Source organism: Oncorhynchus clarkii, chromosome 13 (assembly GCF_045791955.1).
Source record: "Oncorhynchus clarkii lewisi isolate Uvic-CL-2024 chromosome 13, UVic_Ocla_1.0, whole genome shotgun sequence".
Lineage (NCBI taxonomy): Eukaryota > Metazoa > Chordata > Actinopteri > Salmoniformes > Salmonidae > Oncorhynchus > Oncorhynchus clarkii.
The window spans coordinates 22074680-22137693 of NC_092159.1; the positions used below are offsets into that span (position 1 = coordinate 22074680).

A 63014-nucleotide genomic window follows, 5' to 3' on the forward strand; every position below is an offset into this window, starting at 1 on the left:
ACATTATTTACCCTAAATTTATATTGGGCACAAAATAATCTGAAACACAACCAAAACAAACAGCAAACAAGTTTGTAGAGTTACAGTAAAAGCGCGATTTAATCATCGGGTACTAGGAAGACGGGACCAAATACTAAATGTTTGACTTCTTTAATACACACTTGAATTTGTCCCAATACTTTTGGTCCCCTAAAATGGGACTATGTACAAAAGTGCTTTAACTTCTAAATGGTTCACCCGATAGGGATGAAAATACCCTCAAATTATTATCATTGCTGGAGTACAGAGCCAAAACAACAAAATATGTGTCACTGTCCCAATACTTTGTCACTGTATATGCTTCCATAACTATTGGAAGCATGCTGATATAATACAATGAATCAGAGCTGTATTGATAGAGAATACTGAGGTACTGTGTTAATAATATAATCAGTGCCAAGTCTCCATGCAGTCCAGGAATAGATATGAATGCATACTGTATTTCAGTCATGTAAACTATGACCTACGCCTGTTTCGAGATGGAACCTCAGTCTTATGCATATAAAAATTTGTAAATCATTGAGCAGTGTTTCAAATCTATTTACATCACCAGGTAAAATATTGGGGTTCAAAACCATTCCATAAGTTTGCCACCAGAACTGAAAGTGTTGGATCGCTCACAACATGATTTCACTGTTTATCACCGTTTCATTCCGTTTGCTTATGTTTAAGAAACGTTTTTCAACAGAATACACCCCCGATCACACGCAAATACCTTTCACTTTCATAGCAGCCACATACAAACAGCATAATCCTTTTGATCGTTGTATAATTCCTTCTTGCATCTACACACTTTCCGCCACTCACCTTTTCCCTTTGCATGTGGACTTCAGTGCACAACATATCAGCTGTCTGTGACCAGGTGAAAAAACCTTTCCAAGCCAAACCTTCATATCATAACCTCTAACCGCTACACACAGTCTACATTGTTGTCACCATATTAGCTAAAGCCATAATCAACATAGCTAGTCGAACTAACGCTCAAGTAAACCCGCTACAATCATGCAGTACAGCAAGCAGTTTAGCAGTTACACCTGCGGGCCCCACTGGTAATAAATTAATCAAACCAAAAGCTTACCTTGACTTGGAAGAGTTCCAGTGTTGGATAGCCATAGCCAGCTAGCTAACATTGCATCCCTCTCTGTTTGAGCCAGGTGCTTGAGTAGGCTAAACTAGCTAGCTGCATTTGCTAGCTAAGTAAGTGAAAAATAAAGTACTATGAAATATAGCTAGCCAGCTTTTTCGCTCTTGCTTCTTCATTTTTGAAGAAATTAACATGTTAAACTCTTCAACTATAGTCGTTCTCTCTGTTTGAGTAAACTACTCACATTTTATGCACTGCAGTGCTAGCTAGCTGTAGCTTATGCTTACAGTACTAGATTCATTATCTGATCCTTTGATTGGCTGGACAACACGTCAGTTCGTGCTGTAAGAGCTCTGATAGGTTGGAGGAGGTCCTCTGGAAGTTGTCACAATTACTGTGTAAGTCTATGGAAGGGGGTGAGAACAACGAGGCTAGGTTCTGTATTGAAGTCAATGTACCCAGAGGAGGGAAACTAGCTGTCCTCCAGCTACATCATGGTGCTACCCTGTAGACCATCCTTGCAAAACAGTGAATTTTAATCAGTTATTTGGGTGATGTGAATATATTTAGTATAGTTTTATCTCAAAAATATTTCCAAAATTATGTTTCACCATTTTTTTCCCTGAAATTCACTGAGGAGGATGTTCCTCCCCTTCCTCCTCTGAGGAGCCTACACTGATTGAAACAAAGTGTGTACAGAGAATCCGTCAGTAGTTTCAGCAGAGAACGTTTCAGTTACATACAGTATGTCAGTAGTGGTACTTAGACAGGATTACATACTATGTACAGCACATTGAGACAATATCAAAGCTGTAGCTCACCCCAATTGTACTCCTTGTGAACCACCTCCTCCTACAGCACCTTCTACAACACTTTCTTCTGTGGGCCGCAAAGCAAACAACACAATCAATTAAAACTGTACTTGATCGTATACATCTCCTCACGCAGAGCGTGAGACACAGAGAGAGAGATAAAGAGATGAAGAGATAAAGAGACACTGTTTCCTGCAGTGGAGGTCATCACAGCTGGGGTTGGCCTTCATGGCCATAGCAGGGAAGAAGTCCTGCATAGTGTGGTCGCCCAGATCCAAACTAATGCCATTCAGATCTTACTTGATCCCTGAGCTGATGCCGACTCTAGTAGACTAGGCCATACATGTCTGCCAGGGTCTGTGACACTAACCACACAAGCCACCAAATCTTGTGTCGTGAGTGAGTTTACAGACATTTATTTAGATTAAACAGAAAACAACTGCTTATCGAGTAAGTGTGTGTTGTAACATGTTGCAAAGCAGGCGGTCTCCCTCATGAAAAAGTACTACTGATCACTACCACACAAGATCTAATCCAAACCTACTACCTACTACTTGACTGCTATTGAGATGTGTAGTAAACCAGTAGTGATTTATGTAGTGATTTAAGTAGTAATTTGTGATACATTGGGACGTTTCACTACTGGTGAACACTAGAAACTGTCTTTCCTACTCAAATCATTCTTTCTTAATGACTACTGTGTTAACTACTGAGTGTTTGGGTATCTACTACGTAAAACCTCCACATTCCTGCACAATTCCTCCATGTTCATCAAAAAATAAATAAGCGTATACAAACTTAAATGCATTTTTTTTTTTTACATTAATTACATTCATTAATTAAACCTTTAATCCAGTTGAGGCCTTGTCCTCATTCAGCGTTGACTTAAATATCTTCATATCCTCTTTTGTTGTTTGAGACCCATTTCTCCACCACGTAACCTTGAAGAAAATAAAGACAAGCACAAGAGACAACCAATTATAACTTAAGCCATTACCAATCATCTGAGAGGTACAGAAGACAAGGCAGAAAAATATTTGATAAACAACGTTTATCTTACTAACAATGGTCTCCAGTCTTATGTTGAGGGCGGTATTGAAGCCATGGGACATTTTGTTTTTGCAACGTGACCCAAATGAACTCCCTTCCAGTGCATGCCTTATAATATTGGCTGAAATAGTACTCACACATGACTATTTAATATTTCTAAACAATTTCTTTATCCATACAAAGTGTACTGCTATGGGATCCCCCTATGGCTCCTAACTATGCTCATTTGTATGTGGGTTACATGGAGAAACAGTCCATTCTCAATCCTCTCAAAAAAAAAATTGTTTTACCTAACATTATTATTTTCAAACGGTATATTGATGATATTTTTGTTTTAATGGAGGGGTGATGCAAACCAGCTCCAGGCGTTCCATGCTTTCACTAACTCTTGTTCTGAGCACCTGAGGTTTACTATGTAATCTGACACACATCAAATCAGTTTCCTTGATCTTCTGATTTTGTGTGAGGATAATGTTCTATACACGGATCTTTACAGGAAACCTACTGATCCTAACAGTTTTTTGAAGGCTGATAGCTGTCACCTGCTTCCCTTGAAAAACTGTTTGTCCTATGTCCAATTCTGTCGAATCAAAATAATCTGCAAAAAACGATCAGATTTCGACAGAAATATTGGTGAGGTGCAAAGAAAATTCAAGGAGAGGGGGTACAAAAATGGTCAGACCGATACTGCCATTGAGAAAATCCCAAACAAATTGAGACATGATCTTGCAAAAATAAGCATTCTTGCTCTCTCACGACGCTCTATTCAAAGTGCTCTGAACAAATGAAGGGAATCGTTCACAAACATTGGCACATTCTAAGATCTGATAACAGTATCGGCAATGTGTCTCAACGTATCATTTCGTTGTACTCCCTGACGAAGGCCATGCAGCCAAAATGCGTCTGAATTTTAAAACGTTGTTTCCATTGAACATGCCATACAAATAAACACATTTTAATTAATTATATGAAGAGTGCCTTGGTCCTCCTTTCTTTTTGAGGTCTCAACGTGGACTTTGATCTGAAGCCATTCATATGATTGTTGTGATTTTGCTATCCATTGTAAATGTTTGTTGGCCCATTTAGCTCAATTGTATCTATGATCGGATGATATTCATTCATGCTTTTTATATGTTTCATTTACATTTGTAAATCAACCAATGAAATCAAGCCAAACCTGGACATGATTACAGACACGTGTGTGTCCTTTGACACTATATAAACGAGTGACCCGCAGTGTTTGTCATTATACCCCGAGGAAGTCTGTTGAAACGTTATAAAATGATTGGATCTGAGCTCCTAGAGTGTGAGGCTCTCCTTTTCTTTTTCAGGGTCTCCTTGGCAACAGGTCAAAAGAGGTAAGAAGAATGGGTAAGTATACTAATATGAAAATACTGCACGTTTGCATGATGAAAACAGAGGCTACATAAGTTACATCAACGGCTAAACAATGACTTGAAACGTAAAGCAAAGTTAAACTTCCAGATGGTGCCAGTTTAAGGGCTGTGAAAGACCGGACGATGAAGGATGGAAGATGATTATATTCAGGATGGTCAAACAGTAGTTAACTAACAAAAACCAACTACTTCCTCATTTGTCTTTCTTCTGTGGTCACAAGTACAGGAAGTGCAGCCACAAGCTGCAAAACTCTACTGATCACTACTGAAGAGCCGGGCTGCATTCCGAAACACTTAAAAGACACACCCTTTCCCCTCAGCCCTCAAATTAAGTGGACACTTCTGACACTTGCAGGGCAAGGGGTGGGAGAAGAATGAATGAATTTTAAATGGACTGCTCTTGCCTGGATTTTTGTCACTCGTTCATCCCACGGTTGTGTTTTCAGTCCTCATGGAACTGTTGTGTGTGCCTTATATGCGCTACAGTCAATTATGATTCCATTTCATATCTTGGCTAGAAGACAACACATCCGCAGACATTGAATGTTAGCCATCCTACTATATCAGGTAAATCAAAAATTACAATGTATAAGTGTGATGTCAGGGAAAGTTATGTGCACAAGTTAGCGTTTCCCAAACCCAACCAAACAAAAACATCATTACTTTTATGATACGTGTTTGAGCCGTCATGTGCATTAGTAGAACCATTTTTAACTTATTTACATTCATTTTTACTTACACTTATATGTTGACTTCTCCATATTAATGTTAGTTTTAAGTTTTGTCTGACTTTTCTTAGCGGATGTACAATCATCGCAAATTTAATTATGGGGCGTTTCAGGCCCGGAGTGAACATAATTGTTCACTCGCAAACTCGATCAAAAACAAGGGCTGAGGTGCTTATGTTGCCAACTTCCCTTGCTTGGCTAATCATTTGGACCAACGACAGAGATGGCCGCGGGGATTCCCCCAAGGGCATAAGGCGAGAGGGTAAGTGGAGGAGGGTGTGTCTTTTATGAGTTTGAAACGCAGCCCTGGTGTAGTCTGCAAGTACTTTTTTGACAACTTATTCACTATACAAACAAGTAGTAAAATCTCTACCTGATTTCTACTGATAAGCCTGTATAGTAAAGCTGAAATGTTTTGACTACTTATTTACTACCAACATCAAGTAGTACAAAATCTCTACCTGATTACTCTTAGAAAAAGGGGTTCAGAAAGACTGTCCCCATAGAAGAACCCTTTTTGGTTCCATGTAGAAACCATCTGTGGAAAGGAACCCAAATGGGTTCTACCTGGACCCAAAAAGGGTTCCTAAATAGGGTTCTCCTATGGGGACAGCCGAAGAACCCTTTTAGGTTCTACATGGCACCTTTTTTCCCAAGCGTGTACTGTAAACACTACTGTTTTCCTACTGAAAACTACAAAACTCTACTTGTCTATCTTTAGTAGTGCATAAACTACACATTCACAACATCATTTCTACAGCTCTCTACATAGTCACCACTGCACGAATAGGTTTTGTGCAGTAATTCAGTAGTATTTTTTCATGAGGGTCTCCCTCGGTATGATGAGCTGGATGTGTCCAGACATGGCGTCCTCACTGACACCTGACTCCATCCAGATATGTCCCAGCTCGTTACACATCTAGGAGCAAAAATACGACCCAACATACGTCCTCTGATCTTCACTAACTCAATAATGTATGTTTTAAAGCCAAGAAATAATGAAATGTTAGTAGTAAAGTCAGAGTTTATGTGGAGGAATGTGGAGTACTGACTGTGTTGATGACCAGTACTGACAGTTCTGCTCTTAGAACAGCAGAAGACCCAGGTGACTCCAACTGCTCTAGGATTGGACCCTTTTTTTCAATTTTCGCCTAAAATGACATACCCAAATGTCTGTAGCTCAGGACCTGAAGCAAGGATATGCATATTCTTGATACCATTTGAAAGGAAACACTTTGAAGTTTGTGGAAATGTGAAAGGAATGTAGGAGAATATAACACATTCGATCTGGTAAAAGATAACACAAAGATCAAAACGTGTTTTCTTATTTACATTTTTTTTATATTTGAAATGCAAGAGAAAGGCCATCATAACACTTAGGACTCAAAAATTTTGTATCAAGTCTGCCCAAATGTGCCTAATTGGCCAATTAATACATTTTGAAGTACATAACTGTCCACTCTCCCCAAACAATAGCTGGTATTCGTTCACTGTAAAAGCTACTGTAAAGTGGACAGTGCAGTTAGATTAACAAGAATTGAAGCTTTCTGCCCATATAAGATATGTCTATGTCCTGGGAAATGTTCTTGTTACTTACAACGTCATGCTAATCACATTAGCACACGTTAGCTCAACCGTCCCAGCAGTATCTAGTTGACAAAGTTCTGTTCTAAGAGCAGCAGCGCTGATAGTTTAACTGAGCTGCTTCTAGAACAGCAACATCAGGATAGCACCGTACAGTTCTGCTCTTGGAGCAACAAAATATAGGTATAGTTGAGCAGCAGTGCTGCTAGTTTACCTGAGCTGCTCCTACTAGAACAGCAACATACAGTGCATTTGGAAAGTATTCAGACCCCTTGACTTTTTCCACATTTTGTTACATTACAGCCTTATTCTAAAATTGATTAAATAATTTCCCCCCCCCCCTCATTAATCTACACACAAAACCCAATAATTACAAAGCGAAAACAAGTTTTTAATTTTGTATTGCAAATGTATATTAAAAAAAACAACATATTTACATATTCAGACCTTTTGCTATGAGACATTGAGCTCAGGCGCATCCTGTTTCAATTGATCATCCTTGGGATGTTTCTACAACTTGATTGGAGTCCACCCTGTGATAAGTGGAGAAAGGGTACCAAAAAGCACTTCTTGGGAAGGGTACCAAAAAATGTCTGCAACATTGAAGGTCCCCAAGAACACAGTGGCCTCCATCATTCTTAAATGGAAGGGGTTTGGAACCACCAAGACTTTTCCTAGAGCTTCTCCCTCGATTGCCAAACTGAGCAATCGAGGGAGAAGGGCCTTGGTCAGGGTGGTGACTAAGAACCCGATGGTCACTCTGACAGAGCCTCAGAGTTCCTCTGTGGAGATGGGAGAAGCTTCCAGAAGGACAGATATTCAGAGCCCGGACTTGAACCCGATCGAACATCTCTGGAGAGACCTGAAAATAGCTGTAGCATCATACCTAAGAAGACTCGAGGCTGTAATCGCTGACAAAGGTGCTTCAACAAAGTACTTAGTAAAGGGAATGAATACTTATGTAAATGTGATGTTTTATTTTTAATACATTTCCCAACATTTAAAAAAAACTATTTTTGCTTTGTCATTATGGGATACTGTGTGTAGATTGATAAGGGGGAAAAACTATTTAATCAATTTTAGAATAAGGCTTTAACGTAACAAAATGTAGAAAAAAGTCAAGGGGTTTGAACACTTTCTGAATGCACTGTATTTAGCTGGCTAGTTAGCTGGCTGTAGGCTTAAATTGTTTTCTAGCAAGCTAGTTTAGTAAACTAAGGCTAAAACTGTTGAGCTAGCTAACATCACTTAGAAAATAAGATTTTAACTAACTAACTTTAGCTTTCTTGCTGCTTGCTCCTGCAGAACGTTCTTCTTCCTCTTCTTCCCTCCCCCTTTTCCCTCAAATGTTTTCGAATCCCGTCATGTGACAAGTCTATTCCAGTCTGCTCTCAGTTTGGTATTCCCGCCTCCTCTCCCTTTTCATTGGTTGCCTGACGCAACCAATCATAATCCTTTCTGCTCCTAGACTATGTTTGAGTAAGTTAAACTCCCATGAGTTTACGTAACAGGCTAGGTCTATTGTATCAGCCAATGTTAGTAAAATGCTTTGTGTTAAGAATTCATTGAGGAATTAGATTTACTCTGCTGTGCAAAGAGTTGCCTCTTTTGATTCTGGAGTTCATGGTGAGTCATCGTTATACTGGTAAGCAGCTCCAGAAGTGTTGGGCTGTATCAAGTAGGGACGTGAGGCTCCTTTTTATACAACAATATGTAGGACAGTCAAATAGACCTGCAAAAATGAGATGCTTCACCTCATCAAATATGAACAGGATGCTATTATACCACAACAAAGTGCTTAGACCATAACAAAAACAGACCTTTACTTAATTGTTCCAGTGACGGTCAGTGCCGTTTAAGATTATGGAGCCCGTTTTTTTTAATGAGCATGTCCTTATTTCTATTACAGCATCTTGGATGACTGTCATTCATCTTCCATTCACATAGCTCAATGTAACATCGATAGGTTTAGGCTACTACATGATACTGTCACGCCCTGACCATAGAGAGCCCTTGGATTCTCTATAGTGGTTTAGGTCAGGGAGTGACTAGGGGGGTGTTCTAGAATGTGTATTTCTATGTTGGTGGTTTTGTATGGCTCCCAACTTTAGGCAGCTGGTAATCGTTGCCTCTAATTGGGGATCATATTTAGGGATATTGTTTGTTAGTTTGGGCACTATGGATTCACAATCTTTAAGATTTGTTTCTAGTTTTACTTTGTATTAAAAAGATGTTGAACTCAATGCATGTTGCGCCTTGGTCTGTTCATTTTGAAGAACGTGACAGATACAAACATTTTTCCTAGCTGCTCAAGGGTGTAATCGTTCATCAAACAGTTGCAAACAAGAGTTTCTATTAAACAAATTATGGTAGGTTTATCCCGGTTTCGTTCCATGTGCTTCTGTTTAAGAAACGTTTTTCAACAGAATCGGTGAAGAATTCACCCCTGATCACCCGCACACAGTTTTCTTTAATAGCAGCCACATACAAACATCATCACTTTGCTTGTTGTATAATTCCTTCTCACATCTACAAACTCTCCTACTCTCACCTTTTCTCTTCAATGGTGGACTTTAGTGTTTGTGACCAAGCCAAACCTTTCCAAGCCACACCTACCATAACCACTTACCATGGCCGCAGAAAAATGTTTTGGGGTGGTGGTGCTGAATTTCTCCCTGTTATACTAGTATTTTGCTCTGCTCCACTCATACAGGAATTGTAAAGGCCTAGTGCATTATATATATATATATATATATATATATATATATATATTACAGTTGAAGTCGGAAGTTTACATACACCTTCGCCAAATACATTTAAATTCAGTTTTTCACAATTCCTGAAATGTAATCCTAGTAAAAATGTCCTGTCTTAGGTCAGTTAGGATCACCACTTTATCTTTATTGAAATGTCAGAATAATAGTAGAGTGATTTATTTCAGCTTTTATATCTTTCATCACATTCCCAGTGGTTCAGAAGTTTACATACACTCAATTAGTAATTGGTAGCATTGCCTTTAAATTGTTTAACTTGGGTCAAACATTTCGGGTAGCCTTCCACAAGCTTCCCACAATAAGTTGGGTGAATTTTGGCCCATTCCTCCTGACAGAGCTGGTGTAACTGAGTCAGGTTTGTAGGCCTCCTTGCTCGCAAACACACTTTATCAGTTCTGACCACAAATTTTCTATGGGATTGAGGTCAGGGCTTTGTGATGGCCACTCCAATACCTTGACCTTGTTGTCCTTAAGCCATTTTGCCACAACTTTGGAAGTATGCTTGGGGTCATTGTCCATTTGGAAGACCCATTTGCGACCAAGCTTTAACTTCCTGACTGATGTCTTGAGATGTTGCTTCAATATATCCACATAATATACCTCCCTCATGAGTCCATCTAGTTTGTGAAGTGCACCAGTCCCTCCTGCAGAAAAGCACCCCCACAACATAATGCTAGCACCCACATGCTTCACGGTTGGGATGGTGTTCTTTGGCTTGCAAGCCCCCCTTTTTCCTCCAAACATAACAATGGTCATTATGGCCAAACAGTTCTATTTTTGTTTCATCAGACCAGAGGACATTTCTCCAAAAAGTACGATCGTTGTCCCCATGTGCAGTTGCAAACCATAGTCTGGCTTTTTTTATGGCGTTTTTGGAGCAGTGGCTTCTTCCTTGCTGAGTGGCCTTTCAGGTTATGTCGATTTTATAGATACTAACAGAAATAGTATTCCTCTCCATTTGAGCCGGGTGTTTGAGTAGGCTAAGTAAGTAAAAAAAAAAATACAACTAAATATGTATCTCTCTCTCTCTCTCCTGCTTCCCCTTAAATTTGAAGAAATTAATAAGTTCAAAACAGTTCAACTATTGTCTTTGAGTCAACTACTCACCACATTTTATGAACTGCAGTGCTGGCTATCTGTAGCTTATGCTTTCAGCACTAGATTCATTCTCTGATCTTTTGATTGGGTGGACAGCATGTCAGTTCATTCAGCAAGAGCTCTGGTAGGTTGGAAGAAGTCCTCTAGAATTAGTCATAATTACTGTGTGAGTGTATGGAAGGTGGTGAGAACCATGAGCCTCCTAGGTTCTGTACTGAAGTCGATGTTCCCAGAGGAGGGTGAAAAATGCTGTCCACCATTGTGCTACCCCAGTGAGTGTTGTTGAGGCTACTGCAGACCTTCAATGCAAAACAGTGTGTTGTAATCAGTTATTTGGTGATGTGAATGTATTTAGTATAGTTTTTAAATATGTTTCAGTATTTTTATGAAATTCACTAAGTAGGATGGTCCTTCCCTTCCTCCTCTGACGAGTCTCCACTGGTGTTTTGTCATTGTATTTGCAGGATGACGGCGACTTTTCCTCAATACTAGTTTGAGTTATAGGAGAATATTAAAACATGGCCAGTAGAAAACCAATATAAAATATATTGAGATCCTCCTCTTCAGCTTTTAAGTGAACATTTGTATCTTTATACAGACTTGATTTCATTAATTCATGGTACAAACCCTCCCCACTTCACCTTTCTATTGTATCTCTGCAAGTAGAAACAACTGTAGATCTGGGTGTGGCTTTGCTGTTCACATGATCAACCTGAATGCTCTTGCATTCAAGAGCAGGGTGTGTCCTTGTGACTGACTGACGGACTGATGATCGCAAGACAAGTAAGGTGTTAACTTGCATAAAAATCACTTTTTCTATGTGACATACATGCGCCTAGGGCTGTATTAGCTCGTGAGTCATGACTGCAGTGAAATTCTATGTTACTGCTGAGTCACGGTAATGTCCTCTTATGCAATCTGGACATGTGTTAGTAGCACCCAACTCGCTAATGATCATCGGGTGGCTAATGGCCTTTTACTCAGAGCTGTATTGTCCCTCTAACCACTCTGACATCAATGCAAATGCAATCAAAAATCAAACACTTATCAAAACAGTATGTGCTTTTAAAACTGGCCTCACTGTGATTGAGCAATATGAAGAAAGAATTTCGACAACAGGTTGAAACTGAGTGGAAAACATGGTCGTTGTGCATGTTGTTTCAAAGTCTATTAAAATGAAATGGACAGTGCTTTCTAAGGTGATTCATTCAAAAAAATCCATATGCATATTAGAGCTTTAGCATATGCGTAGGCCTATATGGGTCCTAGCCCCGAAGAAATACCTGAATTAAAATAATGGTTGTGCTATAATACTATACAATAGCCTACCACATATTACACGAGCCAGAAAAACATTTAAAAAATACTAATTTAAGATATCTTTGGTACATAATTGGTCTTGCCAATTCAGAGTTAGCCTACAATTATAGTGCATTTGTATTTGATTTTGAATAGCCTAGTAATGGGGCATTTAAAAAAAAAAAAAAAAAATCATAAATAATTGTCTGACCCATTACTTTTAGCTATCTCCCCACCGTGCATTTCCATCTCCTCCCTGCTCTCCTTCATTCCTTTCACCAGCACGCAGAGAGTTGAATTAAACAAGTTTCGCTGTGAAAACATGTCACTATCGATGTTCCCGAACCGATTTCACTTCGTTTCCCAAATTAAGCAACCGTGTAGGAGAGCCTATGGCATACAGAGTTTGAGAAGAATATCACCTGCTGCATGGCAAAATAACTGGAGTAGCCTACTCAACATGAGTGAAAGGAACCGGTGGGAAAGTAGCCTCCATTCCCTATTTGATTGTATATAGACGACATGCCTTTTTTCTCTTGTTCCTGTTCCTGCCTATTTGATGATGGGCCATTCTAAATCAGATTAAATTATGAATAGTCTGATGCATGAAAATAGTATCACTTGATGAGAGACCAGCGTGTGCAGCCTGAGGCAAGGAACAGAGTGCAGCCCATACATCTTTTGATTTCTAAGACATTCTATGTTTGTATCATTCACAATGAAAGTTGCCAAATAACTCTAAATCTGGCATATAGGACCTGGTTCAAATGATCATGCTCAACATAGACACTTCATATGCGCACTCTGACTCCGGAATGGGAAAAATATATTTTATATTTTATTCAGCTAAATTATATTCTTCTTACTAAAGTCATATAATGTAAAATAATGGCATGGGACTTATTACTGGCAAGCCAGTTAAGAACAAATTCTTATTTACAATGACGGCCTACACGGGTCAAACCTGGACAACGCTGGGCCAATTGTGCGCCGCCCTGTGGGAATCCCAATCACGGCCGGGTTGTGATACAGCCTGGATTCAAACCAGGGTGTCTGTAGTGACGCCTCTAGTACTGGGATGCAGTGCCTTAGACTGCTGCGCCACTCGGGAGCATAAGGATTATAAGGATATCTTGTCTGCTAAATGAACAAGCCTACAGCCTATAGCATGGCACATAGCCAGAGAACATATAGTAGGCCAACTCATATTCTGTTCTTCTGAAATACATTTTCTTCATATATTGTTTCTGCCTAAAATAAATAATGGATTTATAGTGTGGTGTGTGTATATTCAATTGATTTACTAAACATTTTTTAAAATGTAGATGTTACAAAAGCGCACATCAGCAGCTTGTATGTGTGGAGGCCTGGAGATGCTAAAAGGGTTTATGTTAATGAATGGTTAATTACCGTGAGATTGGCTGTCTTTTGCAGGACAATAACCGGCTGACAAAATGTCATGACGGCCACAGCCCTACATACAACTACAGTATGTCTATAACCTGGTAATCTATTTCAATGTTAATGATTAACTTGCATTCACTTTCTCCCCTGGCTTATAGGAGTTCAAGCATGACTGTCTTAGCTTCACTGTCTCTGTCATAAACAACATCCCACCTGTCATTATACAAACAGAAAGACACATGGAAGTCAATGTTCAACCATATAAATAGTCCTGTCGGTGTTCCAGCAGTGGTGCATTCTAATAAAGAATGGGGTTTATTAATGTGCCACGAAAGCAAACAATGATTGTGGGAAGATCTGTGTGTTCTATATTTGTTTGAGTCTATGTTTTGTACTCTGCAGCACGTTGATCTGAAACCCTTCTGCCAAGCTTTATTGTACTTTTATCTGACAGACTAAGGGCTCTATTCAATCTGTATTGCTGAAGCGTTACAGACTGAGCAATAAGAAGGTCATTTCAGATTGAGCCGACATGTGCAGCGTTTACCGTGAATGCCGGAACATTGCCTTTCAATTTCAAGCACGCTGTAACACTGAACTTCCTCAATACAGATTGAATAGAGCTCTAACTCCCTCCTTGTTGATTTTCATTTAGATTTGTATTCACATTCACAGTGCTATCTAGTTCTGTTTGCACACAACAGCATGTGATGCGTAATTCCATTGCATCCAGATTTATTTTGCTTTCATTAACTGCTGGCGTGTGATACCATGTGCAAAATGATGAGGTACTGTAAGCCACACCATAATTAAAACGATTGAAATACTAAATAACTGTCAATAGTACTGTTGTGTGTAATCAAATGCCCATTTATTACTTCAGAATGTGACTCATTGAATGAATGTGACTCATTGCTATAAAAGCTGTAACATAACCCTGAATGCAGTAACTGGTAGTAATCCCTTTGACAGTACTTTAATGAATTTAAAATAAATAACTACAGACAGTACATAGAGGGTGAACCATTACAGCTGAACTATAATTTAGACTCGGAGCAAACATTGTTACTCTTTAAAAATGTGTATTCTGTTTGACCTACCGACAGTTGTAGATCAAAGGTGCCTCTATAGGCTTATAGTCAGAGTCCTTTCTGGGCCAGGTAGGGTGTGGCCAGGCAAGCCAATAGCTGTGGGGCATAAACAGAAACCGCAGAAACCAGTCCTGACCATGTACACATAATACAATGGAATAGAGCCATGGCTGTGGAACCGATGCTGGCAGTGAGTCATAGGATCTTTAAACTCTATAGTGCCCGAGGGGGTAGGGTGTGAGAGTTACAGAATGTGGGAGAGAAACCAGGTTTTAACTATACAATACAGCCCTGATGTCCCTCTTGACAGACTGAATAAAAGGTGTTTTCTACCAGGGTTATTCAACAGGAAGGAACAGGGCAGTTTAGTTTAGTTAGACAATACACAACATCAGTAGGCATTGTTTTGCCAGATATGACTGTGGGAGAAATGAGAACTTCATACAAGACTTGAAAAGTAGAGTGGTTGTAAATCACAGTCATGAATGAACATGCAGAACACAGGGTGCCCTCCGTAATTATTTGGACAGTGAAGCATTTTGTCTTCTTTTGGCTCTATACTCCATAAGTTTGGATTTTAAATCAAACAATGATTATGAGGTTAAAGTACAGACTGTCAGCTTTAATTTGATTGTATTTTCATCCATATTGGATTAACCATTTAGAGCTTGTAACTCTAAAAATGTGTTGGATGAATTTGCTTTTTGTTTTGTGTTTGAGATTATTTTGTGTCCAATAGAAATGAATGGTGAACAATGTATTGTGTCATTTTGGAGTCACAAATATATCATAACCCCCCACCAAAAATAAATGCTAATCTCTCCTGTTTTTGTAATGGTGAGAGGTTAGCATGTCTTGGAATATGATATTTGTTTGTCTGTAACTCTTTCACTCATCAATCAATCAATCAATAAATCAATCAATAAATCAAGCAAATTGATTTATATAGCCCCTTTTACATCAGCAGATGTCACAAAGTGCTTATACAGAAACTCAGCCTAAAACGCCAAACAGCAAGCAATGCAGATGTAGAAGCAAGGTGGCTAGGAAATTTGTAGGCCGTAATTGTAAATAAGAATTTGTTCTTAACTGACTTGCCTAGTCAAATAAATGTCAAATAGAATAAAGGAAACTCCCTAGGAAGAAACCTAGAGTGGATCCAAGCTCTGAGGGGTGACCAGTCCTCTTCCTGCTGTGCCGGGTGCAGATTATTAGAGGACATGGCCATTCATTAAGGCCAGATCGTTGTTCATAGATGATATTCATAGGGTCAAATAACAATCACAGGGGTTTTAGAATGTGGGTGCAACAGGTCAGAACCTCAGGAGTACCCATAGAGGGGGGGGGGGAGCAAGAGAGTAGTACATCCGGTGAACAGGTCAGGGTTCCAACTGTCCAGCAGCACAACTAGCTGGACTGGGCACAGCCAGGAGTCATCAGGCCAGGTAGTCCTGGGGCATGGTCTTACAGTAGGGCTCAGGCCCTCCAGGAGGGGAGGGAGAGAGAATTAGAGGGAACATATTTAAATTCACACAGGACACCAGATAAGACAGGATAATTTCACCAGATAGGTAGCCCCCCCCCCCCCCCCCCCCAGCACTATTGCAGCATAGATACTGGAGGCTGAGAAGGGGGAGTAGGTGCACACTGTGGCCCCAACCGACGATACCCCCGAATAGGGCCAACCAGGCATGATATAACCCCACCCACTTTGCCGAAGCACAGCCTCAACACCACTAGAGGGATATCAACAGACCACCAACTTACTAGCCTGAGACAAGTCTGAGTATTGTTCACAAAGAGCTCCTCCACCGGTACAAGCCCGAGGGAGCGCAAGACTGGACAGGAGGATCAAGTCCAGTGACTCAACCCACTCAAGTTGAGTATACTGTAGCACAGAAAAACCTGGCAGGATGTAACACGCCCCTCGACATGGAAGAGCACTAGTAAGACAGTGACTCAGCCCCCGTAATAGGGTCAGAGGCAGAGAATCCCAGAGACGGGAGCCGCCCAGGCAGAGACAGCAAGGGTGGTTTGTCATTCCATTGCCTTGCAGTTCACCATCGCACCACTTGGCCAGACTACACTCAATCAGAGGACCTACTGAAGAGATGAGTCTTCAGTAAAGACTTAAAGGTCAAGACCGAATCTGCATCTCTCACATGGATAGGCAGACAATTCCATTACATTTGAGCTCTATAGAAGAAAGCCCTGCCTCCAGAAACATGAGGCAATAAGGAGGCCTGCGTATTGTAACCGAAGCGTACGTATAGTTATATACGGCAGGACCAAATCGGAGAGATGGGTAGTAGCAAATCCATGTAATGCTTTGTAGGTCAGCAGTAACACCTTGAAATCAGCCCTAGCCTTAACAGGAAGCCAGTGTAAAGACGCTAACACTGGAGTAATATGATCACATTTTTTTGGTTCTAGTCAAGATTCTAGCAACTGTATTTAACACTAACTGAAGTTTATTTTGTGCTTTATCCAGGTAGCCGGAGAGTAGAGCATTGCAGTAACAGTGACAAAAGCATGGATTAGCTTTTCTGCAGAATTTCTGGACCAAACCTTTCTGATTTTTGCAATGTTACAAAGATGGAACAATGCTGCCCCTTAAATGTTTTTGTTTGTCAAAACCTCAGGAGTACCCATAGAGGGGGGGGGGGGGGGGGCAAGAGAGTAGTACATCCGGTGAACAGGTCAGGGTTCCAACTGTCCAGCAGCAGGGTCCAGAATAATACCGAGGTCGTTTAGTTTTATTTGAGGCGACTGTACAACAATCAAGATTCATTGTCAGATCAAAGAGCAGATCTCTTTGTTTCTTGGGACCTAGAACTAGCATCTCTATTTTGTCCGAGTTTAAAAGTACCACTTATGTCTGAAACACAGGCTTCCAGGGTAGGGAATTTTGGGGCTTCACCATGTTTCATCGAAATGTACAGCTGTGTGTTGTCCGCATAGCATTGAATGTGTTTCCGAATTACATCACCAAGAGGTAGAATATATAGTGAAAACAATAGTGGTCCTAAAACGGAACAAATGAGGGACACCAAAACGTACAATTGATTTGTCAGAGAACAAACCATCCACCGAGACAAAGTGATATCTTTCCAACAGATAGGATCTAAACCAGGCCAGAACTTGTCTGTGTAGACCAATTTAAAAGAACGTGGTGATTGATGGTGTCAAAAGTGGCACTGAAGTCAAGGAGCACGAGGACAGATGCAGAGCCTTTGTCTGACACCATTAAAAGATAATTTAGCACCTTCACGAGTGCAGCCTCGGTACTACGATGGGATCTAAAACCAGACTGGAGCGTTTTGTATACATTATCTGGCTTCAGTAAGGCAGTGAGTTGCTGCGTAACAGCTTTAGTTAGATTAACAAGAATTGAAGCTTTCTGCCCATATCAGATATGTCTATGTCCTTGGATTTTGTCTTGTTACTTACAACCTCATGCTAATCACATTAGCCTACGTTAGCTCAACCGTCCCGAGGGGGGGGACACCGATCACTTAGAGGTTAAAGTAATGATGGATTGTTATTTTGCTTATTTGATCTGTTCTTGCCAAAATATGGACTATGCCCTATTTGGTAAAAGACTATCTTCTGTATACCGCCCCTACCTTGTCACAACACAACTGAGTGGCACAAATGAACTTTTAACAAGGCACACCTGTTAATTGAAATGCATTCCAGGTGACTACCTCATGAAGCTGGTTGAGAGAATGCCAAGAAAGTGCAAAGCTGTCATCAAGGCAAAGGGTGGCTACTTTGAAGAATCTCAAATATAAAATATATTTTGATTTGTTTAACACTTTTTTTGGTTACTATATGATTCCATATGTGTTATTTCATAGTTTTGATGTCTTCACTATTATTCTACAACATAGAAAGTAGTAAAAATAAAGAAAAACCCTTGAATGAGTAGGTGTGTCCACACTTTTGACTGGTACTGTGTGTTAATTCAAAGGGGATGTTTGTTTACACAAATGAGGACTTTGTGTGTTTTAAAATAATCAGTTACAAAATGGGCATGGGTTGAGTTTCGGGTGAATCTAGTGATTGACAGCGGCTCTCTGTTGTGCTGTTGTGTTTGGCTCAGCTCCGTGTGACTAGGTTGTATGCAGCTACAAACAACCAGGAAGTATTAGGACTGGTAAAAGGGCGAGGCTAAAGGTGAGGAGTTATATTTCAGTTAACACACAAACAAACTATCGCATGCTACATTTATATGAAGAATCCAACAAAAATGTTACTAAAACCGTAGACTGCATGCCACTAGCTGAATATCAGTGTAAAGTGCATTATAGCAGGAAGAATGATAAAGCTATTGTTTTACTTTTAAAAAGGCGTGTGAAATGATGTTTGCCTTCTCTGTCAGTTTGAGTTCATATTGTTTTATGGGTGATTGCACAGTAGGCACATCCTGCAATCCAAACTGGGAGGTGGGTGTACACTATTGTTCTATTTAACCCTTATTCTACCAGGTAAATTGACTGAGAAGAGAACACATTGTTATTTATAGCAACAACCTGGGAATAGTTGCAGTGGAGAGGTGAGGAAAGAGTCGATTGGACAGCTGGGTTAATTAGATGGCCATCCAAGATTGGGAATTTAGCTAGGACACAATCTTAGTATATTAGATTGTGTGGTCAGTCATCTTTTTGGAGGGGAGAAGACAGGCAGAGGTCACTTTACATAGTTCATGCTTCATAAGTTTTCTCCTTGGGGTTACTGCATGTTCATTCCTGTCAAACGTGCACATTCTTTGCTAATTGCAAAGGAGGGACAGACATAAATCAATCTAAATTGATAGATGCTGAAGTGCATACATTGCAGTCATTGTCAGGGCATGAGAAAGACACTCCTGTCGTTTTATCTGGGTGTGGATCTCTCCTTTGAAGAGAAAAGCTGCAGGGCACACAGGAACAAAGTCTCACTCACTCACACTCACTCACTCACTTTCACTCTCTTGCAATTCAATTTAAGTGCTTTATTGGCAAGGGAAGCACATGTTTACATTGCCAAATCAAGTGAAATAAACAATACAAATCCCTCGCTCGCTCCCTCTCTCTTTCGCTGTTGCTCTCTCTTGCTCCCTCTCTCTCACACTCTTTTTGTCTCTCACATTCTCTCTCTCAATCTCACACTGAATCTCTCACATTCTCTCTCTCAATCTCACACTCTCTCTCACACGGTCTCACACACACCGTCTCTCTCACACTCCAACTCTCTCTTTCTCCTTCACAACGATAACATAGTAATGAGAGTATTTTGCACAATGCTATGTCATAGCATCTGTTATTCTAAGTGGTTGCACAACAATAGAACAATTGAGATGTATATACACATGATATCCAAATGTTTGGCTACTGCAAACCAGAGGCAAAATGTTTGACTACTGTGACCAGAGGCAAAAACCACTCCTTGCATTACTTTACTCATCTGAGTTCGACAGTAAGTAACGTGTGTGCACAAAAGAAAGTGGGGAACTAGTGGGATAAGAGTGGGACATGGCTATGCCATTTACCCGCCCCCCCTTCTCATTGGTCAGTAGCAGAACTAGGTTCAATAGGTTTCTATGGCTAAACCCGGAGTTGCGTTACAGACACACTGGTAATCTGTAAAGTACGTTGTGGAAAAGGCTGGAAGTTTTATCACGATGAGCAGAAATCACTCACGTGAGTGAGAGTGTGTGAGCGGGAGAATCAGGCAGATGACCTCAGCTAATTATTTTCTCACTCATTCATCTCACCCCAACTGCCATGTAACTAATACCAGCCGATATGACATACAGAGCACGTAGAAAGTCTACACGCCGCTTGCGCAATCGTCACATTATGCTGTCATAAAATGACATCTTAAAATGGATTCAATTGGATTTGATTCTACATAACCTACTCCACAAGTGAAAGAAAATGTATAGAACATTTGGTGTCTTCACACCCCAGGGCTAATACTTGGTGGAAGCACCTTTTGGCAGCTGTGAATAATATGATTCTACAAACTTCAGACAGCTCTTAGGGCAACGTTCATCCATTCTTTGGGGACTGAGACTGTAGCACTCAGGAATACCTTGTGGGAAGCCATTCTGGTGGATCTATGGCATAGAGAGATGTAGATTTGTCTTGCTGAAAAAAACACCTTTTTACCTGGGCTTTGCACCTTTTGATCTTGACCAAATCCCCAGACCCTGCCGGTGACAGGCATACCCCGTAAGAGGACTTTTCCATCACAATGTTTGAAAATACAGAGGGTTTCAACCTGTGTTTTGTTGTCAGGATGAAAATAGATAAAGGAGTGAAACCCAGGTAAAACCTGCCTCAGTCTTCTGAAAACCTAACCCTAGGATAGTTTTCTTTTTCAGCGGGACAATTGCAATTTTTCCTTCACTTTTAAAATTATGATCAGGCTGTGTATATCCATAGAGAAAAATATGAGTTAATACGTATTTCAGATGACATTATAAAGCAGCAAAATGTGAAGACTGTGCGAAGGGGTGTGTCGACTTTTACTAGGCACTGTAACTACAATGGTTACATTTTCATGTCAAAATCAAAGTCCATGTTGACTGAGAGCTAGCTAGCTATAGTGCTTTCAAACACCAATGTCACAGTATTGCATTCTACTGCAAATCATTAACATAACTTGCATTGGCATGAACAAATGTAAATCAACTTTTCCATGTACAAAATGTGAAATTATAACCTCTGGAGCATGACAAGAAAAATCTGCAGGAAATGTTCTGGTTCCAAGCAATAGCATGTTCTTGCATCTTGCCAAGGTGTACAAAACCTTCTTAAGAAGATTGTTTTTTTGTTGTTGAATTTTACCCCTTTTTCTCCCCAATTTCGTGGTATCCAATTGTTGTAGTAGCTACTATCTTGTCTCATTGCTACAATTCCCGTTCGGGCTCAGGAGAGACGAAGGTTGAATGTCATGCGTCCTCCGATACACAACCAACCAGCCATACTGCTTCTTAACACAGCGCTCATCCAACCCGGAAGCCAGCCGCACCAATGTGTCAGAGGCTACACCGTGCACCTGGCAACCTTGGCTAGCGCGCACTGCGCCCGGCCCGCCACAGGAGTCGCTGGTGCGCGATGAGACAAGGACACCCCTACCGACCAATCCCTCCCTAACCCGGACGACGCTAGGCCAATTGTGCGTCGCCCCACAGACCTCCCGGTCGCGTCCAGTTACGACAGAGCCTGGGCGCGAACCCAGGGACTCAGTACAGCTGGCGCTGCAGTACAGCGCCCTTAACCACCGGGAGGCCTAGAAATTTCTTCTTAACTGTCATAATTTCCTTTAACTATAGACTTAAGAAGAATGTTAAGCAAAGTTGTTATTCCTCAAAGGTTCTTGGACATTTTCTTGGCTATGTATTGTGTTTCTCCTTAAGCAAAAAGTTAAGAAGAAATTAATATTCTTGAAAATACAGTTATTGGAAATGTTCTTAGTTCCAAGATATCTGAACCCTTGTCTTAAACTCAGGGCAGTGAGAGAAAAAGCTCATGAAAGCAAATTGAACATCTTCATTCCCTCAAACTTCATCTGAATGTTTCAGTATGGTTTATTTAGACCCAAGAACATGTTTTAGAAAAGTTCTCAGTTCGAAATATGCTAACATGTTTGCCATTGCCAGCTAGATAGCTAGCTAAAATTGTCTTCAAAGGATTTGTAAGAAGATATTTGAGAGATTCATAAGAAAATCATTTAAATCTTAAGATATTGTTGAGGAATTGCACTTCCGAACTATCTAATTAACTTTTTTTTTTCTTAAAAAAGCTTCTTAAGTTTTTGCGTAATAAGTGTTTTGTGAATCTGGGCCCTCGTATCTGAGGTGAGATTTCCTGGGGTACGATGCCCGGAGTAATGTCTCATCCCATGGGGGCTATAAAGTGGTAAAATGAAGGAAAAATGACTTTTGTCGGTCCTGCAGACTCCTACAGTAGATGGAACACGCATACAGTCGAGTGAAACTTAGTATAATGGTATCTGAGTCTGTGCATAAAACCACAAAAACTAATCAGGCAACAATGGACCGTTGCGTTTTAAGGAATTAGGAAAGGAGATTTTCTTGCGAGATATCAGTGTGTGAGTAAAAGACAGGTCTGTTCGGGGAAAACGTTGTCTGGGTGTCACGTGAAAGATCATATTGTACCGTAAAGTTTCAATGAATTGCATGCACCTCTGCAACTTGTGTCTTGGTAGGATAACATGTACAGGTAAATAGGCATTCAGTGTGCCAATCTATATGCTCAGGAAACATGGCAAAGCTCACCTGTTACAGCATGTCAAAGTTATACTGTGTGTGTGTTGACTGATTGATTGATTGGCCTACCTGGGGGTAATAGAAGCAGGTGTGTCCATGCTTTAAACCAGACGCTTTAACGGGAGAGGAATTCCAACTGTTTATGGGCGTGTGCACATTTATGTTTGTGTGAGTGCCTGCAAGCACTCTGCAGGCAGAAGCCACATATAGAGTGAGATGGGGGAGAGTGGAGTTACGCAACAATAGAATATTTTAAAAATTTGCATATCCACACATACAGTACATATCTATTTTTCCTCTTCAATCTTCTGCATCCAAACATGTCTACGTGGGGGGAGGAGCCCTGCCCTTTCCCACATGAGTTAATAACTACCTGTATTCCTCCCTTCTGCCTCCCCCACCCATGTCCTCCACCCACCCACCCTCCCTCCCACCTTAAGCCCTGTGCAGCATAAAAAGGGAACAGTGGCTGGGCCGTGCACCACATTCTCTCTCCTCTTCATCCCAGGCAGGCAGACTCCTTCTCAGCAGCCATGTCCTTCTCCAGATCTAGCATGTCCTACAGCAGCAGCGGTGGTGGAGGTGGAGGTGGCACCATGTCCATGAGGTCTGGAGGTGGAGGTGGAATGGGTATGGGCTCCTCACGCTTCTCCTCGATGGGTGGTGGTGGTGGTGGAGGAGGTGCCATGAGGTCTGGCAGTGTGTACGGAGGTGCAGGAGGCTCTGGGGTGCGCATCTCTAGCTCCTCGTTTGGTTCCGGCGGAGGAGGTGGTGGTGGCGGTTATGGTTTCGGAATGGGAGGGGGTGGCGGCGGAGGCGGCGGTTTCGGCATGGGAGGGGGTGGTGGTGGCGGTGGAGCTGACATGAATGTGTCAGCCAACGAGAAGGCCACAATGCAGAACCTGAACGACCGCCTGTCCACCTACTTGGAGAAGGTGCGCAAGCTAGAGGCGGCCAACGCCGAGCTGGAGCTGAAGATCCGTCAGTTCATGGAGAGCAAGACGTCCCCCAGCTCTCGCGACTACTCTGCCTTCTACGCTACTATCGCCGACCTGCAGGACAAGGTACGTGACATGTCTCCTTGATAGCAAGAGCACTCAATGATGACATCACAGCATGTCAAAACATGGTAAGGTCTGCAGAGTGACAATGTCATGCTTCATTAGAGAGTACAGGTACATGGTGTACACATGCCATCAGCTTGTTTTTCCAACAAGTTACTGAGAGTGATGTATGACAATTGGAAAATGCTAAATTATATACATTTGTTATAATTGATTCAACCAAGATGTGGCACCAAAGATAGATGCAAAGACAGTGTCCATACTTGCAGCTGAAGTATTGAAAATTAAGCCAATCATTGAAGCTATTCCTTCCTCTCTCAACAGCCCCTAGGCAATTGCGAAAGGTGCAATTTGTTTCTTCGAGCCATGCTTTACAATTATCATAAAGACGACAGTTTCACTGTAATGCTTCCATGAGCTATTATTTACAGTGCGGCTGAAACTCAGAATTCAATGATTACAGTGTGGTATCACAGTTTGTGCGTACTGCATTAGTGTGAAATTCCATGCATGCCCCATCCTGAAATGTTTTTCCATCCTCCACCTCTCAGATCCAGGCTGCTACTCGTGTAAACGGAGGCATCTATCTCAGCATTGACAATGCAAAGCTCGCTGCAGACGACTTCAGAACCAAGTAAGTATATCCAACATCATCCACAGATACAGTACACTGCTGGTGCGTTCCATTAACCAAACAGAATAAGCCCAAATCTGTAAAAACCCTCATACTGCTTATTATTTAATTTTGTGTTGAATCTATAAAAAAGGAAACCAAATGACATTACCCTTCACCTCCACCATAACCACACCTTCCCAACAGACATATCAGAAGCCTGGTGTTACTTTCTGTTATTTTCCCAAAACTTAATGGAATACTAGATTCTGTAACCCCCCCTTCCTATTCTCACAGAGGAACACATTCCGACAGTTCTTTGACCTAAGCTTCCTCTATCTCTCAGGTATGAGAACGAGCTGGCCATGCGTCAGTCAGTGGAGGCAGACATTGCCGGGCTGAAGAGGATGCTGGACGAGATGACCATGGCCAGATCTGACCTGGAGATGCAGATCGAGGGGCTGAAGGAGGAGCTCATCTATCTCAAGAAGAACCATGAGGAGGTGGGTGTGGGCTGATGGAACATATCCATACAGTCCCTTAATGTATTACATCTATTGACCATGTCAACCTGCTATGGGTCTCCACTAGACCACCACTGCTGGCTTTCAAGCACATCTGTATCAAGCAATGGTGTTCAAATGTATAATGAAGACAGAGGGCAGGTCAAGTTGTTACCATCAGCAGAGGTTAGTCACTCACCCCTATGTGTTTCTCCACAGGAGCTGCTGGCCATGAGGACACAGATGACTGGACAGATCAACGTGGAGGTGGACGCAGCACCACAGGAGGACCTGTCCAGAGTCATGGCTGAGATCCGTGAGCAGTACGAGTCCGTTAGTGCCAAGAACCAGCGCGATCTGGAGGCCTGGTTCCAGACCAAGGTAGAACCACTAAACTATGTTAATGGTGTAGATGTTCCTTTACTTCTAGTTGGTAACGTTGTCACATTCTATCATGAGCTGAAATGTTGATTTGTTCCTGTGATGATTGACCATTGATTTACAGACAGAGACGTTGAACAAGGAGGTGGCGTCCAGCACAGAGGTTCTCCAGACTTCCAAGTCAGAGATTTCGGAGATCCGTCGCACACTGCAGGCCCTGGAGATCGAACTGCAGTCACAGCAAAGCATGGTGAGACGTAATTACAAACATCTGACCAAGGTCCACAGTTTAGTTGACATTACTTACACAACCTTCTGCAACTTTCTTCAATAATCAACATTTGACTCTTTCATCATTCTCTACCATCCCTCAAGAATCTCACTTTCACCTGGTCTCTAACACTGTCCCTCAAGTTGCTATAGCCAGGCACCACTCCATTACTATAGCTAACCTCTACCTGCCTACACATTCAATTACTAGAGCTAACTTTTCAGTATGACTGTAAACATTCCAAATTCAAGACCTACTCCCACTGTTTTTGACTCATCATCTCTATCCCTCCCGGCCAATAGAAAGGCTCCCTGGAGAACACGCTGGCGGAGACGGAGGGCCGTTACTCCATGCAGCTGGGACGCCTCCAGAACCAAGTGACCAGTCTGGAGGAGCAGCTAGTGTCTCTCCGCAGCGACATGGAACGCCAGGGCCAGGAGTACAAGATGCTGCTGGACATCAAGACACGCCTGGAGATGGAGATCGCTGAGTACAGGAGGCTGCTGGACGGAGAGGCTAGCGGGTAAGGCAGGATGGGATTGGACAGAGGGAGGCCAATGAGAGAGACAGGGATTTGGGAAGAGAGTGTTACATCTTTGTGGGATGGGAAGAGGGGTGACAGGGACCTTGAAACAAGTGTAAATGAATTGATGTTTCCTTCAACATTTGACTTTATAAACAATGTTCTTTTGAAGTGGTCCTTACTATGAGCCATGGTTGCTTTTGACATGAATCTACTGCTATGTAACCATTTAATAGTTACTTTTTATGATCATAGATGCTAACTATGGGTTTCCCTTCCTCACAGTCTCGGCGCTAGCTCCTCGAAATCTGTCCAAAAATCCTCGAGCTCCGGCCTTAGTTCCGGTGTCAGCAGCTCCACTGTCAGCTCCTCCAGTTCCGTCCCTAGCTCCACCACCTCCACCACACGTAAGGTGGTGATCGTCACAGAGGAAATAGTGGACGGCAAGGTTGTCTCCACAAGTGAAACCAAACACACCACATAAGGTCCCACACACGCAGCGAGCACTGCAGCAAGCAATGGGTTAACCCCATAGAAATATAATTACTAGAATGGGTATAGGAAATGAGAGGCCAGCACATGGCATATTACAGCTCCCCCGTGCTTTATTCATGCAACCTAAAATACATCGTTTCAACTTATACGAAGTCTTTGTCAGATGAAAAACACCTGTCTTCGTTATCTGTGTTATTTGTTGAGGCCAGCTCTGGTTAACTCTAGTTTAAGATGTGCATACCATCCTCCTATTCTTTCTAGAATGGCTAAATCCCCTCAGACACCCATCATGGATCATTGACTTGAATGGGGATTTATTTTCTGGTAATTCTATTTCTATGGTTAACACCTCCAGAACAACACATTCTACTACATCTGGATGGAACACCAACAACAGAACCCCATTGTCAATGTAATAAAGATGCTCTGACTTGCTGACACCATCACTCTGTCTTCTGTGTCTTTCAACTTGATTTATCTGATCTGGCGTGCTCCCAAACATCTGACAATCACATAGGTTGTTATCTTTTGCACGAGGCCAATTCTATGGTCTTGAGAAAGTACATGTGTCATTATGATCTTGAATAGTGTAATAGTGACAATCATTTGTACTGAGTTTAATACTAAGCAAAAATGTTTAAATATTCATAGTAGAAATGTTGAAAGTTGTCAAAAATTATATAATTCTATCTCTAAGAAAAGTTACGAGTTTTTAGATTGAGTTTTATACTGTATGGAGGGTGTTTGGAGTCAACTGTAGAGCTGTACACCATGTTTTGGTGGAAATATTTAGATTTGAAAACAATACATTTTAAATTAGATGCCAAAATGTATCTGCTATGACATCTGTACTCACACATTCATATAGTCAGTCTATGATAAAGCATTAATATCTCTGAAACAAGTGAAACCACACAGTCCATTCTCATTCAACCACATAATCTTTATTGAGGGTTCTGTTGACAAATTATTACTTGATCTCATCCACATCGAGGTTCTAGGTGCTCTCCATCATAACTACCATGTAGGTCTATGGAAGTAGGTCAGGAGCAAGTGTTTCCTAGGTTTTGTATTGAAATCGATGTAGCCAGAGGAGGATGGAAAATAGTTACACCAGGGTGCTACCCTAGAGGTTCCTGTTGAGACTACTGTAGACCTTCATTGCGAAAGTGTGTTTTAGGTCATCATCTATTTGGTGACGTGAGTATATTTAGTATTCTTTTTTTTTTACTCTTAAAAAAAAAAGCATAATCTTTTGAATTTTTATTTTTCAGAAAATCACTGAGTAGGGTGGGTCCTCCTATTCCTCCTCTGAGGATCCTCCACTGTTACACAACATCAGTAGGCATTGGAGTTAGAGGATGGTCAGTTCGCATTAACAGATATGACTGTGGGAGACTTAGGATATTTGGAAAATTCATACAAAGGCTTGGAAAGTAGAGTGCTCTACTCACAGTGGTGGACAGCCATAAATCAAGATGCAGACCACATATACACTACATGGCCAAAAGTATATGGACACCTGCTCGTCAAAAACCTAATTCCAAAATCATGGGCATTAATATGGAGTTGGTCCGCCCTTTGTTACGATAACATCAAAACTCTTCTGGGAAGGCTTTTCACTAGATGTAGGAACATTGCTGCGGGTATTTGGTTCTATTCAGCCGCAAGAGCATTAGTGAGGTCGGGCACTGATATTTGGTGATTAGGTCTGGCTCGCAGTTTGTGTTCCATTTCATCCCAAAGTTGTCGATAGAATGTCATTGTAAGCTGTAGCGTTAAGATTTCTCCTCACTGGAACTAACGAGCCTATCCCAAACCATGAAAACCAGCCCCAGACCGTTATTCGTCCTCCACCAAACTTTACAGTTGGCACTATGCATTCGGGCCAGTAGCATTTTCCTGGCATCTGCTAAATCCAGATTCGTCCCACCACTGGTGAAGCGTGATTCATCACTCCAGAGAACACTTTTCCACTGTTCCAGAGTCCAATGGCGGCGAGCTTTACACCACTCTATCAGAAGCTTGGCAATGCTCATGGGGGTCTTAGGCTTTTGTGCGGCTGCTCAGCCATGGAAACATATTTCCTAAAGCTCCCGGCTAACTGTGTATGTGCTGACCTTGCTTCCAGAGGCAGTTTGGAACTCGGTAGTGAGTGTTGCAACCGAGGACAGACCATTTTTATGCACTTCAGCACTCTGTGGTCCCGTTCTGTGAGCTTGTGTGGCCTACCACTTCGCGGCTGAGCCGTTGTTGCTCCTAGACGTTTCCACTTCATAATAACAGCTTTACAGTTGTCCGGGGCAGCACCAGCAGAAATTTGACAAACTGACTTGTTGGAAAGGTGGCATCCTATGGTGGTGCCACATTGAAAGTCACTGAGGTCTTCAGTAAGGCCAATCTACTGCCAATGTTTGTTTATGGAGATTGCATAGCTGTGTGCTTGATTTTATACACGTTTCACCAACGGGTGTGGGTGAAATTGCCAAATCCACTAATTTGAAGGAGTGTCCACATACTTTTGGCCATGTAGTGTATGATAGATGATTTTGTGATTCATACATTCAGATGAACTTATATCTAATTTGATTGCATTGGCCTGGCACCTTGTTTGTGTGAACACGCCAATGCAAACTCACTGACTGACTGCACCCTTCTGATTTAGCATTTCTCAGAAAAGCCCATCATTTCACAAATGTATTAAGACACATGCGACAGCACTTGGGATTTGAATCCATTTCAACTAGATTGTGGTCTAGAAATGACTGCTTTAGCATGTCTTCTTTTAGACATATTTGTTCATACGAAGGGGGTTTGTTTGTTCCTACATTGGGGACATTGTGTGTCTAGAAGAACCAGTTACATAAAGCCAATGGACAGGGGTTGAGTTCTGGGTGAATCTAGTGACTGTCAGTGGCTCTACGTGCTGTCGTGCTTGGCTCGGATCTCTGTGACTGGGTTGTAATTCAGCCACAAACAACCAGGAAATATGTTATGAATAATTGAAGGGTGAGGCTAAGGTGAGGAGGTTTATTTGAGTTTTTACAAACTTTAGACAAGTCTTAGGGCAACATTTATCTATCGTTTTTGGACTGAGGCTGGAGCACTCAGGAATACTCAACTCCTCTTGGAAAGTCATTCTGGCATGTCTTTGGCATTAAAATATGTGTAATTCTCCCGCTAAAAAATAAAAAGTTTAACCTCGCTCCTTTCATATTTATTTTGATCCTGACAAATTCCCCAGTTCCTGCCGGTGACAAGCATACCCATAACTTGATGCTGCCATCCCAACCCTTGAAAATACAAAGGGTTTCACCCTGTGTTGTGTATTCAGGATCAAAATAGATAATGGAGCAACGCCCAAGTAAAATGTTAGAGGACAATGGTAACCTTTGAAGCGTGACAAAAAAAAAATCTGCAATATATGCTGTGGTTATATGGAAATACGCAGATGCCAAGTTCCCTGCCAAGGTGTTAAGGGAAAGAACAGTACTTTAATCCCATCTGGGGTGAGTTTTTCTGGGGTACAATTCCCTAAGTAATGACTCATCCCATGGGGGCTATAAAGTGGTAAAAGGAAGGAAAATGACTTTTGTCGGTCCTGCAGACTCCTACAGCAGATGGAACACGCATAAAGTTGAGTGAAACTTAGGAAAATGGAACCTGAGTCTATGCATAAAATCACAAAAATGATCAAGGAACAATCGACTGTTGCGTTTAAGGAAATGGACAGATTTTCTTGCGAGATATCAGTGTGTGAGACAAAGACAGGTCTATTCGGGGACAATGTTGTCTGGGTGTCAAGCAAAATATCATCTTGTACCGGGAAATTTCTTGGCAACTTGTTGTCTTGGTAACTTAACAGGTTCAGGTAAATAGCCATTCAGTGTTTCAAAAAATATGCTCAGGAAACATGGCAAAGCTCACCCGTCACAGCATATCAAAGTACTGTGTGTGTTCACTAATTAAATGACTTACCTGGGACTAATAGACGCAGTCGTGTCCATGCCTTAAACCAGATGCTTTTACGGGAGAGGAATTCTACCTCTTTATGGGAGTGTGCACTTCTATATGTTTGTGTGAGTGCCTGCAAGCACCCTGTCGGCTGATACCACCTACAGAGTGAGATGGGGGAGAGTTGAGTTGCTCAACAATAGTATATTTTCAATATTTGCATATCCACACATACAGCACATCTTTCCTCTTCCGTCTTCTGCATCATAACGTGTCAAAGTGGGGGGAGGAGCCCTGCCCTACATGTGGTAATACTTCCCTGTGTTCCTCCCTTCTGCCTCTCCTACACATGTCCTCCTCCCACACTCCCTCCCTCCTTCCGCCATGTGCAGCATATAAAGGGAACAGTGGCTGGGCCGTGCACCACATTCTCTCTCCTCTTCATCCCAGGCAGGCAGACTCCTTCTCAGCAGCCATGTCCTTCTCCAGATCTAGCATGTCCTACAGCAGCAGCGGTGGTGGAGGTGGAGGTAGCACCATGTCCATGAGGTCTGGAGGTGGAGGTGGAATGGGTATGGGCTCCTCACGCTTCTCCTCGATGGGTGGTGGTGGTGGTGGTGGAGGAGGCCGCGTCACTGCCATGAGGGCCGGCAGTGTGTATGGAGGTGCAGGAGGCTCTGGGGTGCGCATCTCTAGCTCCTCAATTAGTTCCGGCGGAGGAGGTGGTGGTGGCGGTTATGGTTTCGGCATGGGAGGGGGTGGTGGTGGCGGTGGAGCCGACCTCCATGTGTCGGCCAACGAGAAGGCCACAATGCAGAACCTGAACGACCGCCTGTCCAACTACTTGGAGAAGGTGCGCTCTCTGGAGGCGGCCAACGCCGAGCTGGAGCTGAAGATCCGTCAGTTCATGGAGAGCAAGACGTCCCCCAGCGCTCGCGACTACTCTCGCTTCCACGCTACTATTGCCGACCTGCAGGACAAGGTACGTGACATGTCTCCTTGATAGCAAGAGCACTCAATGATGACATCACAGCATGTCAAAACATGATAATGTCTGCAGAGTGACAATGTCATTCTTCGTTAGAGAGTACATGTACATGGTGTACACATGTCAGTTACAGAGAGTTATACATGACTATTGGAAAATGCTAAATTACATGCATTTGTTGTAATTGATTCAACCAAGATATTGCACCAAAGATAGATGCAAAGACAGTATGCATATTTACAGCTGAAGCATCGAAAATATAGCAGATCATTGAAGCCAATCCTTCCTGTCTGTTAAGAGCCCCTAGGCGATTGCTAAAGGTGCCATTTGTTTCTTTGTGTCATGCTTTACAATGTTCACAAAGACAGCAGGTTCCCTGTAATGCTTCTATAGGCTATCATTTGCAGTGCATCTGAAACTCAGATCTCAATGATTACAGTGTGGTATCACAGTTTGTGCGTACTGCATTAGTGTGAAATTCCATGCATGCCCCATCCTGAAATGTTTTGCCATCCTCCACCTCTCAGATCCAGACTGCCACTCGTGTAAACGGAGGCATCTATCTCAACATTGACAACTCAAAGCTCGCTGCAGACGACTTCAGAACCAAGTCAGTATATACAACACCATCCACATATACAGTACACTGCTGGTGCGTTCCATTAACCAAATAGAATAAGCCCAAATCTGTAAAAACCCTCATACCATATTTTATTTAATTTTGCGTAGAATCTATAAAAAACGAAATTAAATGACGTTACCCTTCACCTCCACCATAACCACACCTTCCCAACAGACATATCAGAAGCCTGGTGTTACTTTCTGTTATTTTCCCAAAACTAAATGGAATACTAGATTCTGTAACCCCCTTCCTATTCTCACAAAGAAACACATTCAGGCAGTTCTTTGACCTAAGCTCTCTCTGTCTCTCAGGTATGAGAACGAGCTGGCCTTGCGTCAGTCAGTGGAGGCGGACATCGCCGGGCTGAAGAGGATGCTGGACGAGATGACCATGGCCAGATCTGACCTGGAGATGCAGATCGAGGGGCTGAAGGAGGAGCTAATCTATCTCAAGAAGAACCATGAGGAGGTGGGTGTGGGCTGATGGAACATATCCATACAGTCCCTTAATGTATTCTATTGACCATGTCAACCTGCTATGGGTCTCCACTAGACCACCACTGCTGGCTTTCAAGCACATCTGTATCAAGCAATGGTGTTCAAATGTATAATGAAAACAGAGGGAAGGTCAAGTTGTTACCATCAGCAGAGGTTAGTCACTTCTTAATTCTTTAAACTAACCCCTATGTGTTTCTCCACAGGAGCTGCTGGCCATGAGGACACAGATGACTGGACAGATCAACGTGGAGGTGGACGCAGCACCACAGGAGGACCTGTCCAGAGTCATGGCTGAGATCCGTGAGCAGTACGAGTCCGTTAGTGCCAAGAACCAGCGCGACCTGGAGTCCTGGTTCCAGACCAAGGTAGAACCTCTAGAACCTCTAAACTATGTTCATGGTGTAGATGTTCCTTTACTTCTAGTTTGTAACGTTGTCACATTCTATCATGAGTTGGTTTGTTCCTGTGATGATCGATGACTTATAGTGGTGTAATGTTCTTAAGTAAAAATAGTTTAAAGTACTACTTAAGTAGTTTTGGGGGTATCTGTGCTATACTGTTTATATTTTTGACAACTTTTACTACATTCCTACAGAAAGTAATGTACTCCATACATTTTATCTGACACCCAAAAGTTACTTTTTGAATGGTTAGCAGGACAGGAAATTGATCCAATTCATTCACTTATCAAGAGAACATCCCTGGTAATACCCTACTGCCTCAGATCTGGCGGACTCCCTAAACACACATGCTTCGTTTGTAAATGTATGCACCTGGTTAAAAAAAACAAATAGTTGTAGACTTTTACTCAAGTAATATTTTACTGGGTGACTTTCACTTGAGTCATTTTCTATTAAGGTGTGTTTACTTTTACTCAAGTATGACAATAGAGTGCTTTTCAACCATGAACAACTTATTATATTTTACAGACGGAGACGTTGAACAAGGAGGTGGCGTCCAGTACAGAGGTTCTCCAGACCTCCAAGTCAGAGATCTCAGAGATCCGTCGCACACTGCAGGGCCTGGAGATCGAACTGCAGTCACAGCAAAGCATGGTGAGACGTAATTACAAACATCTAACCACAGACAACAGTTTAGGGGACATTACTAACACAACTTTCTACAACTTTCTTCAATAATCAACAGTTGACTCTTTCATCATTCTCTTTTCCAACCCTCAAGAATCTCACTTTCACCTGGTCTCTAACACTGTCCCTCAAGTTGTTATAGCCAGGCACCTCTCCATTACTATAGCTAACCTCTACCTGCCTACACATTCAATTACTAGAGCTAACTTTTCAGTATGACTGTAAACATTCCAAATTCAAGACCTACTCCCACTGTTTTTGACCCATCATCTCTATCCCTCCCGGCCAATAGAAAGGCTCCCTGGAGAACACGCTGGCGGAGACGGAGGGCCGTTACTCCATGCAGTTGGGACGCCTCCAGAACCAAGTGACCAGTCTGGAGGAACAGCTAGTGTCTCTCCGCAGCGACATGGAACGCCAGGGCCAGGAGTACAAGATGCTGCTGGACATCAAGACACGCCTGGAGATGGAGATCGCTGAGTACAGGAGGCTGCTGGACGGAGAGGCTAGCGGGTACGGCAGGATGGGATTGGATGTCTCCCTCAACATTTGACTATAAAGACAATGTTCATTTTAAGTTGACCTTAGTATGAGCCATGGTTGCTTTTGACATGATTCTACTGCTACGTGACCTTTAATACGTACTTATTATGATCATCGATTCTAACTATGCTAACCATTGGTATACCTTCCTCACAGACTCGGCCTCAGCTCCTCAAAATCTGGCCACAGCTCCTCCGGCTCCCACATCAGCTCATCTAGCGCTGGTCTCAGCTCCGGCTCCAGCTCCACCACCTCCACCAAACGCAAGGTGGTGATCGTCACAGAGGAAATAGTGGACGGCAAAGTTGTCTCCTCAAGTGAAACCAAACACGCCTCTTAAGGTCCCTCACACACAGCGAGCACTGCAGCAAGCAACGGGTTAACCCCATAGAAATATAATTACTGGAATGGGTATATGAAATGAGAGGCCAGCACATAGAATATTGCTGTTCCCCAGTGCTTTATTCATGCAACCTAAAATACAACGTTTTCATTTATAATAAGGATTTGTCAGATAAATAACATTGTTATTTGTTGAGGCCAGCTCCGGTTAACTCTAGTTTAATGTGTGCATACCATCCTCCTATTTTTCTAGAATGGCTAAAGCCCCTCAGACACCCATCATAGATCATTGACTTGAATGGGGATTTATTTTCTGGTTATTCTATTTCTATGGTTTACACTTCCAGAACAACACATTCTACTACATCTGGATGGAACACCAATAACAGACCCCATTGTCAATGTAATAAAGATGCTCTGACTTGCTGACACCATCATTCTGTCTTCTGTGTCTTTCAACTTGATTTATCTGATCTGGCGTGCTCCCAAACATCTGACAATCACATAGGTTGTTATCTTTTGCACATGAGGCCAAATCTATGGTCTTGAGAAAGTACATGTGTCATTATGATCTTGAATAGTGTAATAATGACAATCACTTGTACTGAGTTTAATACTTGGCAATAAATGTATGAACGCTGATAGTCGAAATTTGAATTCAAGTTGTCAGCAAAATTATACAATTCAATCTCAATTAATCAAACTCCAAAAATGTTAAGCATTAGGTTCAGAGTTATGTACTGCATGGGGGTGTTTGTGGAGTCAGCTGTAGAGCTGTACACCATGTTTTGGTTGAAAGATGTCAAATTGAAAACATTTAATTTGAAATGAGAACACAAATTGTATCTGCTATGACATCCATACTCAGACATTCTTATAGTCTGTCTATGATAAAGCATGAATATCTCTCAAACAAGTAAAACCACACAGTCCATTCTCATTCAACCACAATCTTTTTTGATAGTTGTGTTGACAAATGATTACTTGACATTCTGGGTTGTCTCTCATCACTACCATGTAGGTTTATGTAAAGGGGTCAGGAGTCAGATCTGAATAATAAATAACTCTGGCTAAACCAGGTCTGGGCAAATTCTTCCATGGAGGGCCACATTAGAATATATTTTTGCCTTTGCGGGCCAGAATCATATTACAGGATTATACATCATGTGTATGACTGTGTTGACAGATATATCTACTGTAAATCACGTCCATGTCGCTATGCGTAGAATTGCTGAGAGGTGAGAGTCAGCAAGAGATGATCTGTGCCTTGACTTTTGTCACTGAAAATGTCTGGTCACATACACTACTGTTGATAAGTTTGGGGTCACTTAGAAATGTCCTTGTTTTTTAAAGAAAAACATTTTTATTTGTCCACTAAAAGAACACCAAATTGATCAGAAATACAGTGTAGACATTGTTAATGTTGTTAATGACAATTGCAGCTGGAAATAGCAGATTTTATATGGAATATCTACATAGGCGTACAGAGGCCCATTATCAGCAACCATCACTACTGTGTTCCAATGGCACGTTGTGTTAGCTAATCCAAGTTTCTCATTTTTACAGGCTAATTGATCATTAGAAAACCCTTTTGCAATTATGTTAGTACAGATGAAAACGGTTGTTCTGATTAAAGAAGCAATAAAACTGGCCTTTTTTTTTAGACTTGTTGAGTATCTGGAGCATCAGTGGGTTCGATTACAGGCTCAAAATGGCCAGAAACAAATAACTTTCTTGTAAAACTTATCAGTCTATTCTTGTTCTGAGAAATGAAGGCTATTACATAAGGGAAATTACCAAGAAACTGAAGATTTCGTACAACGCTGTGTACTACTCCCTTCACAGAACAGTCTCTATCCAGAATTGAAAGAAGAGTGGGAAGCCCCGGTGCACAACTGAGCAAGAGGACAAGTATGTTAGAATGTGTAGTTTGGGAAATAGATGCCTCACAAGTCCTCAACTGGCAGCTTCATTAAATAGTACCTGCAAAACACCAGTCTCAACATCAACAGCGAAGAGGCGACTCCGGGATGCTGGCCTTCTAGGCAGAGTTCCTCTGTCCAGTATCAGTGTTCTTTCTTTCGCCCATCTTAATCTATTATTTTTTTCATGTGCTGACCAACTGGCAAGTGTCTTCACTGACATTTTCAACATGTCCCTGATTGAGTCTGTAATACCAACATATTTCAAGCAGACCACCATAGTCCCTGTGCCCAAGAACATGAAGGCAACCCGTAGCCATGAAGTGCTTGGAAAGGCTGGTAATGGCTCACATCAACACCAATTTGCATACTGCACAAACAGATCCACAGATGGTGCAATCTCTATTGCACTCCACATTGCCCACTCCCACCTGGACAAAAGGAACACCTATGTGAGAATGCTATTCATTGACTACAGCTCAGTGTTGAACACCATAGTACGCTCAAAGCTCATCACTAAGCCAAGGATCCTGGGACTAAACACCTCCCTCTGCAACTGGATCCTGGACTTCCTGACGAGCTGCCCCCAGGTGGTGAGGGTAGGCAGCAACACATCTGCCATGCAACACTGGAGCCCCCCAGGGGTGCGTGCTCAGTCCCCTCCTGTACTCCCTGTTCACCCTCAACTGCATGGCCAGGCCCGACTCCAACACCATCATTAAAGTTGCAGACGACACAACAGTGGTAGGCCTGATCACCGACAACGACGAGACAGCCTGTATGGAGGAGGTCAGAGACCTGGCCGGGTGGTGGCAGAATAACAACCTATCCCTCAACGTAACCAAGACTAAGGAGATGATTGTGGACTACAGGAACAGGAGGACCGAGCACGCCCACATTCTCATCGACGGGGCTGTAATGGAGCAGGTTGAGAGCATCAAGTTCCTTTGTGTCTACATCACCAACAAACTAGAATGGTCCAAACACACCAAGACAGTCATGAAGAGGGCAAGACAAAGCCTATTGCCGCACTGCTCGGCCTCCGACCGCAAGGCACTACAGCGGGTAGTGCGTACGGCCCAGTACATCACTGGGGCTAAGCTGCTTGCCATCCAGGACCTCTACACCATGCGGTGTCAGAGGAAGGCCCTAAAAATTGTTAAAGACCCCAGCCACCCCAGTCATAGACTGTTCTCTCTACTACCGCATGGCAAGCGGTACCGTAGTGCCAAGTCTAGGACAAAAAGGCTTCTCAACAGTTTTTACCCCCAAGCCATAAGACTCCTGAACAGGTAATCAAATGGCTACCTGGAATATTTGCATTGTGTGCCCCCCCCCACCCCCTCTTTTACGCTGCTGCTACTCTCTGTTTATCATATATGCATAGTCACTTTAACTATACATTCATGTACATACTACCTCAATTGGGCCGACCAACTAGTGCCCCCGCACATTGGCTAACCGGGCTATCTGCATTGTGTCCCGCCACCCGCCACCCGCCAACCCCTCTTTTACGCTACCGCTACTGTTTATCATATATGCATAGTCACTTTAACCATATCTACATGTACATACTACCTCAATCAGCCCGACTAACCGGTGCCTATATGTAGCCTCGCTATTGTTATTACCTCGCTACTGTATATAGCATCGCTACTGTATATAGCCTTGCTACTGTTATTTTTCACTGTCTTTTTACTGTTGTTTTTATTTCTTTACTGACCTATTGATCACCTAATACACATGTTGTATTCGGCGCATGTGACAAATACACTTTGATTTGATTTAGTCTAAAGAAGCCCATTTGTATTGCTTCTTTAAACAGGACAATAGCTGTGCTAACATAATTGCAAAAGGGTTTTATAATGATCAATTAGCCTTTTAAAATGAGAAACTTGGATTAGCTAACACAACGTGCCATTGGAACACAGGAGTGATGGTTGCTAATAATGAGCCACTATGTAGATATTCCAGAAAAAATCTGCCATTTCCAGCTACAATTGTAATTTACAACATTAACAATGCCTACACTGTACTTCTGATCAATTTGATGTTCTTTTAATGGACAAAAAATGTGACCCCAAACTTTTGAACAGTAGTGTACGTAGGCTGACCCAAAACAGTACAAACATCTTCTGAGTATGACTCCTAATCTTTGGAAAGTTTTGTTCATCAAGAGATGCATAGAACCTCGTCAGTGACATTGCTTTGAATAGTTCTCCAATCACTGCATCAGACTGAAGATCGATAAGCTCAAGTTGCAGGTCAGTGGGAGCGTTATCCACATTGAAGGTGAAAGGAGAGGAAACTGTTTCCAACACTTCGAAATCCTCAAAAAGACAAGAAAACTCACCGTTCAAAGCAGGCAGCAGTGGTGTATACTTCTCCCACTGGTCATCTGATAGGGAACAGACTAGTAGTGTCGGAAGGTGGGTGAGATTGTTGGCGTCTACTTGACGGGTCAGGAGGAATAATTTTCCCTTGAAGGCTTTGACAAGGCTGTACATCTAATGTGCAAAAAGACCCTTCCTTCCCTTGTAGTTTGGAATTCAGTTCATTCATGAGGGCCATGATGTCCACAGGTGAAGGCAAAATTAGCCAACCATTCTTTATCTTGCAGTTGATGTAACATCTGCTCCTGCAACGCCCTCTACTTCTCATCCTGTGTCTCCTTGACCTGCCGCCACTCCCCCAGTACTCTCTCTCTCTGTGTGTGTGTGTGATTGTGTGGGTGGAGACAGGTGTGCTGGAGTCAGAGCAAATCCCACCAGCTGCAACCTGTTCCATAATCAAGACCTCTACAAATACTCAGCCCTGCCACTTCCACGCTGATAGATCGTAATCTCTGCTCAGTCAGTCTACGGTTCTAGCCGTTTGTTTCTATTTAGATCCTGTTGTGCCTGTTTTCCTTGCATGATGCTGTTTTGTTCTCCGCTACAGTTCCGCCAGCTCTGACTCTGGTCCCTGTCTCCAGTCCAATGTCTCATCATCCTGCTACTCTGTCCTGGATTCTCTACTCTACTACTCCCTTGGACCTGCTTACCCTGTCCCAACCCCTCTCGCTCCAGCCTCAGCCTCTACAACTGGTTTCCTGCAACCTGCCCAAGCTTCCCCTGACCTGCACTCCATCTTCCCCCTGTGTTTCAATAAATACCTTGGTTACTTCATCCCAGTCTCCTCGTCTGAGTCTGTTCTTGTGTTCCCCAGTTCCACACCGCGTAACAGTTGAGGGAAATCAACATATTTTCCTTTCATTTGCTAAAACTCAGCAATCTCCGACTTCAGGTCCTACACCCTTTTAGGCGCCTTCCCCAAACTCAGCCATCTCACGTTTGTGTGATAGGGGAGATCTGCATGACCCGACTGTCTCTTCCAACAGTGAGACAAACTGCCTGTGGTTTAAATATTTTTATTTTATGAAGTTTACAACTTTAGTGACTGTATCCACATGGCTCATTTTCAAAACACATTTACAGAGCACCTCCTGATGAGTAATGCAATGCAGGAAAATCTTTTTCTGATCTGGGTTCAGCTCTGCTACCTGATCTTATATTCTTTTCAAAAGGCCAATGTTTTTTCCTGTCAAGTTTGGGCACCCATCAGTGGTCACACTGGCAACTTTTCAAAACTCAGTCCCAGCTTTGCCACACACTTATCCTCCTCCAATAAATATTTCTCTGTGGTTGTGCTCTTCATTGACTGCACTGAAACAAGGCCCTCCGTAATTTCAAAGTCTGGGGTTATGCCTCGTAAGAATATCAACAACTGCACCATGTCACATGCATCACTGCTCTCATCCAGGGTCAAGGAGAAATAGGTGAAATCGTTTACTGTTGTCTTTCAACTGTTGATCCATATTTTCTGCGATGTCCTCAACACTCCGTGTAACTGTTTGTCTTGACAGGGCAACATTTTCAAACAGCTCATTCTTGTCGGGGCAAAGTAGTGCTGCAGAGTCAAGTAAACATTATTTCATGAATTTGCCCTCAGCGAAAGGCTTGCTTTGTTTATTCATTTTGTGGGATAGTACATAGCTAGCTCTTGCAATTCCGTCGTTTGCTGAATGCAGTTTTGTGAAAAGTCCTTGCTGCTTTTGCAACTGAGAAAGAAACTCTCTTGCCTTCTGCTCCGAAGACATATTCCTATTTTTCTGCATGCTTCGTCTTGAAGTGTCGGGACAAGTTGTAGTCTTTCAAGACACACTAAGAACACAGCTTTCCCTGATACCTCAATAAAGAAATATTTTGATGTCCACTCTTGCTGGAACACCCGACATTCACTGTCTACTTTCCTTTTCTTTGAAATCTTTGAAAAACTTTTTTTTTTCTCGCAATTTCTAGCTAGCTACTAAATCAAATCAAATCACATTTTATTTGTCACATACACATGGTTAGCAGATGTTAATGCGAGTGTAGTGAAATGCTTGTGCTTCTAGTTCCGACAGTGCAGTAATATACAACAAGTAATCTGACAATTTCCCAACAACTACGTAATACACACAAATCTAAAGGGGTGGATGAGAATATGTAAATGTAAGTATGTGGATGAGCGATGCCTGAGCGGCTTAGGCAAGGTGCAATAGATGGTATAAAATACAGTATACATGTGATATGAGTAATGTAAGATATGTAAACATTATTAAATTGGCATTATTTAGAGTGCATTGTATAAAGTGACTTGTGATCCTTTTATTGAAGTGGCCAGTGATTGGGTCTCAACGTAGGCAGCAGCCTCTCTGAGTTAGTCATTGCTATTTAGCAGTCTGATGGCCTTGAGATAGAAGCTGTTTGTCAGTCTCTCGATCCCAGCTTTGATGTACCTGTACTGACCTCGCCTTCTGGATGGTAATGGTGTGAATAGGTCGTGGCTCGGGTGGTTGATTTTTTTTATTTTTGGCCTTCCTGTGACATTGGGTGCTATAGGTGTCATGGAGGGCAGGTAGTTTGCACCGGGGACCCTCTGGAGACCCTTGCGGTTGAGGGCGGTGCAGTTTCCGTATCAGGCTGTGATACAGCCCGACAGGATGCTCTTGATTGTGCATCTGTAAAAGTTTATCAGGGTTTTGGGTGACAAGACAAATTTCTTCAGCCTTCTGAGGTTGAAGAGGCACTGTTGTGCCTTTTTCACCCCTCTGTCTGTGTGGGTGGACCATTTCAGTTTGTCTGTGATGTGTATGCCGAGGAACTTAAATCTTTCCACCTTCACTGCTGTCCCTTCGATGTGGATGTGGGGGAGCGCCCTCTGCTGTTTCCTGAAGAACACGATCATCTCCTTTGTTTTGTTGACGTTGAGTGAGAGGTTGTTTTCCTGACACCACACTGCGAGTGCCCTCACCTCCTCCCTGTAGGTTGTCTCGTCGTTGTTGGTAATCAAGCCCACTACTGTTGTGTCGTCTGCAAACTTGATGATTGAGTTGGAGGCGTGAATGGCCACGCATTCATGAGTGAACAGGGAGTACAGGAGAGGGCTGAGCACGCACCCTTGTGGGGCCCCAGTGTTGAGGGTCAGCGAAGTGGTGATGTTGTTCCTTAACTTCACCACCTGGGAGTGGCCTTTCAGGAAGTCCAGGACCCAATACCACAGGGCGGGGTTGAGACCCAGGTCCTCCATCTTGATGATGAGCTTGGAGGGTACTATGGTGTTGAATGCTGAGCTGTAGTCAATAAACAGCATTCTTACATAGGTATTCCTTTTGTCAAGATGGGATAGAGAAGTGTGCAGTGTGATGGCAATTGCATCGTCTGTGAACCTGTTGGGGCGGTATGCAAACTGAAGTGGGTCTAGGGTAGCCGTTAAGGTGGAGGTGATATGATCCTTGGCTAGTTTCTCAAAGCACTTCCTGATGACAGAAGTGAGTGCTACGGGGTGGGATTAATTTAGTTTTTTAAATCTTTGCCTTCTTGGGTACAGGAACAATGGTAGCCATCTTGAAGCATGTGGGGACAACAGTCTGAGATAGGGAGTGATTGAACATGTCCGTATACACACCAGCCAGCTGGTCTGTGCATGCTAGGGATGCCGTCTGGGCCAGCAGCCTTGCGAGGGTTAACACAATTAAATGTTTTACTCAGGTCAGCCACGGAGAAGCCTGCCAGTTCAGCCTGTCAGTTGTTGTCCTCGTGCAGTTGTTATTTATATGTGCCTTCAAAATAAATGTCCCATAAGCAGTGGGAGTTAAATCATTACACAAAGGCGAGTATTCAATGAGCTTTTAATATATATATATTTTTTGAATTTTACCCCTTTTTCTCCCCAATTTCACGGTATCCAATTTTAGTAGCTACTATCTTGTTTCATCGCTACAACTCCCGTACGGGCTCGGGAGAGACGAAGGTTGAAAGTCATGCGTCCTCCGATACACAACCCAACCAAGCCGCACTGCTTCTTAACACAGCGCCATCCAACCCGGAAGCCAGCCGCACCAATGTGTCGGAGGAAACACCGTGCACCTGGCAACCTTGGTTAGCGCGCACTGCGCCCGGCCTGCCACAGGAGTCGCTGGTGCGCGATGAGACAAGGATTTCCCTACCGGCCAAACCCTCCCTAACCCGGACGACGCTAGGCCAATTGTGCGTCGCCCCATGGACCTCCTGGTCGCGGCCGGTTACGACAGAGCCTGGGCACGAACCCAGAGTCTCTGTTGGCAAAGCTGCGCCACCCCAATGAGCTTTTAATTTGAATAACAAATACGATTAAAAACTTTACTATTGGCAAATTCTTTATGTGATCTGAGCATGATTCCGTGGGCCGTATTGAATCAGGTCGTTGGCCATATATGCCCCCCCGGGCCGTCCTTTGCCCAGGCCTGGTCCACACCATGGTCCTATTCTAGAGCGTGCTGTTGAGACTACTGTACTGTAGACCTTCATTGCAGAATCCGTTTATTTTAATCGGGTACAGCATTTAGTGTAGTTTTGTCTGAAAGGGATAACTTTTTCATGTTTCAGAATTTTTGTTGTTGAAATTCACTGAGTTGGATGGTCTCCCCCTACCTCCTCTGAGGATCCTCCACTGTTACACAACGTCCGTAGTCATTGGAGTTAGTGTTGACAGATATGACTGTGGGAAACTTCAGAAGCTCATACAAAGGCTTGTAAAGTAGAGTGCTCTACTCACAGTGGTGCACACCCATAAACCAAGATGCAGACCACATACTAAGGAAAGGGAAAGGGGGATACCTAGTCAGTTGCACAACTGAATGCGTTCAACTGAAATGTGTCTTCCGTCTTCAACCAATATAGTGATTTATGCATTCCGATGAATTGCTGTTATCTTAACTGATTGCTTTGCCCTGGCTCCTTGTTTGTGTGAACATGTCAATGCGGACTAACAGACTGACTGCACCTTTCTGATTTAGCATTGCTTGTAAAAACCATAACATCACTAGATTGTGGTCTAGAGAATATTGCTATAGAATGTCTTCTTCACTTCATTACATATTTGTTCAGACAAAGGGGTTCTGTTTTTTTTCTACATTGTGTGTCTGGAAGAACCAGTTACGGGATGCCAATGGATAGGGGTTGAGTTTCGGGTGAATCTGGTGATTGACAGTGGCTCTATGTTGCACTGCTGTGCTCTGCTCCGTGTGACAATCCCAAACAACCAGATAAGTTATGAATTATAAAAGGTTGAGGTTAAAATGAAGCGGTATACCTTAGTTTACACACAAACAAGCTATTGTATGCTCAATTTAATTAAATAATCAAACTAAAATCAAACTAAAACTGAACACTTCATGCCACTAGCTGAATGTCAGTGTAAAGTACATTCTAGTAGGGGGAATAATAATAAAGGTATTCTGCTTTCAGTTAAGATTAAGATTAGATAACTTTATTGGTCAATTGCACACAAGGTCCAAACCGAAATTTGACTTCCGCTTTTTACCCAACCTACACATCCATACAGATTTTTTGGAGAGGTGTGTGCTGCTGCCACACTGGATGCCCGGGGAGCTTTTGTTGTGGTGGATTAAGTGCCTTGCTCAAGGGCACAACAGCAGGCAATGGCATATAAGATTTGATACCAGTAACACTCCGGTTGCCAGCTCACTTCCTGACTGATTTTTCCAGTCTGCCCCGGGATTCAATCTTGCAACCCGGTTGCTGGCTCACCTGCCACCCTTTGTAGGTGATTGTACAGTAGGCACAACCTGCAATCCAAACTGAGATGTGGGTGTGCACCATTGTTCTATTTAACCCTTATTCTACTAGGTAAATTGACTGAGAAGAGAACACATTATTATTTATAGCAACAATCTGGGAATAGTTGATGGGGAGAGGTGAGGGGATGAAAGAGTCGATTGGAAAGCTGGGGATGATTACATTTTGGGGTGCCCGTGTTGAGGGTCAGCATGGTGGAGGTTATGTTGCCTACCCTCACCACCTTGGGTTGGCACTTCAGAAAATCCAGGATCCAGATGCAGAGGGAGGTGTTCAGTCCCAGGTTCCCAAGCTTGGTGACGAGATATTGTTGAACGTTGAGCTGTAGTCAATGAAAAGCATTCTCACATAGGTATTCCTCTTATCTTGGTGGGTGAGAGCAGTGTGGAGTGCAATTGAGATTGTGTCGTCTATGGATCTGTTGAGGCGGTATGCAAATTGGAGTGGGTCTAGGGTGTCTGGAATGATGGTGTTGATGTGTGCCATAACCAGCCTTTCAAAACACTTCATGATTACAGATGTGAGTGCTACAAGGTGGTAGTTATTGTGGCAGGTAGTCTTCGAGTTCTTGGTTGGGCACAGGAATTATGGTGGTCAGCTTGAGACATGTGGGGATTAGGGACTGAGACAAGGAGAGGTTGTAAATGACTGTTCTGCCCAAGCTCTGAGAATGTGCCCTGGAATACAGAGTGTTTACTTGATTAGCGAGATCACCCAGTCCTCTGAATTGTAGGGTGCCCTCATGCTTGGCTCGGTGTTGTTTTTGTCAAAGCATGCATTAAATACATTGAGTTCTTCTGGTAGAGAGGAATTTTTGCAAAGATCATGGCTGGGCCTTCCTTTGTAATCCGTAATGGACTATAGCCCCTGCCACATGTGGCGGGCGTCGGAGTCTGTGTAATAGGATTCTAGCTTGTTCCTATATTGTCCTTTTGCTTGTTTGATGGCTGTCTGGATCGTAGCAGGATTTCTTGTACTTGTTTGTGTCCTCAGCCATAGCCTCTGGGTTGGCTGTGATATCTCTGTGTGCACTAAACCTATCCTTTAGCTTTGCGCCAAACTCTATGTTAATCCAGGGCTTTTGATTGGGGAAGCAGAGTCTGTCGCTGATGTATTTCCTAATGAAGCCGTTGACGGAGGTGGTTAGCTTGTCGAAGATATCGGCTGAGTAACATAACATATTCCAGTCAGAGCTAGCAAAGCAGTCTTGTAGCTTAGCCTCGGATTTGGAGGACCATTTCTCTATGTAGCGTGTCACGGGTACTTCCTGTTTGATCTTGTAGACAGGATTTAGGAGTATCGAGTCATGATCTGATTTGACGAAGGGCCTTGTATGCTTGCTTGTGGATAGATTAACAGTGGTCAAGGACTTTATCGCTCCTACTGGAGGAGACGTGTTAATGGAAAGGACCAACCCAGATACAGGTTTCTGTCATTATATTCGTTATCAATAACATTCATTACAAACAACATACAGGCAGAACATTTTATTTTTGAGGTTGCAAAGGCTAATGGTGAAGACAAGGGAGTGTATAAAAGAAAAGGTTTATTATGGACAACATGAACCTCTTCCCTTTCAACCTCCCACAAACCCAGATCCCCAGCCAGCACCCAGATGCCGGTTTATGAGAGGTTGTAAAAGCCTGCAGAGTGCAGGTCTTATCATGAGAGTACATTGCACACTGCCATGTCATAGCACCTATTATTTATTATATATAGTTGAGAGTTACAGTACATGTATGCATGACAAACCAGGAAAGTTTTGGAGATGTTTCAGTGATAGAAATGTTTGACTAATGCGAACTTCAACTTTGCGACCAGAGGCAAAAAGCACTCCAATTTTACACCTCTGTGTTTGAGAGTTAATTAAAGCAAATGTATTTCACCTTTATTTAACCAGGTAGGCCAGTTGAGAACAAGTTCTCATTTACAACTGTGACCTGGCCAAGATAAAGCAAAGCAGTGCGACAAAAACAACAACACAGAGTTACACATAAACAAACATACAGTCAATAACACAATAGAAAAATCTATGTACAGTGTGTGCAAATGTTAAAGAGTAGGGAGGTAAGGCAATAAATAGGCCATAGAGGCGAAATAATGACAATTTAGCATTAACACTGGAGTGATAGATGTGCACATGATGATGTGCAAGTAGAGATACTGGGGTGCAAAATAGCAAGAGGATAAGTAACAATATGGGGATGAGGTAGTTGGTTGTGCTATTTACAGATTGGCTGTGTACAGGTACATTGATCGGTAAGCTGCTCTGACAGCTGATGCTTAAAGTTGGAGAGGGAGATATAAGACTCCAGCTTCAGTGATATTTGCAATTTGGTCATTGGCAGCAGAGACCTGGAAGGAAAGGCGGCCAAAGGAAGTGTTGGCTTTGGGGGTGACCAGTGAAATATACCTGCTGGAGCGCGTGCTACGGGTGTGTTGCTATGGTGACCAGTGAGCTGAGATAATGTGGGGCTTTACCTAGCAAGAACTTATAGATGACCTGGAGTCAGTGGGTTTTGCGACGAATATGTAGTGAGGGCCAGCCAACGAGAGCATACAGGTTGCAGTGGTGGGTAGTATATGGGGCTTTGGTGACAAAACGGATGGCACTGTGATAGACTACATCCAGTTTGCTGAGTAGAGTGTTGGAGGCTATTTTGTAAATGACATCGCCGAAGTCAAGGATCGTAGGATAGTCCGTTTTACGAGGGTATGTTTGGCTGCATGAGGGAAGGAGGCTTTGTTGCGAAATAGGAAGCCGGTTCTAGATTTAATTTTGGATTGGAGATGGTTAATGTGAGTCTGGAAGGAGAGTTTACAGTCTAACCAGACACCTAGGTATTTGTAGTTGTCCACATATTCTAAGTCATAACTGTCCAGAGTAGTGATGCTAGTCGGGCGGGAGGGTGCGGGCAGCAATCGGCTGAAAAGCATGCAGTTTTACTAGCGTTTAAAAGCAGTTGGAGGCCACGGAAGGAGTGTTGTATGGCGTTGAAGCTTGTTTGGAGGTACGTTAGCACAGTGTCCAAAGAAGGGCCAGCTGTATACAGAATGGTGTCGTCTGCGTAGAGGTGGATCAGGGAATCACCCGCAGCAAGAGCGACATCATGGATATATACAGACAAAAGAGTCGGCCCGAGAGTAACGTGGGTACGAACGAAAGTGGGGAATGGATAAGAGTGGGATATGGCTGTGCCATTTACTCTAGACTAGATTTTTTTATCAGAGTTATTATCATACCCAAAAATAGATGTCATGATAAACTATGTAGAATTGCAAGAACTTAGATTTAAAAAAGAAATGCCAGCACCACATTTCTGGTCCTTGTCTGCCCCTGCTTGCACTTTTAATGCATTCTCAATTGCAATTCAGCTCATTTGGTTGTGCTATTAGACGAAGCACAGTGTCAACACATTGAGTTGTACAAATACACACCATTTCTGTCATTGTTTTCCATTTGAACTTTGTGCCAAATGGTTGAAAGTGCAGATATAACACATTTAGGTGACAACTAAACAAAAATCAGACAATGTTTTTCCATTGTTTTTGGATGGTTGAAAGCATAGTGATAACACATTGGGAATTCAACAAACTTTTGTTTGTCTTTTTGAATGGGTGAATATAGGTTAAAATCTCATTGAGCAACATCTCAACCAAATATCATCCAATTGTCCATGTTGAACTTACGTGGTGTGCCGAGTGGGATGTCACTGCAACTTACATGTTAATAATGTGTCAGCTATGGTGACAGTTTACCTACAAAGGTTAAATGTTACTTTTTGTTGCAAATTCTAGTTAGACCATGTTGAGTAAAAGGCAATAGCTATACATAGTGCAACATCTCTGTCACACCAATGTCACAATAATCCATTCTACTGCAAATCATTAACAGGAGATGCTGCAATGTTCTTTGGCTTTAATCAAACGCAAATCAACTTTCCCACATGCAAAATATGGGACTCAAATGGCAACATCTGGAGTCTGATTTAAAAAATCTGCAAGAAATGCAGTGGTGATACGGAAACATGCAAATGCCAAGTTCCTTGCCAAGGATTTTTTTTTGTCAGACCTGCAGACTCCTACAGTGGATAGAAAATGCTTAAAGTTGAGAAAAAAAAGTAATATAATGGTACCTGCGTCTATGAATAAAATCACAAACACGATGAAGCAACAATGGACTGTTAAGGACGACTTAAGGAAAAGGACAAGCGGTGACGACCGGTTGCATCATCGCCTGGTATGGCAACTGATCGGGATCTGACGGTAAGACGCTACAGAGGGTAGTGCGTACAGCCCAGTACATCACTGTGGCAAAGCTTCCTGACATCCAGGACCTAGATTATTACTTTTGGGAGGGGGTGGTGGGGGTGGTGGTGGAGGTTATGGTTTCGGCATGGGAGGGGGTGGTGGTGGCGGTTATGGTTTCGGCATGGAAGGGGGTGGTGGTGGCGGTTATGGTTTCGGCATGGGAGGGGGTGGTGGTGGCGGTTATGGTTTTGGCATGGAAGGGGGTGGTGGTGGCGGTTATGGTTTCGGCATGGGAGGGGGTGGTGGTGGCGGTTATGGTTTCGGCATGGGAGGGGGAGGTGGTGGTGGCGGATATGGTTTCGGCATGGGAGGAGGAGGTGGTGGTGGCGGTTATGGTTTCGGAATGGGAGGGGGTGGTGGTGGCGGTTATGGTTTAGGCATGGGAGGGGTGTTGGTGGCGGTTATGGTTTCGGCATGGGGGGGGTGGTGGTGGCGGTTATGGTTTAGGCATGGGAGGGGTGGTGGTGGCGGTTATGGTTTCGGCATGGGGGGGGTGGTGGTGGCGGTTATGGTTTCGGCATGGGAGGGGGTGGTGGTGGTGGTTATGGTTTCGGCATGGGAGGGGGTGGTGGTGGCGGTTATGGTTTCGGCATGGGAGGGGGAGGTGGTGGTGGCGGATATGGTTTCGGCATGGGAGGGGGTGGTGGTGGCGGTTATGGTTTCGGCATGGGAGGGGGTGGTGGTGGCGGCAGTGGAGCCGACCTCCGTGTGTCGGCCAAGGAGAAGGCCACAATGCAGAACCTGAACGACCGCCTGTCCACCTACTTGGAGAAGGTGCGCTCGCTGGAGGTGGCCAACGGCGAGCTGGAGCTGAAGATCAGTCAGTTCCTGGAGCGCAAGGCGTCCCCCAGCGCTCGTGACTACTCTGGCTTCTACGCCACCATCGCCAACCTGCAGGACAAGGTACGTGACATGTGTCCTAGATGGCAAGAGCACTCAATGATGACGTCACAGCATATCAAAACATGGTAATGTCTGCATTGTGACAATGTTATGCTTTGTTAGAGAGTACAGGTACATGGTGTACACATGCTATCAGATTGTTTTTCCAACAAGTTACTAATAGTGACATGAATATGAATATTGGACAATGAAAAATTATATACATTTGTTATAATTGATTCAACCAAGATGTTGCACAAAAGATAGATGCAAAGACAGCAGCTGAAGCATTAAAAAATATAGCAGATCATTGAAGCCTATCCTTCCTGTCTCATAAGAGCCCCTAGGCGATTGCGGAAGGTGCAATTTGTTCCTTTGTGTCATGCTTTACAATGTTCACAAAGAAAACAGGTTCCCTGTAATGCTTCAATGAGCTATAATTTACAGAGCAACTGAAATTCAGAACTCAATGATTGCAGTGTGTTATGACAGTTGTGCGAACTGCATTAGTGTGAAATTCCAAGCATGCCCCATCCTGAAATGTTTTCCATCCTCTACCTCTCAGATCCAGGCTGCCACTTGTGTAAACGGAGGTATCTACAGTTAAGGTCGGAAGTTTACATACACTTAGGTTGGAGTCATTAAAACTTGTTTTTCAACCACTCCACAAATTTCTTGTTAACAAACTATAGTTTTGGCAAGTCGGTTAGGACATCTACGTTGTGCATGACACAAGTCATTTTTCCAACAATTATTTACAGACAGATTATTTCACGTATAATTCATTGCATCACAATTCCAGAGGGTCAGAAGTTTACATACACTAAGTTGACTGTGCCTTTAAAAAGCTTGGAAAATTCCAATTATGTCATGGCTTTAGAAGCTTCTGATAGGCTAATTGACAACATTTGAGTCAATTGGAGTTGTACCTGTGGATGTATTTCAAGGCCTACCTTCAAACTCAGTGCCTCTTTGCTTGACATCATGGGAAAATCAAAAGAAATCAGCCAAGACCTCAGAAAAACAATTCTATACCTCCACAAGTCTGGTTCATCCTTGGGAACAGTTTCCAAGTATAAACACCATGGGACCACGCAGCCGTCATACCGCTCAGGAAGGAGACGCGTTCTGTCTCCTAGAGATGAACGTACTTTGGTGTGAAAAGTGCAAATCAATTCCAGAACAACAGCAAATGACCTTGTGAAGATGCTGTAGGAAACAGGTACAAAAGTATCTATATCCACAGTAAAACGAGTCCTATATCGGCATGACCTGAAAGGCCGCTCAGCAAGGAAGAAGCCACTGCTGCAAAACAGCCAAAAAAATCCAGACAAAGGTTTGCAACTGCACATGGGGACAAAGATTGTACTTTTTGGAGAAATGTCCTCTGGTCTGATGAAAGAAAAATAGAACTGTTAGGCCATTATGACTATCGTTACATTTGGAGGGAAAAGGGGGAGGCTTGCAAGCCGAAGAACATCATCCCAACCGCCAAGCACGGGGGTGGCCGTGCTTGACCCCAAGCATACTTCCAAAGTTGTAGCAAAATGTCTTAAGGACAACAAAGTCAAGGTATTGGAGTGGCCATCACAAAGCCCTGACCTCAATTCTACAGAAAATGTGCGGGCAGAACTGATAAAGTGTGTTTGCGAGCAAGGAGGCCTACAAACCTGACTCAGTTACACCTGCTCTGTCAGGAGGAATGGGCCAGAATTCACCCAACTTATTGTGGGAAACTTGTGGAAGGCTACCCGAAATGTTTGACCCAGGGTAAACAATTTAAAGGCAATGCTACCAAATACTAATTGAGTGGATGTAAACCTCTGACTCGCTGGGAATGTGATGAAAGAAATAGAAGCTGAAATAAATTATTCTCTCAACTATTTTTCTGACATTTCACATTCTTAAAATAAAGTGGTGTTCCTAACTGACCTAAGACAGGGAATTTTTACTAGGATTAAATGTCAGGAATTGTGAAAAACTGACAATGCAAAGCTCGCTGCAGACGACTTCAGAACCAAGTAAGTATATCCAACACCATCCACATATACAGAACACTGCTGGTGCATTCCATAAACCAAGGAATAAGCATACATTTGTAAACATTCTCATACTGCTTTTTTAAATGTAATTTTGTGTCTGTAAAAAAGGAAATCAAATGAAATTACTCTCCACCTACACTATAATCACACCCTCCCAACAGACATATCAGAAGCCTGGTGCTACTTTCCATTTTCCCCAAAATGTATGGAATACTTAAGAAATAAGGCCAAAGGGGGTGTGGGTACAGTGCCTTGCGAAAGTATTCGGCCCCCTTGAACTTTGCGACCTTTTGCCACATTTCAGGCTTCAAACATAAATATATAAAACTGTATTTTTTTGTGAAGAATCAACAACAAGTGGGAGACAATCATGAAGTGGAACGACATTTATTGGATATTTCAAACTTTTTTAACAAATCAAAAACTGAAAAATTGGGCGTGCAAAATTATCCAGCCCCCTTAAGTTAATACTTTGTAGCGCCACCTTTTGCTGCGATTACAGCTGTAAGTCGCTTGGGGTATGTCTCTATCAGTTTTGCACATCGAGAGACTGACATTTTTTCCCATTCCTCCTTTCAAAACAGCTCGAGCTCAGTGAGGTTGGATGGAGAGCATTTGTGAACAGCAGTTTTCAGTTCTTTCCACAGATTCTCGATTGGATTCAGGTCTGGACTTTGACTTGGCCATTCTAACACCTGGATATGTTAATTTTTGAACCATTCCATTGTAGATTTTGCTTTATGTTTTGGATCATTGTCTTGTTGGAAGACAAATCTCCGTCCCAGTCTCAGGTCTTTTGCAGACTCCATCAGGTTTTCTTCCAGAATGATCCTGTATTTGGCTCCATCCATCTTCCCATCAATTTTAACCATCTTCCCTGTCCCTGCTGAAGAAAAGCAGGCCCAAACCATGATGCTGCCACCACCATGTTTGACAGTGGAGATGGTGTGTTCAGCTGTGTTGCTTTTACGCCAAACATAACGTTTTGCATTGTTGCCAAAAAGTTCAATTTTGGTTTCATCTGACCAGAGCACCTTCTTCCACATGTTTGGTGTGTCTCCCAGGTGGCTTGTGGCAAACTTTAAACTACACTTTTTATGGATATCTTTAAGAAATGGCTTTCTTCTTGCCACTCTTCCATAAAGGCCAGATTTGTGCAATATACTGATTGTTGTCCTATGGACAGAGTCTCCCACCTCAGCTGTAGATCTCTGCAGTTCATCCAGAGTGATCATGGGCCTCTTGGCTGCATCTCTGATTAGTCTTCTCCTTGTATGAGCTGAAAGTTTAGAGGGACGGCCAGGTCTTGGTAGATTTGCAGTGGTCTGATACTCCTTCCATTTCAATATTATCGCTTGCACAGTGCTCCTTGGGATGTTTAAATCTTGGGAAATCTTGCAATCCAAACTGAGAGGTGGGTGTACACCATTGGTTTATTGAACTCTTATTCTACCAGGTGATTTGACTGAGAAGAGAACACATTCAAATTAAATTAAATAAAATCCAATTTTATTTGTCACGTACACATTGTTAGCAGATGTTAATGCTAGTGTAGCGAAATGCTTGTGCTTCTAGTTCCGACCATGCAGTAATATCTAACAAGTAATCTAACAATTTCACAACAACTATCTTATACACACAAGTGTATAGGAATGAATGAGAATATGTACATACAAATATTTGGATGAGCGATGGCCGAACGGCTGTCTGTGTGGGTGGACCATTTCAGTTTGTCTGTGATGTGTATGCAGAGGAACTTCCCACCTTCTCCACTACTGTCCCTTCGATGTGGATGTGGAGGTGCGCCCTCTGCTGTTTCCTGAAGTCCACGATCATCTCCTTTGTTTTATTGAAGTTGAGGGAGAGGTTGTTTTCCTGACACCACACTCCGAGTGCCCTCAACTCCTCCCTGTAGGCTGTCTCATTGTTGTTGGTAATCAAGCCCACTACTGTTGTGTCGTCTGCAAACTTGATGATTGAGTTGGAGGCATGCATGACCACGCAGTTGTGAGTGAACAGAGAGTACAGGAGAGGGCTGAGCACGCACCCTTGTGGGGCCCCAGTGTTGAGGGTCAGCGAAGTGGATGGGGGGCTGCTCCCTCTGCTGTTTCCTGAAGTCCACAATCATCTCCTTTGTTTTGTTGACATTGAGTGTGAGGTTGTTTTCCTGACACCACACTCCGAGGGCCCTCACCTCCTCCCTGTAGGCCGTCTCGTTGTTGTTGGTAATCAAGCCTACCACTGTAGTGTTGTCGGCAAACTTGATGATTGAGTTGGAGGCGTGCATGGCCACTCAGTCATGGGTGAACAGGGAGTACAGGAGAGGGCTGAGAATGCATCCTTGTGGGTATTGTTTTGAGGATCAGCGGGGTGGAGATGTTGTTTCCTAACTTCACCACCTGGGAGCGGCCCGTCAGGAAGTCCAGGACCCAGTTGCACAGGGCGGGGTCGAGACCCAGGGTCTCGAGCTTAATGACGAGTTTGGATGGTGTTAAATGCTGAGCTGAAGTCGATGAACAGCATTCTTACATAGGTATTCCTCTTGTCCAGATGGGTTAGGGCAGTGTGCAGTGGGATTGCGATTGCGTCGTTTGTGGACCTCTTGGGGCGGTAAGCAAATTGGAGTGGGTCTAGGGTGTCAGGTAGGGTGGAGGTGATGTGGTCCTTGACTAGTCTCTCAAAGCACTTCATGATGACGGAAGTGAGTGCTACGGGCGATAGTCATTTAGCTCAGTTACCTTATCTTTCTTGGGAACAGGAACAATGGTGGCCCTCTTGAAGCATGTGGGAACAGCAGACTGGGATAAGGATTGATTGAATATGCCCATAAACACACCAGCCAGCTGGTCTGCGCATGCTCTGAGGATGCGGCTAGGGATGCCGTCTGGGCCTGCAGCCTTGCGAGGGTTAACACGTTTAAATGTTTTACTCACGTTGGCTGCTGTGAAGGAGCGCCCACAGGTTTTGGTAACGGTCCTTGTCAGTGGCACTGTATTGTCCCCAAAGCGAGCAAAGAAGTTGTTCAGTTTGTCTGGGAGCAAGACATCGTGGTCCGCGACAGGGCTGGTTTTCTTTTTGTAGTCCGTGACTGACAGTAGACCCTGCCACATACCTCTCGTGTCTGAGCCGTTGAATTGCATCTCTACTTTGTCTCTATACTGACGCTTAGCTTGTTTGATTGCCTTGTGGAGGGAATAGCTACACTGTTTGTATTCTGTCATGTCTCCGGTCGCCTTGCCCTGATTAAATGCAGTGGTTCGCGCTTTCAGTTTTGCATGAATGCTGCCATCAATCCACTGTTTCTGGTTGGGAAAGGTTTTAATAGACGCTGTGGGTACAACATCACCGATGCACTTGCTAATAAACTCGCTCACCGAATCAGCGTATTCATCGATGTTATTGTCCGACGCTATGCGGAACATATCCCAGTCCACGTGATCGAAGCAATCTTGAAGTGTGGAATCCGATTGGTCGGACCAGTGTTGAACAGACCTGAGCACAGGCATTTCCTGTTTTAGTTTCTGTCTATAGGCTGGGAGCAACGAAATGGAGTCGTGGTCAGTTTTTCCAAAAGGAGGGTGGGGGAGGGCTTTGTATGCGTCGTGGAATTCTAGGTCAGGTGAACAAAATGACTTCCTGTATGATGTTATGATCACACCACGTCTCGTTAATCATAAGGCATACACCCCCGCACTTCTTCTTACCAGATTGATGTTTGTTTCTGTCAGCGCGATGCGTGAAGAAACCTGGTGGCTGTACTGACTCTGATGACGTATCCTGAGTGAGCCATGTTTCCGTGAAACAAAGAACGTTACAATCTGGACATTGGCGAATAGTATCTTCGGGAGCGGTGTGCGATGTGCCCATCTACGGAGCCTGACAAGAAGACCGCTCCGTCTGCCCCTTCTGCAGTGCCATTGTTTTGGGTCGCCAGCTGGGATCCGATCCATTGTCCTGGGTGGTGGACCAGACAGAGCACCCGCTTCGGGAATGTCATATTCCTGGTCGTAATGTTGGTGAGTTGACGTTGCTCTTATATCCAATAGTTCCTCCCGGCTGTATGTAATAACACTTCAGATTTCCTGAGGTAACAATGTAAGAAATAACACATAAAAAAACAAAATACTGCATAGTCTCCTAGGAACGCGAAGCGAGGCGACCATCAATGTCTTATTTGTAGCAACCACCTACAAATAGTTGCAGTGGAGAGGTGAGGGGATGAAAGATGATCATCCCGGTTGGAGGGCCAGATTTGGGAATTTAGCTACGACACAATCATGGCACACTAGATTGTGTGGTCTGTCATCTTTTTGGAGGGGAGAAGACAGGCAGAGGTCACTTTACATAGTTCATGCTTCATACGTTTTCTCCTTGGGGTTACTGCATGTTCATTCCTATCAAACGTGCACATTCTTTGCTTGTGTCTGATAAGCAGAGTAGCAGCAGCGTGTATAATGATTGTGTGTGAGTGTATGGGCATGTGTGTGTGTGTGTGTGTGTGTGTGTGTGTGTGTGTGTGTGTGTGTGTGTGTGTGTGTGTGTGTGTGTGTGTGTGTGTGTGTGTGTGTGTGTGTGCTTGTTTATCGATGTGAGAGTGCATAGAGTCAGTGCAGAAATAAAAAAGAATAATGCAGTAATGCAGATTGTCCGTGTAGTGATTGTTAGCTTTCAGTAAAATCTCACAGGCAGATTTTCGTGAATAGATTCAATGGCGAGAATCTGTCAAGGCTCACATAGAATAATGTGATTACAAGCTGCAGTAGTTCCTGGTTTTGGGTTTTCACAATTGATTATTTGGATGAATCAGAATTGGGGCAAAGGCGGTGCGTAAACAAACTGGTGCAGGGATTTTCAAGCCTGTGTGCGGACAATAAATGGTTTCCACTGGATTCCACAGCCACAAAGTCAAACTTGGCTATATAATTTTCTTTTGCTTTTTTGTCATGATAAACACTTAGCGAAAGGGAGGGCTTTGGTGGAGAGTTTCCATTTGCGAGGGAGAAGACTTTGCTTCCTTCCTTTGCACGAAGGTAATCATAATTGTTAACGGAATTCCCTCCAGAAGTAAAACAGGAAATGGCAAACTTTCATGAGAAATCTCTGCGATCGAGGGCGGTGCAGTTGCCATACCAAACAGTGATGCAGCCAGTCATGATGCTCTCAATGGTACAGCTGTATTACTTTTTGAGGACTTGAGGGCCCATTCAACCTCCTGAGGAGGAAGAAGAGGAAGATGTGCTGTCACGCCTTCTAAGAACACTAAGGTAACCTGCCTAAATGACTACTGACCCATAGCACTCATGTCTGTAGCCATGAAGTGATTTGAAAGGCTGGTCGTGGCTCACATCAACCCCATTATCCCAGAAACCCTAGACCCATTCCAATTTGCATACTGCCCCAACAGATCCACACATGATGCAATCTCAATTGCACTCCACACTGCCCTTTCCCATCTCGACGAAATAAACACCTATGTGAGAATGCTATTCATTGACTACAGCTCAGCGTTCAACACCATAGTACCCTCAAAGCTCATCACTAAGCTAAGGACCCTGGGACTAAACATCTCCCTCTGCAACTGGATCCTGGACTTCCTGACGGGCCGCACCAGGTCATAAGGGTAGGTAACAACACATCCGCCACGCTGATCCTCAACACGGGGGCCCCTCAGGGGTGCGTGCTCAGTCCCCTCCTGTATTCCCTGTTCACTCATGACTGCATGGCCAGGCACAACACCAACACCATCATCAAGTTTGCCAATGACACAACAGTGTCGGATCACCAACAATGATGAGACAGCCTATAGGGAGGTCAGAGACCTGGCCGTGTGGTGCCAGGACAACAACCTCGCCCTAAACGTGATCAAGACAAAGGACAAAGGAGATGATTGTGGACTCCTGGAAAAGGAGGACCGAGCATGCCCCCATTCTCATTGACGGAGCTGTAGTGGAGCAGGTTGAGAGCTTCAAGTTCCTTGGTGTCCACATCACCAACAAACTATCATGGTCCAATCACACTAAGACAGTCGTGAAGAGGGCACAACAAAACCTATTCCTCCTAAGAAGTCTGAAAAGATTCGGCATGGGTCCTCAGATCCTCAAAAGTTTCTACAGCTGCACCATCGAGAGCATCCTAACTGTTTGCATCACTGCCTGGTATGGCAACTGCAACTGCTCCTCCGACCGCGAGGCACTACAGAGGGTAGTGCATGCGGCCCAGTACATCACCAAGCTTCCTGTCATCCAGGACCTCTATGCCAGGCGGTTTCAGAGGAAGGCCCTAAAAATTGTCAGACTCCAGCCACCCTAGTTTAAGACTGTTCTCTCTGCTATAGCACGGCAAGCGGTACCAGAGTGCCAATTCTAGGTCCAAACGGCATCTTAACAGCTTCTACCTGCAAATCATCACTCCTGAAAAGCTAATCAAATGGCTACCCAGACCTCTCTTTTACACTGCAGCTACTCTGTTTATTATCTTCGCATGGTCACTTTAACTACCCACTTGTACATATTGCTATAGTGATTTTAATGCTGCTGTTTAATTATTTGCTCATTTAATTTTTTAATTTTTTTTACTTTACACTTATTTTTCTTAACTTCTTAATAAGATCCAACCCTTTTTTTCAATTTTCGCCTAAAATGACATACCCAAATCTAACTGCCTGTAGCTCAGGACCTGAAGCAAGGATATGCATATTCTTGATACTGTACTTGAAAATATTGATATTTGAAAGGAAACACTTTGAAGTTTGTGGAAATGTGAAATGAATGTAGGAGAATATAACACATTAGATCTGGTAAAAGATAACACAAAGAAAAAACATGCGTTTTTTGTATTTTATATGTACCATTTCTTTGAAATGCAAGAGAAAGTCCATAATGTATTATTCCAACCCAGGCACAATTTAGATTTTGGTCACTAGATGGCAGCAGTGTGTGTGAAGTTTTTCACTGATCAAATGAACCATTGCATTTCTTTTCAAATTGTTGTTTCAAGACTTCCCAAATGTGCCTAATTTGTTCATTAATAACTTTTCATGTTCAAAATTGTGCACTCTCCTCAAACAATAGCATGGCATTCTTTCACTGTAATAGCTACTGTAAATTGGACAGTGCAGTTAGATTAACAAGAATTTAAGCTTTCTGCCAATATCAGTTATGTCTATGTCCTGGGAATTTTTTTTATTTTTCTTACAATCTCATGCTAATTGCATTAGCCTATGTTAGCTCAACACTAACACTAATTAGACATTACGATAAAATATTTTTGTATGATCATGACCAAGCTTACAAAATATAGTGCTGGGTGAAACAGACAATGTTTTTTACAGCAGAACATATGCTACTCTGTGATAATGGTAGAATAATATAATCATGTGGGTGTACATATCTATGCCTAAAATGTTATCCCATGGCTACAGACAGTACAGACAGTACATTGGCAGAATGCATAAAGAGTAGAGTATTTAAAATTTGATCTGTTCTTTTCATTGCACTGTATCAACAGAGACAGAGTGCTTCTGTTGTCTGGCCCTCCATCCTTCATCACCTATCCACACCCAAACAATAAATCTCTATGGCCACACCCTACTACAAGTCAACCTGTGGAAGGGACACAGATCCCAGGACAAAAATTGATAATACATATAGGCCTAGGGTTTCAAGCTTATATTTCCCGTTTGTGGACAACTTAATAATGAATGTGTTGGATTTACTTCTCCATCTCAACCATTAATCTATAGTACTGAGCCAGTGGCGCAAATGAAACTAGCTAAGTCGGTCTTGACTGTTAAGTCTTTACTGAAGACTCATCTCTTCAGTAGGTCATATGATTGAGTGTAGTCTGGCCCAGGAGTGTGAAGGTGAACGGAAAGGCTCTGGAGGAACGAACCTCCCTTGCTGTCTCTGCCTTGCCGTTTCCCCTTTCTCTGCTGGGATTCTCTGCCTCTAACCCTATTACAGGGGCTGAGTCACTGGCTTACTGGTGCTCTTCCATGCCGTCCCGAAGGGTGCGTCACTTGAGTGGGTTGAGTCACTGATGTGATCTTCCTGTCTGGGTTGACGCCCCCCCTTGGGTTGTGCCATGGTGGAGATCTTTGTAGGCTATACTCTGCCTTGTCTCAGGATGGTAAGTTGGTGGTTGAAGATATCTCTCTAGTGGTGTGGGGGCTGTGCTTTGGCAAAGTGGGTGGGGTTATATCCTGCCTGTTTGGCCCTGTCCGGGGGTATCATCGGATGGGGCCACAGTGTCTCCTGACCCTTCCTGTCTCAGCCTCCAGTATTTATGCTGCAGTAGTTTGTGTCGGGGGGCTAGGGTCAGTCTGTTATATCTGGAGTACTTCTCATGTCTTATCTGGTGTCCTGTGTGAATTTAAGTATGCCCTCTAATTCTCTCTTTCTCTCTTTCTTTCTCTCTCTCGGAGGACCTGAGCCCTAGGACCATGCCTCAGGACTACATGGCATGATGACTCCTTGCTGTCCCCAGTCCACCTGGCCATGCTGCTGCTCCAGTTTCAACTGTTCTGCCTGCGGCTATGGAACACTGACTTGTTCACCGGACGTGCTATCTGTCCCAGACCTGCTGTTTTCAACTCTCTAGAGACAGCAGGAGCGGTAGAGATACTCTTAATGATCGGCTATGAAAAGTCAACTGAAATTTACTCCTGAGGTGCTGACTTGCACCCTCGACAACTGTGATTATTATTTGACCATGCTGGTCATTTATGAATATTTGAACATCTTGGCCATGTTCTGTTGTAATCTCCACCAGGCACAGCCAGAAGAGTACTGGCAACCCCTCATAGCCTGGTTCCTCTCGAGGTTTCTTCCTAGGTTTTGGCCTTTCTAGGGAGTTTTTCCTAGCAACCGTGCTTCTACACCTGCATTGCCTTCTGTTTGGGGTTTTAGGCTGGGCTTCTGTACAGCACTTTGAGATATCAGCTGATGTAAGAAGGGCTATATAAATAGACTTGATTTGACTATCACAATCTATGCATGCAACCACTCACTTACATTACTGACTACACACACCATTGTTACTTGTTTATAGTTTACTTTAGCTAACTTTTCCCTGTAAATCGTGGGAAAACTCTTTCCACACAGAGACTGTTGATTTTTGTTTGTGCCATTTTGTTTTGTTAGTTTTGGCAAATCTCAACACTAATCATCTATGCCTGCAACCACTCACTTACACTACTGACTACACACACACCATTGTTACTTGTTTATAGTTTACTTTAGTTAATAAATGTTTTTGTTATTCCTTGTTCTCTGCGTTGGCACCCTTCTTGTTACTGGCGATGAGCTGGTTTCTTGACATAAGCAGTAGATACATTTCCTTCAAATTTAGCTATTTTGTGTAGACAACCCAACACAATTCAATATAATTTTTGTAATACAATAGCCTAAAGTGAAGGCTCTTACAAACCTTTGTAACAGTTCAACCTTAAAATGAGTAAAACATCCATAGCAGTTGTTTTCGCGCTGCCAGAGGTGGAACTGCTCTGTCAAAGCCAAAGCAGCTCTTGGCATCATACCTAAAGCAGACATTGAATTTGGCTACAGGGAGTCCCAGTAATATAAATCAAATGCAGCCTTGTTTACAAGTTCAACAGCTGGAATATGAGCAGGGCCAGCTCCAGGCATAAGCGACGTAAGCCATCATTTGGGGCCCCCTGACCAACTGTGAAAATGTGTATTTTCCTGTTCACCTCATGGCTAAATGTGTATAACTGCAGAAAATGTTTCTCTCCACTGTCAAGAAGGGGGCCACTAAACGTTTTGCCCGCTTGATGGGGGGCCCCCCAACCAAATCACGCTTAGAGCCAACTCTGAATGTGAGATGTAATCTACACCTCGATTAGGATGATAAAAATCTTCATTTTGTTGAATGATTTTTCAATTTGAGCCTAATTCTTTCTATATAGCCTATATTTTGGACTTTGCTTTAAATGGGAAATCTGTCGTCGTCAATTGAGCTATTCACTTATTGAAAACTGCACAAAAACCATAATGCATTTGGCTATATTGATGTTCTGAATAAGAAACTATAAATTGCTCATTTTACAATATTACAACACATTTGGTAGGAAGAATAACATCAAATATGGCTTGGACTAGATTTTTTTCATAATTATTATCATGACATTGCACACCCAACATTATATGTCATGTTAAACTAAGTAAAATTGTAGGAACTTAGCTTTAAAACAGAAATGTCAGGGCCAAATTTCTGGTCCTAGTCCACCCCTGCTTGCACAATGTACTTTTAATGAAATCTCAACTGCAATTCAGCTCATTTGGTTGTACTATTCATTAGATGAAGCACAATGATAACACATACCGTTGTACAGAAAAACACTATATCTGTCATCGTTTTCTCATTTGAACTTTGTGCTAAATGGTTGAAAGTGCAGTTATAATTCGTTTAGGTGACAACCAAATTCCATTGGAGTTCCGTTGGAATTTGGTTGTGTTTTTGGATGGTTGAAAGCATAGTGATAACACATTGGGAATTCAACAAACTTTTGGATGTCTTTTTGAATGGGTGAATGTAGGTTAAATTCTTATTGATCAACATCTCAACCAAAAATCCCCCAATTGTCCATGTTGAAATGACGTGGTGTGCCCAGTATGATGTCACTGCAACATACATGTTAATGGTATGTTAGCTATGGTGACAATTTACCTACAAAGGTTAAATATGACATTTTTATTACATATTCCACCAATGCCACTATAATCCACTTTACCACAAATGATTAACATGTGGACATAAATGATGCAATGCTCTTTGGCTTCAACCAAATACAAAGAAACCTTTTCACATACTAAATGTGAGACTCAAATGGTAACCTCTGGAGCATAATAAAGAAAAATCTGCAGGAAATGCTCTGGTGATATGGCAATATACAAACAAGCGACAGCTTGTTCTTGCACTCTGCAGATGCCAAGTTCCCTGCCAAGGTGTTAAGGGAAAAGAACAGCACTATAATCCCATCTGAGGTGAGTTTTCCTGGGGTACGATGCCCGGAGTAATGACTCATCCCATAGGGGCTATAAAGTGGTACTTTTATCTACAGACTCTTACAATAGATTGAACATGCATAAAGTTGAGTGAAACTTAAAACAATGGTACCTGAGCCTGTGCATAAAATCCGAAAAACTACCAAGGA

At 42.9% G+C, this 63014-nt stretch overlaps 2 protein-coding genes across 2 annotated transcripts; both read left to right on the forward strand.

Annotated features, from left to right (window-relative positions):
• Positions 1–23036: 23036 nt before the first annotated feature.
• Positions 23037–26937, forward strand: LOC139424605 (keratin, type I cytoskeletal 13). The gene is made up of 7 exons (XM_071176610.1): positions 23037–23705; positions 24257–24339; positions 24665–24821; positions 25041–25202; positions 25327–25452; positions 25776–25996; positions 26282–26937. The coding sequence occupies exons 1-7, from the start codon at positions 23175–23177 to the stop codon at positions 26478–26480; spliced, it is 1479 nt and encodes a 492-aa protein (XP_071032711.1). The 5' UTR covers positions 23037–23174; the 3' UTR covers positions 26481–26937.
• A 3888-nt stretch (positions 26938–30825) lies between these two features.
• On the forward strand, positions 30826–34962 carry LOC139424606 (keratin, type I cytoskeletal 13-like). The gene is made up of 7 exons (XM_071176612.1): positions 30826–31427; positions 31961–32043; positions 32367–32523; positions 32756–32917; positions 33482–33607; positions 33933–34153; positions 34340–34962. The coding sequence occupies exons 1-7, from the start codon at positions 30921–30923 to the stop codon at positions 34521–34523; spliced, it is 1440 nt and encodes a 479-aa protein (XP_071032713.1). The 5' UTR covers positions 30826–30920; the 3' UTR covers positions 34524–34962.
• Positions 34963–63014: the final 28052 nt, after the last annotated feature.

What these genes read in the sequence shown, in the direction of transcription:
- LOC139424605 (XM_071176610.1), top strand. Translation starts at nt 23,175, where the DNA reads ATGTCCTTCTCCAGATCTAGCATGTCCTACAGCAGCAGCGGTGGTGGA. An exon ending in GCAGACGACTTCAGAACCAA is followed by an intron (nt 24,340 to 24,664) that starts GTAAGTATATCC and finishes TCTATCTCTCAG; the next exon opens with GTATGAGAACGAGCTGGCCA. An exon ending in CTGGACGGAGAGGCTAGCGG is followed by an intron (nt 25,997 to 26,281) that starts GTAAGGCAGGAT and finishes CCTTCCTCACAG; the next exon opens with TCTCGGCGCTAGCTCCTCGA.
- LOC139424606 (XM_071176612.1), top strand. Translation starts at nt 30,921, where the DNA reads ATGTCCTTCTCCAGATCTAGCATGTCCTACAGCAGCAGCGGTGGTGGA. An exon ending in TTGCCGACCTGCAGGACAAG is followed by an intron (nt 31,428 to 31,960) that starts GTACGTGACATG and finishes TCCACCTCTCAG; the next exon opens with ATCCAGACTGCCACTCGTGT. An exon ending in AGTCCTGGTTCCAGACCAAG is followed by an intron (nt 32,918 to 33,481) that starts GTAGAACCTCTA and finishes TATATTTTACAG; the next exon opens with ACGGAGACGTTGAACAAGGA.